The following is a 72,089-nucleotide window of genomic DNA, read 5'->3' on the forward strand; positions in this document are numbered from 1 at the left end:
TGGTTTTCAAAATTTAGTTTATTCATCAGGAGATGTTTTCCATTTGGAAACCTGTGTCTTGCTTTAGTTCTGGGAAACTCTCAGCCACCACTATGGCCTGAATATTTGTTACCCTCACTCCAACACAAATGTTGAAACCCTAATCCCTGATGTAATGTTGTTTTTAAGGGGGCCCTTTGGGAGATAATTGGGGTTAGAATTGGTCATGAGGGTGTGTCCCAGAATGTAATTAGTGTTCTTATGTAACAGGGAAGGGTTAATTTGGAATTCACAATGAATCTACTCTGTGATTTTAACCCTTACATTGTCGATTTTGCTATTATAGGCATACATAATGGTCTGCCTCAGGGAGATGACCTGATTCTGCCCACCTGTGAAGGACTGTGACATTCTTAGATTCATTGTGTTGCCTTAAATTCTTTGTGTGGCAAATGGCAGGGACCTCCCTTGTCTGCTGCTTACTGGTGGGGCCCAGATATTCACATTTTGGGAGGCGGGCATCACAGGTAGATGTGGCATCTTTGATTGCTAATGACCGGAGATATTCCATTTCACACCACCCATGAAATCACAACTGATGCTTTTGAGCTGTGGTGTTGGAGAAGACTCTTGAGAGTCCCTGTGAGCCAGGAAGTGAGCCCTGACCAAGTGCCCAATCACATTGGCACCCTTATCTCAAACCTGCAGAGTCCAGAACTGTGAAAAATGGATGTTCTCCAGGCACCCAGTCAGTGGTCTTGTTACCTGACCAATGGTTGAATAAAGCAATCATTATCCACACAATTGTCTGAGCTCCACCCTATTTCCTTTCTTCTTCTGGATTCCCATTTGAATAGTACTAATGTACCTAGAATTCTTTTTTTATCTTCTAACAGATTTTGAATACCAAATACATTCCTGCAATCTTGACATCAAATATTGCAAAAACAAAACAAAAGCTAGAGCAAAACTCTCCCTTTACAGCTGTTCTTCATTCATATAGCTCCTATTCCTTCATGCTCAGTAGGAATATTGGTACATATTGCTAAACATACACCAGGCAGACCACAACTAACAACAAATAATCAAATGAGCAAAATTCTGCTGATAGTATTATATTGTTGACTTAGGATAGCATTACCTCTTTCCTTGCTCCCTCCAGTCATCAAAACAATGCAAAACCAAAATTTTATCAACATAGCTAGTATGTGTGTGCTGTGCTCAGTCACTTCAGTCTTGTCCGACTCTTGGCAACCCTGTGGACTGTAGCCTGCCAGGCTCCTCTATCCATGGGATTCTCCAGGAAAGAATACTGAAGTGGGTTGCCATGCTCTCCTCCAGGGGATCTTTCTGGCCCAGGGATCAAACCTGCACCTCTTATGTCTCCTGAGTTGGCAGATGGTTCTTTACCACTGGCACCACCTGGAAGGCCCGCTAGTGCCACCTGATAAGCCCATAGCTAGTGTCGAGACCGACTCAACAACCAGGGTTTCCAAAAGCACGATACGGCGGGAGAATGAGAAATGAGACACAAGAATTCAGAGAAAAGCGAGGATCAGGGGACCAACACCGCTTCAAGGTGAAGGTGCCGAAACTGAGTCCAAGCCAGCTTTGTTATACTTTCAGCCGTGAATGAAACAATATGTGGGGAGTTAAGCTATAACTCACATGGCCTTCAGGGCCAAAGAACAAAATGACCATTAACCACTGAGTAATTGGGAAACAGTAATCAATAACAAATCAGTAACTAAGACTAATATTTTTATCTATAGATTTTTCCACCAGAAACGTAAAACATGTGACTCTGAGATGCCAGTTTTGAAACAGTACCAACCCCAGGATCATACATATCTTGTTTTCAAGATTATGAACTGCTCCCTCTAGACTTATTCCAAGAGTCTTGTGCCTTATAGCATCCAGTTTAATCAATAATTATAAATTTATTTTGTGGCCCTTGCTGAGGCCTGCTTTTCTGTTATTCTTCTTGTCTCCTACAAGCTAGTATATCAATATATAAAGATTCCATTTTATTAGTTATCTATTTTTTTTGCTGTGCAGTGCAGCCTCTGGGACCTTTGTTCCCTGATAATGGATTGAACCCATGCTCCCTGTAGTGGAAGTGCAGAGTCTTAAACAGTGGACTGCCAGGAGAGTCCCTAAAGATTTTAAACAAGAGGTCAGTGAGAAAGGAATCTGGAGAAGGTTTGTGGGAAAACATGAATAAAACTTAGTCTGTGGTTTTAGAGAAGAGGTTTTAGAGAAGGTGAAACAATTTCTTGTCTGATCCCCCTCAAACCAATATGGACACATTGAATGTAATGCAAATAACTAGATCTATGCAGTGATATAGCCTGAGTCAGTCTCTGGTGAACCACTGGCAGTCAAGATGGACAATCCCTCGATCTGGAGCTTCCGTATGATGCATGGGTGTGTGTGTGCATGTGTGTGCTAAGTCGCTTCAGTTGTGTCTGACTCTTGGCAGCCCTATTGACCGCGACCAGCCCTATTGACCAGGCTTCTCTGTCCATGGGATTCTCCAGGCAAGAATGTTGGAATGGGTTGCCATGCCCTCCTCCAGAGCATCTTCCCATGCCCTCCTCCAGGGGATTTGACCCAGGGACTGAACCAACATCTCTTAGGTCTCCTGCACTGGAAGGCGGGGTTCTTTACCACTAGTGCTGCCTGGGAAACCTTGAGATTTTCCTGACCCAGGGATCAAACCTGTGTCTCCTGCATTGGCAGGAGGTTTTTTACCAGACCCAGTAACTGCATCTAAAACATCCGTCCAGACTCCATGTCTCTGGAGTGGGGACAATGGACATAAACTAGTTGGAGTTGTGCTTGGGGGTCGCACCAGCACTCAAATGAGAAGAACAGAAACATTTCCTGGATACTTCACTTAGTAACTAGTGAGCAATTTAACAGGAAACAGTTCACCTATGATAATCTCCATATCATTGCTCTTAATTATTCTACTAATTTAAAACTTTCTGTTTTTGTAGGAAAAAAATATCCTGGGGAAGCCACAAATTGCTGCCAGTTGGCAGACTAGGGAAAACATGAAGCCAGGAAAGTGTAAGTTACAATTTGTCATAATTCCAGTCTCTGTATGCAGACAGACATGGAAAATGTGGGCAATTAAGTAATTGAAGCAAAACCTTATCTATCTTTCTTTTTATTTGAGCTTCTGGCCAAGATAAACTTGAAAGGAAGAGTGTATGGGCTTGTAAAACTGAATCAGAGGGTGGGGCTAAGAGAAGGATGGTGCTAAAATTGCTAAAAATTACACCTACAGTTCAGAATTAATTAACTCAGCCACAATCTCTTACTAAAGGAACCCACTGCCAATTCTGCTCCAGTGGAAGAAAACAAGGTATTGTAAATATGTCTCTGTTTAAAAATATTTGTTAATGTTTTCTTTCTTCATTGAAGTGCCTAGCTAAAAAACAAGTTATCAAGACTTCCACAGAACAGAAATGATAGTTGAAGGCCAACCCCCAAGAATTCTGTGCAAGTCTGAGAGATTTAACCCTGAGCTGGTTCAAAGATTATGCTGGAAAAAGACTAAGCAGGAGAGCACCTTCATTTCCAAAGATGTGAGAGAGATGGTTTTGCCACGAATTGCTAAACTATGAATGATGATTTCTCCAGTCACATTTTTGGATTTGCTACCTTTGTATCTGTCAACAGGGGCAGAAAGAAATAGGATAGTCTCAGAATGACTGAACCAAAACCCTTCTACCCCTTCAAAGGACTGGACTTGGCAACATAAACTTGATCTCACTCATTTGTGTAGGGAACTATTGATTTGACTCTTTACCCACTACCCCTACCCAGCTTCAAGTCTTGGCCACCATTCCAAGGGCCATTAACTTTCCTCTCTTTCATGGAATAATCTAAGCCCCTAATCTTACACTACATGCTTATCAGAAACCCTGCCAGACTATTAATTCCCATAGAAATGGCTTTAGGTAAACTTAGAAGTACTGGGAGTATAGAGAGGTTATTTTCTGATATGCATGGCTCCACCAGGTAGGCAGTATTAGCACTGCTGGAAACTCAGGAGGCCTTGAATATCCTCTCATGGAAAAGGGGAGAAGAGTCCTTCCTGCTCCCTCCTCCAGCTCACCATCATCCCTCCTTTTTGCCTCCTCCTGCTTATCCTCTTTCATCACCCAATCCTTCCTTTTTACCATAAAACCTTAAAAGCAATAAAATATAGTGACAAAAGCATTTGCATTTAGGTTCCAGAGCCCGGGGTTGTGATGATAGCTTTGCTGTTAGATAACTATGCATGTTAATCAGCACATTTAACCTCTCTGGGCCTTAGTTTCCTAGCAGATAAAATGAGGCAATTTGATTAGAAGGAATGGAAGATTCTTTCCAATTCTGATTTGTTGGGAATATGTGTATCTATGATGAGACATTTTGATGAATGCTACTATCCTTTTCTTATTTCTATATTTCTTTAGTTAAGCCCCTTTACAGATTGAGATTTTGCATAAATGTGTTATTTATAGGTATGTATATTTATAGGTATGTATACTGATATATCGGAGAAGGCAATGGCAACCCACTCCAGTACTCTTGCCTGGAAAATCCCATGGACGAAGGAGCCTGGTAGGCTGCAGTCATGGGGTCGCTAAGAGTCTGGCACAACTGAGCTACTTTACTTTCACTTTTCACTTTAATGCATTGAAGAAGTAAATGGCAACCCACTCCAGTGTTCTTGCCTGGAGAATCCCAGGGACGGGGGAGCCTGGTAGGCTGCCGTCTATGGGGTCGCACAGAGTTGGACACGACTGAAGTGACTTAGCAGCAGCAGCAGCATACTGATATATGGGCTTCCCTGATAGCTCAGTTGGTAAAGAATCGGTCTGCAATGCGGGAGACCCCAGTTTGATTCCTGGGTTGGGAAGATCCCCTGGAGAAGGGAATGTCTACCCACTCCAGTATCCTGGCCTAGAGCGTTTCCTGGACTTTAAAGGAAATCAGTCCTGAATGTTCATCAGAGGGACAGATGCTAAAGCTGAAACTCCAATACTTTGGCCACCTGATGGGAAGAATTGACTCATTGGAAAAGACCCTGATGATGGGAAAGATTGAAGGCGGGAGGAGAAGGGGACAAGAGGATGAGATGGTTGAATGGCATCATCAACCTTATGGACATGAATTTCAGTAAACTCTGGGAGTCGGTGACGGACAGGAAAGCCTGGTGTGCTGTAGTCCATGCGGTTGCAAAGAGTTGGACATGACTGAGTGACTGAATTGAACTGAACTGATACTGATATATGGAGTAGTAAATGGCAACCCACTGCAGTATTCTTGTCTGGAAAATTCCATGGACAGAGGAGCCTGGTGGACTACAATCCATGAGGTCATAAAGAGTCAGTCTGGGCAACTGAGCATGCATACTGATATATCTATATACCTCCTGAAAACTGCAGAAGAGCAATTCATTCTGAAAAGGGAACATTTGACTTCTGACCTAGATTTTAGTCTTTACTTATAGTTTCCCCTGAAAAGATCACTCTCCATCCCTTGAATGGATAAATTATTTCATGAGAATTTCATCCCCAAATTCTGCATCTTTCAGAAAGCACTTTTCACTACTGGCTTAGCACTTTGGTACTTTTTTTTTAAAGGTGAGAATTGTTCTTCTTGTATGTTCTGGGCTGCATCTTATATACTAATGATGATATTAATAAGAGAGTTAATGAAGCTGAAAATAACTGGCTATTAATTTCCACAAGAAATTAAATTTCATCAGAGAGAATTATCATTTTCAGGGATTTGTTACAAGTATCTAAACTCTAGAATAATCATAAATCATAAGTAGAAAGATGTAAGTCCTAAGCCCTAAAATAGTAATTTTTCCTCTCTTCCCTTCAAGGTGATTATGCTTTGGCCATGGAGCCAAGCATTTTCCATATGAAAAAATTCATGAGTTCTTAAAAGATAAAGCTTAGGGGACTTTCCTGGTGGTCTAGTGGCTAAGACTCCCTGCTCCCAAAGCAGAGGACCTGAGTTTGATGCCTGTTCAGGGAACTAGATCCCACATGCCTCAACCAAAGACCCTACATGCCACAAATAAGACCCAGTACAGCCAAAAAAAAACACTGAAAAATAAAAGATAAAGCTTAATATATAGGCAGTAAACAAAGCATCATTTAAACGGACATAGCTATAAAGAAAACAGGGAGCTTATCTCCAAGACGGCACTGGATCTGTCAGGAGAAAGTGCTTATATTCGCTTTGACACTTTGTAGATTTCAAACATTTTATGAGGGTGTAGAGTTATTACAAAACTAGAGTTGTTGCTCTTTTTATTAAAATATGTTAGCCTAGAATTATCATCAGCTTCTGCAATAAGTAAGTGATGATGATGCTTCCGTATTATCAACTAGAGATGATTTAGGGGCTGAGAAGCTGTTTGGTTAAGGGTAAGCCTATGACTAGGAGGGGTTTCAAGAGTTTTCACTGTTAATTCAAATCATGGTAAAATCAAGACTTTGTCTGCACATATCTCTTCCTTGATTCAACCATTTAACTAGAACAATCTCCTGACTTTCTAAAGTTCTCATTCTAGGTTTCTCAGAGGGCCAGATGATATCAGTTCAAGACCAAGTTCTACACAACAGTGGCCCTAATGGGAATCTCTAGACCTAGGAATTCAGCTTATTTTAAATTATTCAATCAGTTTGAGAAATTATTTGGCTATAAAATGATAATAGTTTGAACTAACTATTTCTTTGATAGCGATCCAGTCTTAAAAAACTTAAATGAAAATATCAGAGTGATTAGAGGTGAAATTTAGAAGCTGAATACAATATTTTAAAAATATGAGAAAGCTTGAGTTTCTCTGTTCTTTAAGATCGGTTTCAGGGAGACTTAGTGAGTGAGAATAAATACAAGAGAGTCTTTACTTCTCTACAAGCATTTCCACTAAACTGTAAAAAATTTCAGGTGTAAATAGATTTTTCTAATGGTGACTAGAACCCAAACTATTAACACTCTACCTAAAAAATAAGTATTTGTAAGTTTCCATTTTGTGCAAAGTCCTGAGCTGGGTGCTAGTTGATGCACATAGAAGAGTAAGGAAATTTTGCTCTCAGGGAACTTATCTTAGAGTTGAAAAGTTATAAATATATAAAACCAGAACTAGCAGTGTGATGAGTGCCAAGCAAGTGGTGAAATTTACTTTATGGGACTTTGGAGGCAGACATGCTCCTGTGAACCCACAAGTTCAGAAATAGCTTCCAGAGGAAAAGATCTGAAGCAAAGTTGGGTTTCAACTTCTTATAAAGGAGGATAAAGGCTCTCCAAGAACCAGGATATCACTTATCAAGGTGTGAACAAATAAGGTTAAAAAGTATCAAAACAGGGGTAAAAGATAAGTGAGAAAGAGTACAAAGTCAAAAAGGTGTATAACTATTCCTCATTTACTGGTAAAGTCAGCAGGTATGTATTGTATTAAAGAGAAGCACTTGGCTGATTCCACTACCATTTATATTCTGGCTTTTTCAACAGGGAGCCACTAACTGACCAGGATCCAGGTATTCTCTCAGGAGTATCAGCTGTAGAATTTGAGGGAGTTCTCTTAAACTCTCTGGACTTCAGTTTTCTAATATTTAAAATAATATTGGTTATGTTCATTCAGTTCTTATGAGAGTATGGATAAAATATACACAGATTATTGTTGTTGGTGTTTAGTTGCTAAATTGTGTCCAACTCTTTGTGACCCATGGACTGTAGCCCACCAGACTCCTCTGTCCATGGGATTTCCCAGGCAAGAATGCTGAAATAGGTTGACATTTCCTTCTCTGGGAGATCTTCCTGCTCCAAGGATTGAACCCATGTGTCTTGCATTGGCAGGCCAATTGTTTACCACTGAGCCACCCTGCGAAGCCCCATATAGATTTTACAATGGATAATACATTCTTTTGTCATTTCAATGAAGTGGATAGAAAAGATAATTGTGTAAGCCAAAAAATCCATGTACAAAAATAAAACAAATGGAAAGGATTATTAACACGATCTTTAACTGCTTTATTTTTCTTAGATCTTCCCATTGGACTCTGTAGCAAAATCTATCAACCGATTTGCTCTGGAATTTGGCAAAAAGCTAACTGAATCTGCTGAGGGTAAAAATATCTTCTTCCTGGGGCATCTCAGCTTCCTTGGCCATGGTGTATTTAGGCACCAAAGGGACCACTGCAGCCCAAATGGCCTAGGTGAGTAAGAAAGATCAACTATCTTCTATTGTCTTAAAATGAAATGTTTCTTCTTTTTTTTGGGGGGGGGAGGCTTTCACTTTCATTCCTCTCCTGAAACCTGAATAATCCACATTTTACAATCATGTCTTCCAAAATAAAAGACACACAAATTTTGAAGACCTTAAAAAATAAGTCTGAGAGAGTGAATCAACTGACAGCTGTTTCTAGGAAAACCATTTAAGAATCCCTGTTCTCTGGCAAAATCAGTTGGAGGGATGAGGTTATCAAGTTTGGTTCAATGTTTAAAAAAAATTATTTTGATTATTAAAATATTTCAAGAAAATCATGACACATACTTTAATAGCGTTAGTCATCATCCTTCTAATCTTAGAAGGATTTCCTTAAAAACACAAATAGAGAACTTCTTTGGTGGTCCAGTGGTTAAGAATCTGCCTTTCCAGGTAGGGGACACAGTTTCTCAGGGAAGATCCCACAGGCTACAGGGCAACTATTGTAACCTGTGAGTCTAGAGCCTAGACTCCAAAATAAGGGAAACCCCACTTAGAGAGTAGCCCCCAGTCGCCTCAGCTAGAGAAAGCCTGCATGCCCGTGCGAAGCAGCAAAGACCCAGAGCAACCAACAATAAATAAATAAAATAATAAATTGATTTTAAAGACACAAATAGAAAAATCAGGTGACTTGATTCATGGACCTAACATTCCAGGTTCCTATGCAATATTGCTCTTTACAGCATCGGATCTTGCTTCCATCACCAGTCACATCCACAACTGGGTCTTGTTTTTGCTTTGGCTCCATTTCTTCATTTTTTCTGGAGTTACTTCTCCACTGATCTCCAGTAGCATATTGGGCACCTACCAACCTGGGGAGTTCATCTTTCGGTGTGATATCTTTTTGCCTTTTTATACCGTTCAAAGGGTTCTCAAGGCAAGAATACTGAAGTGGTTTGCCATTCCCTTCTCCAGTGGACCACATTTTGTCAGAACTCTCCACCATGACCCATCTGTTTTGGGTGGCCCTACACAGAACTGCTCATAGTTTCATTGAGTTAGATAAGGTTTGGACACATGGTATCTCCTCTTGGCTGCTCACTGCTCCAGCACTGCACAGATGCTGCTCACACATCAATTCTACTAATATCCCAAGCTTGAGAACATGATACACTTTATGCTCTGGTGACCATTTTGCCTTAGCTTGCTGGGGATTTCCTGACTTTAGTATCTGAAAGTCTCAGTCCTGGACAAGCCAAGATAGTCAATTGCCTGGACTAGTAATAAAAGATGAAGCCTAACTTCCTAAACTGACATAGAAGCTCAGCGTTACCTCGGGGGTCTTGCCTGTCTCTCCACTTCAACTCTAGTCATTCTCTGACTCAAAATTAATGCTCAGGAATTCTAAGTGGCACAGAATCCTGGAAGATTCCTGTGCTACCTCACGACCCCACACACCTGCTCCTATGTCCCCGCAGTCTGAAACTATCCCCTCTCCTGCCACTCCTAGCCCCTTTATGGCCACTGGATAACAACTCAGGGCCTCCCTCAGGGATAAGAGCCTTCCTACTTGCTCTCAAAGCCCCTTTGGAAAACTTTACCTTGACACTCACCATGTTGCTCCTAAAATTAACACTTCTTTGGTTGTTCATTGAAGTCCCTACCTTTCCCACTAGATTCAAAGACTCAAGTGCAATATTACTACCTTTTTCAAGTTTCTGCTTTGAATCACTAACACATAACAGCTTTGCTTATGGTAGTTGCTCTGAACATTAATGTTTATTGAAGTGAATTGAGGAAGCTGGCAGCACTAAATTCTCAGTTCTTGTTTTCATTGAACTAGTGACTCAGAAGCCATGCTGAGGCAGGAGTGACTGTTTTCCCTAACTTATGCCTGATTTGGATTTATCCAAATGTGAGTCTGGTTTGAGAATTATAGATTAAGCTGTATTTACAGAAAGAAAATATTTGTATTGTTCCAGATCATATGAGAAACAAATCTGATTGTACAGGCAAAAGCACATTGAAATACACAACACAGACTCAACATAGTAGCTGTGCTAAGTCACTTCAGTCATGTCCGACTCTTTGCGACCCTATTGATTATTGCCCACCAGGCTCCTTGGTCCATGGGCTCCTCTAGGCAAGAATACTGGAGTCGGTTGCCATGCCCTCCTCCAGGGGAATCTTCCTGATACAGAGATCGAATCCATGTCTCTTATGTCTACCTGCATTGACAAGCAGGTTCTTTCTACTAAAAATGGAAGCAATTATAGTGTCAGAGCTGAACTAAATCTCAGCTCTCAAATTCTTACCCTCTGCCTGCTTGGTTCTCTGGAAGACAGGAGAGGGCTTTATGAACAGGAAGGCAGGGAATGACTCAAGTGCTGTCTTTCACCCCAGCAAAGCCTTTCAGAGCTGAGTAGAACTGTCATGCTCACAAGATTGGTTTGCGTAAGGGTCTTGCCATCTTCCCCATATAGGCTGACCCACTCAAGGAACATGACAGAGTCCATTTCACCAGATCACAGAGCTGTCCAGATCTCCCTATGATGATAGAAATGTGCCATAAATCCGAGGGCTGCCACAGCAAATGACCACAAACTGTGTGGTTTAAACCAATGGAAATATAGTCTCTGATAGTTCTGGTGCTTTCCTAGTGGCTCAGTGGTAAAGAATCTGCCTACTAATGCCGGAGATGCAGGAGACGCAGGTTCCGTGCCTGGGTTGGGACGATCCCCTGAAGAAGGAATGGCAACCCACTCCGGTATTCTTGCCTGGGAAATCGCATGGACACAGGAGCCTGGCGGGCTACAGTCCATGGGGTCACGAAGAGTCAGACACGACTTGGTTTGAAAGAATGCAAGAACACAATTCTGGCTGCACGTCTGAAATTAAGGTGTTAACAGGGCTCTGTTGTTCAGTCGCTAAGTTGTGTCTGGCTCTTCACGACCCCATAAACTGTGGCACATCAGGCTTCTACTCCTTTGAAAAGTTTTAGGAAAGAAGCCACTCCATGCCTCTCTCCTAGTCACTCATGGTTGCTGGCAAACCTTGGCTTATAGAAGCATCTCTCTGATCTCTACCTCTGTTGATACATGGTTTTCTTCTTTTGCTCTCCTTTGTCTCTGTGTTTTCACAGTCCATGTGTCTGTTCTGAATTTCTCTTCTTTTATAAGAACACCAGTCATTGAATTATAGCCCCAACCTAATCAAGTATGACTTGATTTAACTTGATTCTATCTGCAAAGAGCCTATTTTGAAATAAGATCATATTTGCAGGGACTGGGGGTTAGGAATGAATGTATCTTTTGGGGAGGACAAAATTCAGCCCACAAGAGTAATATTCTCCCCCAAATGCACAACCTAAATATTATCTTGAGGAAGCATCAGACAAATCTGAACCGAGAATTAAGTATTCTTCAATTTTTTTTTCCCAAAAGTATCAAGGTCATGAAAGACAAAGAATGAATGAGGAACTGCCTCAGATTAAAGACGACTAAGAGGAAATGATAGCTAAATGCAACTTGAGCCCTTGGATTGATTTCTGGTCTAGAAAAAAAGGACACTATTGAAACAACAGATGAAATTTAAACAGGGGATGCCCCTGGCAGTCCAGTGGGGATGGGATCTTGCCTTCCAAAACAGGAGGTATGGGTTTGATCCCTGGTTGGGGAGCTAAGATCTCACTTGACTTGTGGCCAAAAAAACAAAACATAAAACAGAAGTGGTATTGTAACAAATTCAGTAAGAACTTTAAAAATGGTCTACATTAAAAAAAAAAAAATTTAGAAGAAGAAATCTAAATAGATCTGTTGATATTAAAAGTATTCTATCAATACTGACTTCCTGGTTTGAATCCTTGTATGTTACCATTTAATAGTATTTCATAATCATCAGTTTTATAAGTGTGGCATTTCACCAGGATGTAACTATATAATTTGGAATCTGTCCCTTTGCTCCTGTAGGAAAAATCCTGAATCTCCTACATGATGATGCTGTGGATCCTACAACCAGAATGGTTCTGGTGAATGCCCTTTACTTTAAAGGAGTCTGGAACATCAATTCTTAGTCCAAAATGCCACAGAAGTCTTTCAAAATAAACAAGGTAGGAGGCTGTTAGTAACCAGTATGCATTTTATAAGATATTACAAATGAAATTCTATTTTAAATTCATTCTATCTGAATATATGTTCCTGTAAACTATGGCTCTTTACTCAGGCAGGGACAACTGACCTAAAAGCCCCAGTTTCATCCATCTGGACATTACCCTTTCATTATTTTGTTCTCTGAAAATAGACCATGCACATATTTTATCACTCACCCCTTGCTGCGACTATGCTAGTGTAGGTGAGGCGTTTACTGCTTTTATTTCCCCGGTTAGAAATGCAGCGTGGCTAAGTGACTAGATTGATTTCAATTTTATTTATTTTGGTTTCATTACAGTTTCTCTAGTCAATAGAGAATGTCCAGTGTTTTAATGTCCAGTGTTTGTGTGTGCACATGTGTTAACTGCTCTTTGTGACCCCACAAAGACTTTGTGACTGTAGCCCGCCAGACTCCCCTTTCTATGGGATTTTCCAAGCAAGAATACTGGAGTGGGTAGCCATTTCCTCCTCCAGGGGATCTTCCCGACCCAAGGATCGAACGTGGGTCTCCAGCAGTGGCAGGCGGATGCTCTACCACTGAGCCATTGGCGAAGCCCCAAGTGACTAGAGCTGTGCTTCAGTTAGAAGGCTGCCAGAACCAAGATTCCACACTTCACTTACTACTTCTGTTCTTGTTCTACTAAACTAGCAATATCTTATGCCAAATTCTTACTTTTCCAGAAGAAAAATAAATAGAAAACATTGTAAAAGCTCATCTCTTTCTTTAAGGTTGCCCTCTGGGCTGGCACACAGAACACTTGTTTTTCTAGTTGGAATTTACTTCAGTAACAAGGGAGGTTAATGGAAGGTCACATATACACCCAAGGGCTGGGTCTTGGGACGTGAGTGTAAACAAGGATTCAAATATTGTCAGGATTCATTCTCTATCAATACCTTGGCCACCTGATGTGAAGAGCTGACTCATTTAAAAGACTCTGATGCTGGGAAAGATTGAAGGCAGGAAGAGAAGGGGACTACAGGGGATAAGATGGTTGGATGGCATCACCAACTCAGTGGACATGGGTTTCAGTAAACTCCGGGAGCTGGTGATGGACAGGGAGGCCTGGCATGCTGCAGTCCATGGGTTGCAAAGAGTTGGACATGCCTGAGCGGCTGAACTGAACTGATTCTGTATCTTTTCAACTCTGTTTCTCCCATCCTTCTTCTCTCAATCTGAAGTCTAACCTCCATTCTAGAGACCAGTTTGATAGGTCACATTCCAAATTCCTAGGTAAGGAACTGATTGGCCAAAGTTTGTGCAAATGTTTTAGTCCTGGGTGGATGATCTCATTTAAACAGTGCTGCTGAGGACATATTATTCTAACCATATGGTTGTGTGCAATAGGCAGTTTTTAGATAATCAGTGGGATAAGGATGGAGAAGGGACTGAATTTATAATCCAACAGACTAGAAGTAAGCTGGATAGTTACTTGGCTTAATAAAATCACTAGGACTTTTCAGCTGCAGGTGATAGGAAAGCATTCCAAACCAGCTCCAGTGACATGAGAATTGTATTAGTGTTAGCTCAAGAGCTTCTCTGATGGCACAGTTGTAAAGAGTGGGAGATGCCAGTGTGGGAGATGTGGGTTCGATCCCCTGGTCGAGCAGATTCCCCTGGTCAAGAAGATCCCCTGGAGAAGAAAATGGCAACCCACTTCAGTATTCTTGCCTGGGAAATCCCACAGACAGAAGACACTGGAGGGCTACAGTCCATGGTGTCACAAAAGAGTTGGACGTGAATAAGAGACTAAACAACATCAAAGCAATTAACAGGAACCAGGAGTGGGACCTCTAGAGTCTCAAACATAATCTGTTCTCTCTGCCCCTACCCCTGACCCATTATTATTACTCTCATACTCTAATATTAAAGATGAAATTTATCCATATGACAAGGGAATATGACTGCCCTGTATTCTACCTTCACAACTCTGCTATTAATAGAGAGAGAGTCTTGGCTGCTAGCTCTAACAGAATGCTCCCAAAGACGACTCTGATTGGTCCCACTCATATGCTTATCCTTGAGACAATCATTTCATCACAGAGCATCCTGAACGAACAGCCCTGGTCACATGACCACTACCTTAGCAGAAAGGTAGGACTTTGTGATTGACGTTTAGCTCCACATAGAGTGGATAAATAACAAGTCTACAATGTCTGAACTGCAGGGTTTTACTTTCGTTTACCATTAGCTTTACTAACATTTCATAATGTCATGTATCCACCATTACAGTATCATATAGAATAATTTCATTTTCCTAAAAATGCCCTGTACTCAACACATTCATCCCTCCCTCTAAGTCTCTGGCAATTGCTGATCTTTTTACTGTCTCTATAGTTTTGCCTTTTTCAGAATGCCAAATAATTGGAATTGCATAGTGTGCAGTTAGTAAGCAGTCTTCTTGGACCACCTTCCACTTAGCAATATGTACTTAAACATCCTCCATGCCTTTTTGTGGCTTAACAGGTCATTTCACTTTATTGCTGAATAATCTCCCATTGTATGGATGTAAGAGTTTGTTTACCCACTCTAAAGCTGCTATAAGCATTTGTGTGCAAAATTTTGTGTGAACATGTTGTTGACTCATTTTTGTGATCACCCAGGAGCACAGTTGCTAGATCACATGGTAAGGATGTGCTTAGCTTTGTAAGAAACTACTGCACTGCCATCGGGTATGACTAACACTTTGCATTCTCAATGGCAGAGAATGTCATTTCCATCTTCATTAGAGGTTTGTGTCACCGCTGTTTTGAACTTTTAGCCATTCTATTAGCTGTGGAGTGGTATCTTCTCTTTTAATTTGCAATTCCCTAAGCACATAGGGGAGAAGGCAATGGCACCCCACTCCAGTACTCTTGCCTGGAAAATCCCATGGACAGAGGAGCCTGGTAGGCTGCAGTCCATGAGGTCGCCAAGAGTTGGACACGACTGAGCAACTTCACTTTGACTTTTCACTTTCATGCATTGGAGAAGCACATAGGATTGAACACCTTTTCTTATGCTGTAGGTCTGCTTTTGGTGAGGTATTAGTTCATATCTTTTGCCTATTTTTTAAGTAGGGTTCATTGCTTTATCACTGTGAGTTTTAAGAATTCTTCACAAATTTCAGATACTGGTACTTTATCAAATGTGTTTTGTAATTCTTAGCTCCTAGTTTATTCCTTGTGTTTTCATTCTCTTAGTGAATTTGTTTTATGATATTAAAAGACTGTCTCAAATGTTTGAATCTGAAATGCAACTTACTTTCTGAATCATTGGAGTTTGCATAAAATTACATACTCTTTTAAGTGTTTGGTAGAATCCAGCTTGCCGTGATTCATAGAGGATGCCATAATACTGTCAGAGAAAGAAACTCGCACGTCATTTATTGATGATGTTATCCAGTAGAACGCATATTTCCAGAAACCAGGGTTTGGAGAATTTTATTCAGCATTTGGCAGAGGATCACCATCTTTGACTCAATGTTGCTAAAGAATTAAGAATTTGGTGAGAGATCTCCCCAGTGATTGTGCTGTATACATTCTACAGACTACAAGCAAACCAGTGCAAATGATATCCATGAAAGAAAAACTTCCAGTATTTTACATAGAAAACCCATAAGCCGTAGGCCTTCAACTCTACTATGAGAGCCATGACCTCAGTCTGCTCATACTACTGCCAGAAAACATTGGTGGACTGGATCAGGTAAAGCGATCAATCTATTCATACCTCTCTCCTTTCCTCTCCCCTTTGGTAATATTTGTTTTTTCTCTGTGAGTCACTGTCTATTTTGCAAATGCAAGCAAAGTTGCTTTAGTCATGTGTGACTCTGTGCCATGGACCCACCAAGTTCCTCTGCCCATGGGATTCTCCAGGCAAGAATACTGGGGTGGGTAGACATTTCCTTCCCCAGGGGACCTTCCCGACCCAGGGATCGAACCTGTGTCTCTTATGTTTCCTGCATTCACAGGCAGGTTCTTTACCACTAGCACCACCTGGGAACATTTATTTACATGGAAAAATAACTTTAAAAAAAAGCAGGATACAGGATGCTTGGGGCTGGTGCGCGGGGATGATCCAGAGAGATGATATGGGGTGGGAGGTGGGAAGGGGGTTCATGTTTGGGAACTCATGTACACCCATGGTGGATTCATGTCAATGTATGGCAAAACCAATACAGTATTGTAAAGTAAAATAAAGTAAAAAAACAAAACACATCAGTCTGACATGAAGATGGTTCTAGTGTTTATCCCTCCTGAGAAAAACATAAAGACATGATCTCCCAGTTCTTTAATTGCTGTACAGGAAGGCAAACAATGTACTTTCAGCCCTAGGTACTGTATTTTCAAATTATCATTTAAGCTTTACAAAACCTTATAAAGTTGATTTTACTATTCCTCAGGAAGGTTAAGTAGTCTACAGAAACCTTTAGCATTGGGTAGTCACACAAACAACAGCTAGAGATATTTATTGTGAGTAACAAAGCTGTGTAGGTTGATCATAACAATCTTTCAGGTAGCATAGGTCTTTTTCTTCCTTCTGGTAGAACCTATTTCATTAACTTTATGTTTAAGTGAGCCTTAGACATACATTTAAAAACATTAAACAGAGTCTAAAACATTGTTTCAATAACATTTTTTTTTTAATCAAGTGAACACTCTTCAGAAGATATAGTCTGTATCAGAGCACCTTCAAGTTATTATTTAAGTTATTCATCAGTTAAATATCTCTTAAGCCTAATTTTGGTCAGACCACATTTCTGAGCAATTCACATGCAATAAGTGGTCTGTCTGTCTTTGCCCTGTGCCTAATTTTCATGTGTGCCAGACTGTTGATATTTCTGCTTCCACTGCCCTACTAGTGTTTAGAAAGATTTCTAAATAGTGTCATAAAATTTGTAAAACTTGAGAGGATGGTAAAAATAAGACCAAGTGTGAATATTAAACTATTTGAGTTACATCATTATAAGAGAAGCCTTTTCTTAGAAAATGCAAGTTCCTGACCTGAAAACATTGTCACTTAAGGCACATCATTTACATATGTGTCTTTGATAGCAATTATTTGGATCTAGAAAACTTCAAAGTAGCAAAAGCATGTGCTTTAAACAAACATGTTATTTAAAAAGTCCAACATTGCTTTGTAGTCTATATATGTACACCTATGTGGCGATGGCACCCCACTCCAGTACTCGTCTGGCAAATCCCATGGATGGAGGAACCTCATAGGCTGCAGTCCATGGGGTCACTAGGAGTCGGACACGACTGAGCAACTTCACTTTTACTTTTCACTTTTATGCATTGTATAAGGACATGGCAACCCACTCTGGTGTTCTTGCCTGGAGAATCCCAGGGACTGGAGAGCCTGGTGGGCTGCCGTCTATGGGGTCGCACAGAGTCGGACACGACTGAAGCGACTTAGCAGCAGCAGCAGCGTGTGTATATACATATATATTTATTGTTTCAAAATTTTAAATATGAAGAGAAAAAGCAGCTTCAAAATTACTATTTAAAAAGTTATTACTCTTAAGATAGAAGGATTTTCTTTTCTTTACTTTTCTTTCTTTTTTTCCATGATTTATAGCTACTAGTTTCATACTGGTGTGATTATAGACATTTTATTTTATCTCAGATTTTGTTTTCGAAGGATTGTGTCCTGTGTTAATAAAGCTAACTTAACAAATTAGCTATTAAATTAGTTTATTAATTAATAAACTAGTTTTAAACTAGTTAATAAAACTAATAAAAATATTTTTTTTTGTTCCCTGGCATACAATATGTCCTAGAGTATATGCTTTTGTGTCGATGACATCTAAATGTATATTTATATTAATATATTTGTGTATGTAGTTTCTGTCATGCAAATTATCACAGAAGCACTTTCATTTCAAGGTCTAATCTACTAAACCTATATCCTGAGAACTATTAATCTGCAAAATGCTGTCAGCAGTGTTAAGGATCTCATTATAAACAAAAAACTTCCAAATGTGTGTGTTTTATTACCTTTGGTAATAGGAGTGATTATAATTCATCTATGTAATATCTAGAGGTCTCACTCAACCTCTATTTCTTAATTGGAAATTACTGACTCTTTCTTCATCAGCTGCAAATTGCAGCTGGAAATGGCGATCACCTACAAGAAGCTGAGTGAGTAGACTAGCGCAAACATGATGGAGTTGGGCAACGTGCAGTTAAACCTTCCCAAGTTCAAGCTGGAAGAGACTTATGATGTCAAGTCAACTTTGAGAAGTATAGGGATGAGTGATGCCTTTAACCAGAGCAAAGCTGATTTCTCAGGAATGTCCTCAGAGAGAAACCTATTTCTGTCCAATGTTTTCCATAAGTCTTTTGTGGAAATAAATGAGCAAGGTACAGAGGCTGCAGCTGGTACTGGGAGTGAAGTGAGTGTAAGAATTAAACTCCCCTCCATCAAATTCAGTTCAGACCACCCGTTCCTCTTCATCAGGCACAACAAAACCAACAGCATTCTATTTTATGGGAGATTCTGCTCCCCCTAAACCCTGCATGTCTCATCAAACAAGAGCATCTTAGTGTGAAAAATACACATATGATCGAAAACACAATTCTAATAAAACCAGTTTGTAGCCTGACTCTTTCTTATGCATAAATATTACCAAAATTATTTTGAAATAATATATTCTAGGGATCCTATGAGGCCTATATAGCTAGAGAGAATGGCTAATTTAATTTTTTTTAACATTTTATTTTAATGTCACTTTATTTACATTTCAGAAATTCAGTTATTCAATCAAATGCCTTACAATGCTTGACCTACCTGGTCACTGTATTTCCATTGTCATTTATATTTCACATGCATCATTTAGTGAAGAAAAATCTTTATACAGGTGATATAATGATATCACTGATATTAATATGTGAATTTAAAAGTATTCTAAAATAAAAATTTTATTAGAAAGAATTATTAGGGTAAAAGTTGTCACATTAACATCTTTGCATTTAAAAATCTTATAAACTAGAAGAGTAAATTTCTAGTTTATATAAATGCATATTGTCAGGTATAAGAAGATACTCTTAGTAAAATTTTATCTCCACAAAATTGCCTTTGTTTTTCCAACTCCTACTAAAAATGCTCCTACACAATGGCTTATTGGTAGTCTCATCAGCTCTGATTCTAATTTTAGAGACTGAGTGTATCATTCTAGGTTGCTTTTTTTTCATTTTAATCTACTGAGTGAAAGATATAATCTACTATGGATCTGACATGAACAGTGTATAAAATAGTACAAGAAACGTGTTTTCTGTATAAAATCTTGGTTTGGTATCATAGAATTTAAAAAAAAGAGATCCTATACTTTGGGCTTCCCTAGTGGCTCAGATGATAAAGAATCTGCCTGCAATACAGGAGACCTGGGTCCTTTGCTTTAGCTCCAAAGAAGGGAAATTGTAGTATATATGACATTTTATCATATCATCATGAAACATTTTGCCTCTACCCATAGCACCTCACATTAAGTAACAACAAAAGAAATCCCTGTGTCTGTGTTTTGCTAAGTCACTTCAGTCATGTCCGACTCTGTGTGACCCAATAGACGGCAGCCCACCAGGCTCCCCTGTCCCTGGGATTCTCCAGGCAAGAACACTGGAGTGGGTTGCCATTGCCTTCTCCAATGCATGAAAGTGAAAAATGAAAGGGAAGTCGCTCAGTCTTGTCCGACTCTTATCGACCCCATGGACTGCAGCCCACCAGGCTCCTCCGTCCATGGGATTTTCCAGGCAAGAGTACTGGAGTGGGGTGCCATTGCCTTCTCCCGTGTTCTATCACACTAAAAGTCCTTAGGCTTTAAGTATCACGTGGACTCAAAAGAAAAGTAGGTTAACAAGTGAACACGGAGCCTGGAAACCAAGCCAAGATAAAGGAAGACCAGAGTGACTCTGTCAGAAGCTGACAGTCTAAGAATATTCAACACAATATTTTCCAAACAAGAGGAAAAAGAATGATACTAGAAACTGCAGGTTAGTAAGATGCATTCAGGCAGTCATTCATTTAAAAAATGGTTACTAGACCTCTATGCTGTATCAGTTGATATTTGGGGCATGAAGACTATGCCTCTGAACACAGACGGACCCTGGTCCCGTCTCCTGAGTCATGGAGCTTACAAACTCGAGGGGGAAAGAGACTCAAAGTGGATGCTAGTACAAAGAATGATTGCAAAATAAACTGCAGTCATCCTGGACAAACATGTATGTGTGTGCACTCATCAGGCTTTTTCAATAATGTATAAAGTATTCCCTGATATTTGTTTTTCTCCTTTAGTGCAAATGTATATAGCCTGTCTTTTTAGAAGTATCACAGACTTTAGAACAATAAATAATAATTATGGTCTGTTAATCTCCCTTTTCCCCCCAGGGAAAACAAAACTATTAGTGGAAAAGCAGTATAGTAACTGAAGAGCATATGGGCTTCCCTGGTGGCTCTGGCGGTAAAGAATCTGCCAGCCAATGCGGGAAATGCAAATTCAATCCCTGGATTGGAAAAATCCCCTGGAGAAGAACATGGCAACCTACTCCAGTATTCTTGCCTGGGAAATCCCTTGGACAGAGGGACCTGGGGGGCTACAGTCCATGGGGTCACAAAGAGTCGGACAGGACTGAGCAACTGAACAACATGTTCAATAATATAGACATTCGTGTAGTGGCTAAAAATGAAACTAGACAGACTGGAATCTGGATTTTTAAAGTGCTTTTCCATAGGCTTACTAAACAAGGCGTATTAAACAAGCTGGGCATGCGTGCTAAGTCACTTCAGTTGTGTCTGTCTCTTTGTGACCCCATGGACTGTAGTCCACCAGGTTCCTCCATGGGAGTTCCCAGGCAAGAATACTGGAGTGAGTTGCCATTTCCTTCTCCAGGGGATCTTCCCAACAAAGGGATCGAACCCCACAACTCATGTCTCCTGCATTGGCAGGGAAGTTCTTTATACCACTTAGCTCCATCTGCGGAACCCTCTAAATTAGCTAAAGAAAAGTGAAAGTGAAGTGCTCAGTCCTGTCCTACTCTTTGCGACCCCATGGACTGTAGCCTCCAAACTCCACCGTCCATGGGATTTTCCAGACAAGAATACTGGTGTGGGTTGCCATTTCCTTCTCTAGATCTTCCCAACCCAGGGATTGAACCCGGGTCTTCGGCATTGTAGGCAGACACTACCATCTGAGCCATCAGGGAAGTCCTAAGACTAAGGCAAGTTAACCCAGGAAAGCAAACCTAGGCCCTAACGGGCGAGGCCTTCAGCAAACACCCTCAGAGGACCAGGCGCTAGCCTCCGCCACCAATCCGTCTGCTCTCTCGGGCCCGGGGAAGGGAGATACACGCGAGGCTCAGCCTCCGCCCACGATCCAGCTGCTGCACAGGCCGGGTCATCTCCCGGAGTTCTGAGTCACCGCCGGAAGCCTGGCCCGAACTCAAAGCGGACGTGAAGCATCCGAGCTGGAAGAGCCGCCGCCGCCGCCGCAGCAGGAATCTCCCAGGTACCCGGTCTCCGGGGCTCCCGAGCCCTCCGGATCCCCTGGCGGCTGCCTCCAGCCTGGCGCTCCAGCGGAGAGTTGTAGGGACGGCGGGAGGCCGGAGGCAACGCGGGTCAGAACAGGGAGGTGGAGAGGACCAGGGGAAGGCCCGCGGGGGTGTCCGGGCAGGAGAGCCGCGGGGCTGGGGTCGCCCCGGTCCCCGCCGCACCCGCGGGATCCCGGCCCGCTTCCGTGGGGCCTCAAGGGTGAGTGTCCAAGGACCGGACTCGGAGGCCCGAGGTCCGGAGGGCAGACCGCCCTGGGTCACAGGGTGGTCCCCGCAGTGGGGGCGACCCGGGCCTGCAGACTCCACTGCGCTGCGATTTGCCGGCAGGGAGGGCGCGGCCGGGAGCCCCGCCGCGGCTGCGGTTCCCGGAGGAGCACTGGCGGGAGCTCTCGCCGGGGGAGGAGGGGGTGAAGGGTGAGAGGGGGGAGGGAAGCCTGTAAGCTCTTTCATTCCTATACTGAGTTTCCATTAATAGTTTTGTTTTCCCGGGGCAAAAACGGTTAATAGACCATGATTATTATCAATTGTTCTAAAGTCTGTGATACTTCTAACAAGGTGGGGGAGGAGGGGAGGAGGGGTGGGGGCTGGGGCTAGGGGAGGGGGAGTGGGCGGGGGACGAGGGGTGGGGCGGGGCGCAGCGGGAGGTCTGTGGCGCCCACCGCAGCCTCGCCTGGAAAACTCCTGGTGAGCGAAACCTCCAGTGAGCTCAGGGAGGTGCCGGGCCCCCAGCTTATTGGATGTAACCAGCCCCTCTCCCCTCCCCTCCTCCACATTCTTCTCTGTGTTCCTCCTCCCGTGTGTCCCTCCCATCTTTATTTCTGTATTTCTTCCTCTTTTTTTTTTTTCTTTAACATCTGTTCATCTGTTCTTATTCATGGGCTCCTTTCTCTGTGTTCTGCTGCGTTTAGTCGCTCAGTCATGTCCGACTCCTTGCGACCCCACGGGGTCTACCCCGCCAGGCTCCCCTATTCATGGGATTCTCCAGGCAGGAATGCTGGAGGGGTTGCCTTGCCCTCCCTCCAGGGGATCTTCCCGACCCTGGCCTCCCATATTGCAGGCGGATTCTTTACCAGCTGAGCCACCAGGGAAGCCCTCTCTCGCACGTGAAACAAACAGCTTCCTCCCCGTCTCCCCGTCCTCAGCAGTCACTGTGTGGATTGCACACGCCCCCGATACCCCCAGCTCCCTGGTTCCTGCTCCCACGAACTCTGCTGAGGGATTTGAGGTCTGAACTGCCACCCCCCCCCTTCCTCTCCTCCTCCATCCTCCCCACTTCCCTGGTCCCTCACTCATGTCCAGTTCTCCCAGGACATCAGGATTGCTTGGTCCCAGTCCTTTGGCTTTTCCTCTCACTACCTGCGAAAAGTGGAAATTCCCCAGAACAAAGTGGATTTTTTTCTTTGTTTTGTTTTGTTTTGTTTTGTTTCTCTTAGGCCTCCACCTGTACATTCTAATTCCACCCATTTACCTAGAGGTTCCTGGAATGTGGATGCAGACTAAGGGCTGTCAATCTCCTGCTCTAGAGCTTCCTCTCCTCTTAAGTCCCCTCCCTTTGTTGACAAACACCCTCGGGCTGTCTTTGTTACCGGAGCCCTTGAAATGGAATGTTCCACTCATCTCAAATGGAATGTAGCACCTTCCCCATTCCAAGCTGACTTGTATGACTTCCTGTGGTTGGTGTCCCACCCTTTGGATGGATTAGCTAAGAGCCTCTGCCTGGGACTCTGTCCTCCTCCTTATCCTCAGGTGATCAGCCCCTCAGCCTGGCAGTTCCATCTTCCACTCACTCTCTAGTTTAGACGTTTCCTCTGTGCTGGGTAGTCGCCAGTCAGTGGCAGGGGTCTCCAGTTTTTTTTGTTTTTTTTTTTTTTTTTCTACACCAAACCATGAGCCACAGTCTTTTTCTAAAACTCATATAAAGCCTTTGTTTGAAAACAGTGCCTGGCTTCCTAGATCATAGCTCAAGTCCCAAACTCTCAACCTGGTGTATGGGGCGCCCCCTTCCTGTCTCAGGCACTGTGCCTCCGGTAGGAAGCTGCAGTCACCTGCTCCCTGGGCCCCACTCGGACCACGCGCTTCCTGTGCATTCTGTGCACCGCCGGCCCTGACACTGCCTTCCCGAGCTCCTGCCAGTCTTTAAGAACCAACTTACTGTTCCCCTTCTCCTGGGCTTCTGAAGAGATTTCTTTCTGCTTCACTGTTGGCTTCCTTAGCACTTTGTTGTTTATCCTGGTACAGAGTACAAGGCCAGCTTGAAACCAGGCATTTATGCATGTGTATCTCCCCAAGGGTGGGAGCTCCCAGTTGTTGCAGAAACCAAGCACCTCACTCGGAGAGTTGGAGAACTCAGGCTTATTACGCCGGTGGACCCAGAGGACTGAGGACACTCCAAGCTCTGAGCCTCAAACAAGGGATTACAGAGTTTTTATAGATAGACTATAGTGGGCAACACTAGCTGTTAATAGGCTGGTTTTAACTAAGGGGTTACATTTGAGCGGGGACAGCAGTCAAGATAGGGAGGCGAATGCCTGACCTTTACAGGGACAGGCAGGATTAAGCAAGTCTGCAGAGGCCGGACAGCTGAAAAGAGCAGGAGGAGGATGACTGAGATAAGCTCCAGTTCTTAGTATTGTTAGTCCCCACTTTCTGAGACTACGTGACCTGCGTGATCCAGACTTTGCAAGGAGCAAGCTGAGTTACAGAGGCAGAAGGAGCAGGAAGTTACATAAAATTTTAACTTTTCCTCTTCATAGTCAGGAATTATGACCTTTGTTTTTTTTTTTAATCCTCCAAAATCTTATGAGGAAAGTTCAACATAAACGCTTTTTGGACAAATTCAGTTTTGTATGTATGTATGGGTTGGATATATGTATGCCTGGATAGCTCAGTTGGTAGAGCATCAGACTTTTAATCTGAGGGGCCAGGGTTCATGACCCTGTTTGGGCGTCTCTGTTTTTTGTGACCTTGTGGCGCAATGGTAGCGCCTCTGACTCCAGAATTTTGGGCTTCCCTGGTGGCTCATATGGTAAAGAATCTGTCTGCAATGCCAGAGACCCAGGTTCAATCCCTGGGTGAGGAAGATCCCCTGGAGAAGGGAAAGGCTACCCACTCCAGTATTCTGGCCTGAAGAATTCCAGGGACTGTTTAGTCCATGGGCTCCAAAGGAGTCGGACACGACTGAGCAACTTTCACTTCACTTCATGGGTTGGAGGTGGGCGGTGGAGCAGGGAGGTGACAGGCATTCTGCCCCACGAGGAAATGATGCTGAATGGAGTCAGTCCTCAACGCTATCAGAGGTTCTGCTTCCACAGAACCCACAAGAGATTGCAAATATTTGAAAAAAAAAAATTCCAGGAAGTTCCCAAAAGCAAAACTTGAAGTTGCACCCTCTGGCAACTATTTACATAGCATTTTACATTGTGTGAGGGATTATAAATATTCTAGAGATTATTGAAAGTAGATGAGAGAATGTGTGTAGTTTATATGCAAATACTACACCATTTCATAGAAGGGACTTAAGTGTCTTTGGATTTTGGTATCCAGGGGGCTTGTGGAACCAGCCCCTCATGGATATTGAGAGATATCTCCTTGGAAGCAGAAGGCTTGCTTTTGTGGCTGAATCTGCTAGTTTCTTCTGAGACCTAAGGACAGTATTTAACTGTCCTGACATTGTTCACCTGTAAAAGGAAAACAAGTTTAATGCCAATCCATTTGATTGGCTGGAAGTAAAATCTTTTCGCTGGTGTGAGCTGGGACACATCTGAGAGGTGCACTTGTGTGTGAGTGTGTGCAAGGGTGTTTCAGTGCTTGGGGGACATGATGATGGAAAATACTCAGCCGCTGACTAACACCCTGATGTTGAAAAGGAATGGACATGAGGAGATGAGAGGAAGAAAGGGGAAATGTAGAGGAAACCCGAAATAGACGTTTACAATTAAAAGCAGTTGAAATGTAAAGAGGAAATTAATGTGATATTCCAGTTCATTCCTTTGCCTATGCAGATTGGACAACTACATACTCACAGACACACACAGACACATATGCAGACTCACTCACCAGCATAAGCTTATGCCAGCCTCACCCTGGCTCCTATGACACAAAGAATGTTGCTCACCATCCAGTTCTACGAGGATCAGGTATTTAGCTGCTGCAGTCACTGGCTGCCAGTGCACCCTGAACAAAATTCAGAATGAAAAACAGGATAAGCCACTCTGTACTTTGGGAAAACAGGCTCCTTAGGGATTTCACTGGGAAAAAAATTAATAAGCCGAGATTCTTGCATCTTCCCCTACATCACAAAGCACTAAAAACACTAGCTGTGCCCTCTGGTCCTCGTGACTAGCAGTGACCTTTTACAGAGCTGAATGGCTGACTGCAGGCATTCTGTGTGCTTTTCTGCCTGCCTCCTCGGAAATATGTCAGAGACCTTATCTCCCTTACTATAGCCTTCAGTGAGATCCTGAGTAAAACTTAACTCACAACTTAATGTCATGTTGTGCATTTTTCTGTTTTAGTCCACAGTCCAAAGCTTCTATGCTCCTGTAAAATCCAATCCAAATTTATTCCTGTCTTTCATCTCCAGGTACCCAACTCTCTCCTTCTTTGAGTCTCTTTGGTGCCATTTTCTGATAGGTGCAGTGCTATCAAGTTTCAATATCCCTCTTGGCTTCCCTGGTGGGTCAGCCAGTAAAGAACCCGCCTGCAATGCGGGAGACCTCGGTTCAATCCCTGGGTCGGGAAGATCTCCTGGAGAAGGGAATGGCTACCCTCTCCAGTATTCTTGTCTGGAGAATTCCATGGACAGAGGAGCTTGGTGGGTACAGTCCATGGGGTCACAAAGAGTCTGACATGACTGAGTGAATAACAGTTTCCTGCCTCCTAGGTTTTTATTTTCTGACCAGAAGTGGCGAGGAGGCAGGCTGGGTCCTGCTCTGTTTTGAGACTCAAACTCTGGCAGCCCTCGTGTTGGAACCTAGCAGCTGAAGAGTCTGGAGAGACTTACTGAAGTGAGGGCAGAATAAAACAACATTTTGTCCCTCTATTAAGTGTATTAACTATAGAGCACTGTTGTATTTTCTTGGATGACGTTTTAATACTTTTTTTCCTGCCAAACTTTTAAGGAATCTGTACTGGATGGGATTGTTTTATACTTACCAGGTGAATGCCACACTTCCCCCCCCCCCCCCCACCATGCTTTTGTTTCTTTTAAGCCAGAGACATCTTCTCTTGAAAAAATTTCTTAGAAGCTTCAAAGGAACCATTCAACAGTGAGGAGGCTCTGGTTGAAATGTTGCCCTTCGCCCCACCCCCTTCACTTTCCCCTTCTGTCTGACCCCCTCCAAAGCTTGATGAGATTCACTTTCAAGACGGCTTCAGGAAACCCGGTCAGTCCACCAGGAGACTGAAAGGTGCTTATAAAAATAAACAAAGATGTGATGACCCTTATCTTTAGGTAGAGCTTCCAGTACTTTTGGTTTTGCTTGTTTGCTAGTTTTTCAAACTGAAACATATTGTTCTTGCATCACCTTAAAATTTTTGAGTTAAAAAGATACATATACATTTTTAAAAAGGATCACATAATAGATGAGCTTATAGGATCATGGGATTATGGGTGATGATTTGTCCTTTTATTTTTTCAAAGTGCTCTCAACTGTAAGAGCAAAGAGACTCAGGGAAACTGAGATGAGTTGATGAGTTTTATTAATTTACTGACTAGGAGTCCAGGTTTAGAGAAGGTTTAATAGAAATAAATGCACATTTTATAATTTTTTCTAAAATTATAATTATAAGCTGCAAAAACTTATCACAACTGGCGGCAAGGTGCCTGCTGACGTTTTTCTCGCCCTGTCCCATGGAGACCATCTTCCTTGATGATTATATTTTAAAGGGTTGGCTTCTAGGGGCTTGAGAAAGAGTGTCTGGGGTTGTAAAATAAGAAAGAGGCTTTTCAAAATGTTTAGCTGCCAAGAAGCAGAGAAAAAACTTACGATGACCAACTGCCTAAAGTAAGTTCTTTAAGGAAAGGGAGGTCAGGGATCAGAAGCAGGAAGAAACTTGTCTGCAGTTTAGTTAAGCTGGGGGAAGGTCAAGGCTGGATCTATAATCAGTGCCTGATTCAATCTGTCCACCTGATGACTTGAGATCTGGGCTTCGTATCCCATCTGCATTCCCAGGGGGCCCATTTCACAGCTCTCAGTCCAATTTCAACAACACCAGTGGAAAATGGTATGTATATATATATATATATGTATATATATATATATTTATTTTAGTCCCTCGGATTTAAAGTCCTTTTTGTGTTTTTCTAGGAACTTGCATTTTAGGGCAGGCTGTCCCAAACCAACCCCACAAATCTGTTGAAATCCATCCAGCTGTTTTCTTTTTCTAAAAATTTTGACTGCACCCCATGGCATATGGACCTTAGATCTGAGACCAGGGACCAAACGCACACCCCTTGTATTGGAAGATGGAGTCTTAACCACTGGACCACCAGGAAAGTCTGTTTCTGCCTGTTTTCATGTGACATAATATGGGATTGGAATTAGGATGGAGGGGAGGAGGCCTTTTCAAAGCCCATGAACTGAGCAAGATGATTAACTCAATCCTCTGTGCCTGTGGTTAAAACCAACAGAGAAACAACAATAACAACAGAGTTTGGGGATTGGGGGCAAAGAAAAAACATGTTTACAAATAGTTTTAATGAGGGAAAAAGTGCTCTAATGATGAATAAAAAGGAACAGAATACTACAATTGTAGGGATATTATATGCAACTATGCCAAAGCCTTTGTGCAGACCACAACAAACTCTGAAAAATTCTTAAAGAGATGGGAATACCAGACCACCTGACCTGCCTCTTTAGAAATTTTTATGCAGGTCAGGAATATCAATGACCTCAGAGGGAGAAATATCAATGACCTCAGATACGCAGATGACACCATCCTTACGTCAGAAAGCGAAGAAGAACTAAACAGCCTCTTGAAAGTGAAAGAGGAGAGTGAAAAAGCTGGCTTAAAACTCAACATTCAGAAAGCTAAGATCATGGCATCTGGTCCCATCACGTAATGGAAAATAAATGGGAAACAATGGAAACAGTGGCAGACTTCATTTTTGGGGGCTCCAAAATCACTATAGATGGTGACTGCAACCATGAAATCAAAAGATGCTTGCTCCTTGGAAGAAAAGCTATGACCAACCTAGACAGCATATTAACAAGCAGAGATTACTTTGCCAACAAAGGGCCATCTAGTGAAAGCTATGGTTTTTCCAGTAGTCATGTATGGATGTGAGAATTGGACTATAAAGAAAGCTGAGCACAGAAGAATTGATGCTTTTGAACTGTGATGTTGGAGAAGACCCTTGAGAGTCCCTTGGACTGCAAGGAGATCTAACCAGTCCATCCTATGGGAAATCAGTCCTGAATATTCATTGGAAGGACTGATGCTGAAGCTGAAACTCCAATACTCTGGCCACCTGATGCAAAGAACTGACTCATTGGAAAAGACCCTGATGCTGGAAAAGATTGAAGGAAGGAGGAGAAGGGGCCGACAGAGGATGAGATGGTTGGATGGCATCACCTACTCTATGAACATGAGTTTGAATAAAGTCTGGGGATTGGTGATGGACAGGGAAGCCTGGTGTGCTGCAGTCCATGGGGTCTCAAAGAATTGGACAAGACTGAGCAACTGAACTGAACTATATATGCAACTATGTAAGAAGATGTATGACATTTTTATTTATAGAAAATGGTTAATAACTCATAGAACGTTGCTTATAGATTATGCCAGAGACACAAAACTGAGGGAGACGATCAGTAATAGGGGGTTTATCTTACACTTCTGGAGGTCAAAGGTCTATAAGAGGTTGGCAGAGCTACTTTTTTTCTCTGGAGGCTCTAGGGCAGAGTCCAGTTCCTTGCATATTGCAGCTCCTAGAGGCTGCCTGCGTTCTTTGGTTTCTGACCCCAAGTCATCCTGATCTTTGCTTCCATCCTCATATCTCCTTTTCAACCTCTGACCCGCCTGCTTTGTTTATTTATCTTTTTAATATTGACTTATTTGGCTGTGCTGAGTCTTAGTTTGGGCACTTGGGATCTTGTTCTCTGACTTGGGATTGAACCTGAACCCCCTGCATTGGGAGCACAGAGCTTAACCACTGGACCACCAGGGAGGTCCCTTGCGGTCCTCTTATAAGAAGCCTGTGATTACACTGAGCTCACCCGGTGATCGAGGTGACGCTCTCCATCACAAGATCCTTAATTCAGACTCAAGCACAGGTTTCTGGGATTCGACACGCATGTTTGAAGGTGCAACTACTTTGCTGACCACACCCAGTGTCCACAGATGGGGCACGAATGAGCAGGTGACTAGTGGAGGGTGTGGCTGACGTGCCTGTTTGGCTTTTGATATAGACCTCCACCGATGGATGCTCTCTGTGAAGCAAATGGCACTTTTGCCATCAACTTATTAAAAATGTTGGGTGAAGAGGACCACTCGCAAAATGTGTTCTTCTCTCCGCTGAGCGTCTCCTCCGTCCTGACCATGGTCTTAATGGGGGCCAAGGGGAACACGGCGGCCCAGATGTCCCAGGTATGTGGGCTTCCTCCGCTTTCACAGGGCTGCGCTGTTCCTGCCTCACACCCCCTGATGGACCCCAGTGAGGCTGGGAGGGACACTGGAGGGATGGAAAGAATACAGACCTGAAAGTGGAAAGAATTGTGTGAGAGACATCTCCTGCTAGTGTTCATGGGAGACATTGAGTGTTCTTTGCTGCATCTTTGATGAGCAAGGGAAACTACAATTCTGTTCCACAAAAAAGCCAAGAATTTCAACTTTGTTCAATTTTAAACTTTTGCTAATGTTATATTTCAAATGGAAATGCAACTGTGTAAGTGAAATTCTTGTTTAATGCGTTGTTTTTAATATAAGGTTATGCATAAGTGGAAAAAGTGCGGCACAAATGGGGACTTCTGGAATTTTTAAGATATAATCTATCTATCTATATATTAGATTATAATATATATATAATATATAGAGAGAGCTCAGCCATATATATATATGTATATGTAATCAGTCAATGAATATGTAATCTGATTGACCTGACATGCTTTATATATGACCTTAGCTATCAATGAAGTGGGCTTTCCAGGTGGCTCATTGGGTAAAGAATCAGCCTGCCAAGTCTGGAGATGTAGGAGACGGGGTTCAATCCCTGGGTCAGGAAGATCCCCTGGGGAAGGAAAGGCAACCCACTCCAATGTTCTTGCCTCGGGAATCCCATGGACAAGGGAGCCTGGTGGGCTAGAGTCCATGGGGTGGTAAAGAGTCGGACACGACTGAAGTGACTGAGAACACACGCATGCCCCATGGAGGTGGTGGCTATTGCTTTAGGGAAGTAGACTCCCTGGTGAAAGTGTCCCCGGAAACTGCCATATACGCATCATATTTCCATATCAGGGTGCACCGACCCTCCTCAGAATCAGTCCCCAGCCACAGTTGAGTCCCTGGTGGCTGTTTCTTTCAGCTCCCTGGAGGAGGGCGGCTTAGGGCTGGTGTTGTTGGGAGGTAAGGGAACAGCCTTAATTCTCTCTCTGATTTGACATTTAAATCCCATCTAGACTGGAGGACTTCTATCGAATTCCCAATGAAACATTCCCATGTCTATTTCTGCTCATTCTTGTATCCTAGAGGTCATTCCATATCCCTGTTTCAGTCTCCGTCCTGAGCGCTGCCTTCCTGGCATAGATAAACCTGCTAGAGCAGGGCTGTCCACCTGGGGGCGATCCGTGGGACATTTGACAAGGTCTGGACTGTGTTGGTTGTCATCCCTGAGAGGTGATGCTGACATCTAGTGGACAGAGGCCAGAAATGCAGCTAAATATTCTTGCATATGTAGGACAGCCTCACAGCAAACTGGTGGTGGTAGTTTAGTTGCTAAGTCAGGTCCAACTCTTGAGACCCCATGGACTCTAGCCCACCTTGGGATTTCTGTCCATGGGATTTCCCAGGCAAGAATACTGGAGTGGGCTGCCATTTCCTGCTCCAGGGGATCTTCCCAACCCAGGGATCAAACCCACCTCTCCTAGGTCTTCTGCATTAGCAGGCGTATTCTTTACTGCTGAGCCCCCAGGTTTGTGGCCCCAAAAGTCTATATTTCCAGGTTGAGAAACTCTGTGCTATATGGTCAAACCAAACTCCTTTTAAAATAGGATCCTTTGTTATTTTAGGGCTTCCCTGATGGCTCAGAGTTTAAAGCGTCTGCCTCCAATGTGGGAGACCCGGGTTCAATCCCTGGGTCGGGAAGATCCCCTGGAGAAGGAAATGGCAATCCACTCCAGTATTCTTGCCTGGAGAATCCCATGGACGGAGAAGCCTAGTAGGTTACAGTCCACGGGGTTGCAAAGAGTCGGACACAAATAAGCGACTTCACCTTACCTTTTGTTATTTTCAGCGCAGAAATTTGTTTGGGAAGAGCTCTTTGAGGGAGAAAATGGCATGTTAAAAGTCAGTGTTCTTGTCTTCTATCACCAGGCACTTTGTCTGAATGAAAGTGGAGATGTGCACCGAGGTTTCCAGTCACTCCTCAGGGAAGTCAGCAAGTCTGGCCCGCAGTGCCTGCTCAGAACTGCCAACAGACTCTTTGGGGAAAAGACGTGTGATTTCCTGTCAGTAAGTAGTGCTCCCACATCGATGAAGAAAGACACTGAAAATAAAACAGAAATTATGGAAGAGCAGAAATAAAGTATAGTTGAGCTGCCTTAAAAATGTGCTTAGAATTATACTTCTGTATTTGAGAATTTTATGATTGCTTCTGAACTGTGTCCTTTAAAAAATGACTGTTTCTGATATATCATACTCCCAGATGAATTTGTCCATCTTCCTGCACCCGTACCTGCCTTTCCCCCACCCCCATCTCAATGACCACAACCCCTAACCCTTGTCTCATCTTTACTGGGCACTTTCTGTGGAGCTGACCATGCAAAGTCTCTTAAATTTGTCCCCTCTTCTGAATCACCATCGTCATTGCCTGTGTCCAGGTTCTCACACCTTCTACACTGTTATTTTAATTGTTTTCTAACTGATCTCTCTAAGTCCAGCCTGGTCCTTGCACACCACTGATAGAATTCAATTCAGTTCAGTTGCTCAGTTGTGGCCGACGCTTTGCGACCCCATGGACTGCAGCACACCAGGTCTCCCTGTCCATTACCAACTCCCAGAGTTTACTCAAACTCATGTCCATTGAGTCAGTGATGCTATCCTACCATCTCATCCTCTGTCAGCCCCTTCTCCTGCCACCTTCTATCTTTCCCAGAATCAGGGTCTTTTCTAATGAGTCAGTTCTTCGCATCAGGTGGCCAAAGTATTGGAGTTTCAGCTTCAGCATCAGTCAGTCCAATGAATATTCAGGACTGATCTCCTTTAGGATGGACTGGTTGGGTCTCCTTGCAGTCCAAGGGACTCTCAAGAGTCTTCTCCAACACCACAGTTCAAAAGCATCAATTCTTCGGTGCTCAGCTTTCTTTATAGTCCAATTCTCACATCCACACATGACTACTGGAAAAACCATGGCTTTTATTAGATGGACCTTTGTTGGTAAATGATAGAATAGTCTTTCTAAAATTAAAATCTGTTCCTAAAAAATAAGATTTTGAATCTGAGTATTTCCTATTTACTGCAGTGTGTAATTCCAAAGGTCCTTAGTCCAGTAAGAGTCTACCATTCAATAAGTGAGATCCAAAAAATTGTGCTCTACAATAAACAGAAAGATGTTATTTTAAGATTAATGAAATGATCAAGGTAAGTCTGGCCATCTTAGCAGTCAGCAGTTCCAAGGATTATTATGTAAGACTCAAATATAACTCTGTCCTGGCTGCTGTTGGTTGCTACCCAGTGCGGACTGCCTGCTGTGGGGTTCAGTATCCTTGAAGATGATTCTGAGTCCTTCAGCTAGTTAGATTTTCTGGGATAAGTACTTGTGATTCCAGGAATCTCCTGGTTAATGGAAGTTCATTTTTGAATATCAGCCAGATTTCTGAATATTGTAATTGGGGAATATTGAGGACACAGAGGATCATTCTCCACTTTTCATGGTCGCTTGGGTTCTTCTTCTCTCTGCATCTTCTTTCCTCTGTAGAAACTAAAATGTTTGAGGACAGGAGATGGGCGGAGGATGGGAGCCAATTGCCAGGCACATTATATCAGAAAACAAGTTTTCGTGAGGTGAGTTACCTGTGGATTTTAACGTGTTGCATGTAATGCCTTTCCTGATTTGACCCCAACTTACATTTCATGGCTTATCCCTTCCTATTTTTTCCCCTAATTCCCTACACACACACACACACACACACACACACACACTCACACAATGATTCCACTCCTGGAAGACCTGAAAGATTTTTTGATAGTCTAGTTCAAGCCTTCCAGTCATTACATAACGATGTTTTGGACAGTCTGGTCTGTTCTGGTCATACAGAAATGAGTAAAACATGGTTAGACCACGTAGTGGAGGAGATAAAAATCAAACAGCAGGTCAACATGGAGTTTAAGGGTTTGACAGGGAAGTTCGCAGGCTGTTTGTGCATAGCTGCCGCTGTCCATATTCCCAAAACATCTTGCAGCTCTCTATGTATATATATTCCTCTCTCCGCAGACTGTGAGCCACCTCAGGTCCAAAGTCTTGTCTTTACCCTGGTGTGCCGCACCTGGCATAGTGCCAGTGGTCTGTACATTTTGATTAATTGCACAAATGAGTTTTAAAGTACAGAGTGCCCTGTACAAGCATTTATGGCAGAAACATGTTAAGAAGAAAATGTTTTCACACTTTTAGGAAATTTTGCCCAGTAGAATATGGCCACACTTGGTATTCTGCATTTGTAGGCTTTTAAAGAATCCTGCCAGAAGTTCTATCAGGCTGACCTGGAGGAGTTGTCCTTTGCTGAAGACACTGAAGAAAGCAGGAAACACATAAACGACTGGGTGATGGAGAAGACGGAAGGTGAGTGGTTTTCATTTCGGGAGAGGTGGTGTTATAAGGGAGACAAAGCCAAGACTGCCCAGATGTGACCTCCTTGGTGTGACCACTCTGACGCTGTTTCCAGTAGCCTGTGTGTATGTTTGCTGGGTTTTGAAGCAGGTAATGCCATTCTGACATGGACTGTAGCCTTCCAGGCTCCTCTGTCCATGGGATTCTCCAGGCAAGCATACTGGAGCGAGTAGCCATTCCCTTCTCCAGGGGAATCTTCCCAGCCCAGGGATTGAACCTGGATCTCCTGCATTGCGGGCAGATTCTTTATTGTCTGAGCCATCAGGGAAGCCCCAATGCCAGTCTGATATTTTTCTTGGCCTTATGAAGTGGTGATTTCTGAAAAATGCTTAAACCTAGTGTTAGTCTCTGCTTCAGGCTGGTTGTTTAAAGACAAACACTACACTGCATGTGTGCCCCACATGAAACACCATCCCCCTGAGTCCTCAGGCAGCCAGAACGGCAGAATTCCAGCCTTTTTTCAATATCGAGAGAGACAACTTTTGTAAAAGAAATGTTTATTCTCCCCCAATAGCAGTAACTTTCTCTCATATTCTTTACAGGTAAGATATCAGAGATACTAGGGGCTGGGACAGTCGGTCCTCTGACTAAGCTCGTCCTGGTGGATGCCATCTATTTCAAAGGCAAGTGGAATGAGCAATTCGACAGAAAGCACACAAGGGGAATGCCCTTTAAGACTAACCAGGTAGGAAAACATTTTGCAGACATATTGCTACTTTCTGAAGATTGTGAAGGAATGGAAAAAATAATTTATTTTACCCTTTCTTGATTCTTAATTTATTTCTGAATGAATTGCATGTCCCCTGTATATTTCTTATTGGAATGGGAAAGAGAAATACCAAAATAATTGTTATATTGATCTTTTTCCTTGGTCAAATTGATCTGTCTCTGGTTGTTATTTGGATTGAAAGAAAATTTCTTCTAAGCCTTGGAGTTACTTTTGTATTATCCTATCACTGAGTGTATTTAGACTTTTTCTCGCAATTGTCAATGACAACTATGATTATTTATTGCCTTAGAATTCATGCTGTACAATTCAGAATGCAAGAAAAAAAAAGTGTTAGCAAATAAATGTTCAGGACAGCTTTGTTTTTACTTATTTTTGGATATTTTTTTAAAAAATAAAAAATTTTACATATTTAAGATGTACAGGATGAGGATTTGAGATACACAGTGAAATGATTACTGCAGTGAAGCTAATTAAAATATCTTTTGCTCACATAGTTGCCATGTATTTTCTTGATGACAGCACCTGAAATCTAACCTCTTTGCAAATATCCAGTGTTCCGTATTATTATATTATTATTATATTAATTATATTATTATTAATCCATGATTAACTATAGTCATCATGCTATGTGTTTGATTTTTAGACTTCTATGCCTAACTTCAAAAAACTTTTCTCCATTCACTTTTGAATATGATAATGGCTGAGGTCAATAACTCTCAGCTTGGAATTTGACCTCTATCCACTTGATAATAGCATATTGCACAAAAATTTACATGCCCAGAATACATTTGTTGCAGTCTTTAAAAATGGTGGACTCTGGACATCTCATCAAGGCTTTTTCTCCAAGAAAAGCAAGGCCATAGCGCCAATTATATAATTGAGCAACTTTTCAGAGTAAAAGTGTAACTCCCTCTGGCTTATATACCTTTTCTAAATAAATCTTCCAGTGTAAAGACTTGAATATTAGTTCATTTTCCTCTTAACTTTGAGAAATAATTTTTTAATTAAAAGGTCCCTGTGAGTGCTACTCTACTTATCTTTTAAAAAGAGAAAAAAAGCATAATTTCTTCTGAGAATAATATAGAGAGTTTTATATCTCTATTCATCAATTTTTTCTCTCCCACATGGTAGTACTTGATCTGCTGGGACAATGGAATGTTATTACTCAACACTACTATGTACTAATGAAGATTTTGCATCAATCAGCATAAATGCACAGAAATAATAATTATATGTACCTATATGTTATGTTCCGTGGGCTTCCCTGGTAAAAAATCCACCTGCAATGCAGGAGACTTGGGACTGACCTCTGGGTCAGGAATATCTCTTGGAGAAGGAAATGGTAACCCACTCTAGTATTCTTGCCTGGAGAATCCCATGGACAGAGGAGCCTGGTGGGCTACAGTCCATGGGGTTGTAAAGAGTCAGACATGACTTAGTGACTGAATGACCTCAAGGGTTCTGTGAATTAGACATACCAGTTCTTAGTACCCTGTTCTCATATTTCAGTGATTTGATTTTAGTTTCATATTTTTATCAGGAGAAGAAGACAGTACAGATGATGTTCAAGCAAGCCAAGTTTAAAATGGGGCACGTGGAGGAGGTGCCTGCCCAGGTCCTGGAGCTGCCCTACGTGGGGGCCGAGCTGAGCATGCTCATCCTTCTGCCTGATGAGAACACGGATCTTGCTGTGGTAAGCCCTTGATGCTGAGTCTGAGTGACTATGGATCCAGCCTGCGCATGTTTTTTTTAAAACTTTTTATTCTGTATTGGGATATAGCTGATTAACAATGGTTTAATAATTTCAGGTGAACAGTGAAGGGACTCAGCCATATATGTATATATATGATTGCATCTATTCTCCCCCAACCACCCCTCCCATCCAGCTGCCACGTACCATTGTGCAGAATTCCCTGTGCTCTACATTAGGTCCTTGCTGGCTATCCGTTTTACATGTTAGCAGTGTTTACATGTCCACCCCAATCTCCCTAACTATCTCTTCCCCCAGTCTTTCCCTGTGGCAATCCTAAGTAGTCCGAGCTCATTTTTAAATGTGCATCCACTGGATTGCATTTGAGGCATTTCCAGTTTAGGGTTGTGCTAAGTGAGTAAGTGAGTGATAGTCACTCAGTTGTGTCCAACTCTTCGCTGGACTGTAGCCTGCCTGGCTCCTCTGTCTGTGAAATTCTCCAGGCAAGAATACTGGAGTGGGTTGCCATTTCTTTCTCCAGAGGGTTGTTCTAAGGAGTGCTAAATGAACACCACTGCATGAGTTTTGGCAAACATGCGTGTGCATTTCCATTGAGTGTACACCTAGGAGTGCAATTGCTGGAATAAACAAATTCTGATGAAGCCTAGAAGAAGAGAGTTCCACAAATCAGAACATTATTATTCATTCTGAAGGGAAGGGCTAGTTGAGAGCCCAGTAATTATTAAACAAAATAGTAGGAAAAAGATAAAGATGGCTCTGAGCAGTGTTCCTCAAACATTAATGTGCATATTAATCTAATGGGATCCTGTTAAAATGCAGATTCTGATGTAGGGGGATTATGGCCTGAGATTTTGCATTTCTGACAAGTTTCCAAGTGATACAGACGCTGTTGGTCATAAACCCAATTTTGAGGAGCAAGAGTCTAAAGTACAGGTGAGGAATTTTTCTTAGGAGGAAAAGGACATTTTCCTATGACGGGAAAAGAGAGTTCAGGTTGGGGGAAAGTAAATTTATAAGGTGGGAGGTGCAGGAGTGACAGCATGCTGGTTATCTGGCTCCTGAGGTGTCGGGGAAGCCCTCATTTATAATGTTTGCTGATTTCTGTGGTGTAAATACCTGCATCACAGCCAAGTTTAGGCTCCCAAGGGTTTAACAGTTGACTTTTGCAGAAGATGCAAGCTAGCTCCAGCACACCAGTGCATGCCGGCCCGCCCCTGTGAGGATAGGGCCTGCCTGATTTCCTTGGCTTCTCTATTGAATCAGGAACCTCCTGGCATAAGGCAAGGAAGAGATCTGTCATGGCAACTTTAAGAAAATGAGATGCAGACATAGAGAAGAGACCTGTGGACACAGCGGGGGTAGGAGAGGGTGGGTTGAACTGAGAGAGTATCATGGAAACATGCACATTTCCACAGGTAAAGTAGCTAAAGTAGGTAGCCACTGGGAATTTGCTCTATGATGCAGGGAGCTCAAACCAGTGCTCTGTGACAACCTACAGGGTTGGGACAGGGTGGGAGATGGGAGGGAGGTTCAATAGGGAGGGACATATATATATATATACACACACACGTATGGCTGATTCATGTTGAATGGCAAAAACCAGTGCTACATTATAAGGCAATTATCCTCCAGTTAAAAATAAACTAATAAAAAATAAATGATATTTATATAATATGAGGTATTAATCATTGCTACAATGGCAATTATATTTCAATATATAAATGTATGACACTAACATGTACATGTCAAACTTACACAGTGTTTTATATCACATATATTTCAATTTTTTCTAAAGCTCCCCACTCCCCCCAAAAAAGAAAATTAGGAGAGTTTAGGAACAGAACTGACATCCAAACATCTGCCACTGGAGAGGAGCTCTCACTTGGACTTCTGCTGGTGGGGGGAAGATGCTCCTCTGTGTATTTTCCTTGTTAATAAATGAGAATGAAGGCTGGATCTGGGAAGGTTCGAAGCTACCCCCAGAACAGGCAGAGGGCAAGCAAGGATGCCAGAAGCAACAGTCCTGTGGAATTTCCCATCCTGCCCTCCTCCCCCAGAATCACAGAGTTCTCCCTTTTTCATTCAGCCAAGTTTTGAGTCATGCTTTTTTCTCTTTGGTCAACAGTTTCTCAAACTCACGGTACTGTATTGCATTTGATGTTGTTCATTTACTAAGTCATGTATAACTCTTGCAGCCCCAGGAACTGCATCATGCCAGGCTTCCCTGTCCTTCATTATCTCCCTGAGTTTGCTAAAATTCATGTCCATTGAGTTAGTGATGCCATCCAACCATCTCATCCTCTGTAGCCCCCTTATCCTCTTGCCCTCAATTTTTCCCTTCATTAGGGTCTTTGCAATGAGTCAGCTCTTCCAATCAGGTGGCCAAAGTATTGGAGCTTCCACTTCAGCATCAGTCCTGCCAATGAATAGTCAGGGTCAATTTCCTCTAGGATTGACTGGTTTGATCTCCTTGCAGTCCAAGGGACTCTCTAGAGTCTTCTCCAACACCACAGTTCAAAAGTGTCAGTTCTTTGGCACTTAGCCTTCTTATTGGTCCAACTCTCACATTCATACATGACTACTGGGAAAGCCATAGCTTTGACTATACATAGTTTGCTGGCAAAGTGACGTCTCTGCTTTTAAAAACACTGTCTAGGTTGGTCATAGCTCTTCTTCCAAGGAGCAAGCGTCTTAATTCCGTGATTGTAGTCACTGTCCACATTGATTTTGGAGCCCAGAAAAATGAAATCTGACACTGTTTCCACTTCTATTTGCCATGAAATGATAAGACTGGATGCCATGATCTTAGTTTTTGAATGCTGAGTTTTAAGCCAGCTTTTTCACTCTCCTTTTTCACCTTCATCAAGAGGCTCTTTAATTCCTCTTCACTCTCTGCCATTAAAGTGGTATCATCTACATAAATACAATAAATTGGTTATGAGAATTTCCTAAACTAAAAAAACAACTTGACATTAATTTGGTCCAGATAGTTCAAAATAAAACCCCATCTTTGTCTCAAGTGTTTCCTACTGTTGCTTTCTTGTATCCATAAAACAGGGAAAATGAAAGAAATAGAGGGAAAATCTTGGTGTGTTTATAAGAGGAAATATCCTGTAGATTATCCTGGAACAGAACTCAGTATCAAGTCACAGGTCATGAGGGGGAGGGGTTAATGAGCCAATAGGTGGGTGGGTACCAGGCTATTATCATCTAGCTTTTAAGACTTAACTCTTCATTATTTCAGGTGGAAAAAGCACTTACATATGAGAAGTTCAGAACCTGGACGAGTCCAGAAAAGCTGACTGAGGAGAAAGTTCAAGTTTTTCTTCCCAGATTAAAGCTGGAGGCGAGTTATGACTTGGAAGCTTTTCTTCGAAGTTTAGGAATGACTGATGCTTTTGAGGAAGCCAAGGCAGACTTTTCCGGAATGTCAGCTAAGAAGAACGTGCCCATGTCCAAGGTTGCACACAAGTGCTTCGTGGAGGTCAACGAGGAGGGCACAGAGGCAGCCGGGGCCACTGCCGTGGTCAGGAACTCCCGGTGCTGCAGAATGGAACCGAAATTTTGTGCAGACCACCCTTTCCTCTTCTTCATCAGGCACCGGGAAACCAACAGCATTTTGTTCTGTGGCAGGTTCTCTTCTCCGTAGGAGGTGCAATTGCTGTACTTCTCTCTTCTCGCTTCTCACACTCTGCCTTACTCCAAATTCCGGTGGCCAGATTGATGCAGTGGTTTGACTGCTGAAATAAAATGTGGTTATGGTTAACAGATCTTCCCCTCATAGAGATGTTGAGAGGATTTAATGGGTTGATAAAGAGCCTGGGGGCTTCTCTGGTGGTGCCGATGGTAAAGAATCCACCTACAATGCAGGAGACCCAGGTTTGATCCCTGGATGGGAAAGATCCCCTGGAGAAGGGAATGGGAATCCACTCCAGTATTCTTGCCTGGACAATTCCATGGACAGAGGAGCCTGGTGGGTTACAGTCTCTGGGGTCACAAAGAATCAGACACTACTGTGACTGACACTTATATACTTTTATAGTAGCGTATGATATCATTATTGGACAAGAGTTAATTGCATTTTTATGCACCTAAGAAACAACAGTTAGAAAATGTAATTACTTTTGCACTAAAAATATAATGTTCTCAGGAATAATGATTAACAAAAGCTAAGTAAGACTGTTAGATGCTAAAAATTATAAAGTGCTATTGACAGCCATTAAAGATGACCAAAATAAATGGACATATTTCATATCAAGAATGACCTTGAGTTAAAAAAATTGTCAGTTCTCCTCCACTTGTCCTATAGATGTAATTCTAATCCAAATTCCAGCCATGTTTCTATGGAACTTGACAAGTTTATTTTAAAAGGTATATGAGTAAGCAAAAGGTCAAAAAGATATAACACACTGTAAAGAAAAAAATCAAGTTGAAGAGCTCTGGTTCTATTAAATAGTGAAGCTTATTATAAATATACTGGTAATATACTGTGGTACTTATTCAGGGATAGACATACCGATTAATGGTATAGAATAAAGAGCCCAGAAGCATACTTAATGCATATTTGAAAATGTGAAATAGAAAGGAGCCTGGTATTAGAGGTCAGTAAGAAAATGACAGCCCAGTATAATGTTCTGTGCAAACTTCCTTATTTAAAAGAAAAAAATGAGACTTCCTTGGTGGTCCTGTAGTTAATAATCTGCCTTCAAATGCAGAGGATGCAGGTTCGATCCCTGGTCAGGGACATGCTGTATGGTAACTAAACCCACAGTGAGTCACACAACTAGAGAGAGCAGCCCCAAAACTAAATTAATTAATTAATTGGGGAAAAAAGAGAAAACAATTATTGACAGAGTGAATAGTGAGAAAAGAAAAATTTATATGCTTTACAATAAAATATAGCAGAATATCCTTTGACTTTAGGGAAAAAGAATTTCTTCATCAATATATAGAAAAGTAAGACAAACAATGGACAAAATCAATTACATTAAAATATAGGTTAAGTTTAAAATTACCAAAGTATAAAACTACCAAAATATAGGCACAAAACAGGAGATGATAGTTTAATAGATTTAATCGCCAAAGGATAAATCTCCAAAGTGTGAAATAATTCCATGAAAGAAATGGGAAAAAAAGCAGCAAATGACCCAATAGACAAGCTGACAAAGACTTGAAACGGAGAACTCACAAAAGAGAAAACAGAAAAGGTCAGTAAACACATGAAAAGATGCTCAGTGTCATTCATAAAAGAAAACAAATTAAAATAGAGGTCAGAGGTCAGAGGGAGATGTGACCATGGAGGAAAGCAGAGAGTCAATGCTGCTGACTTTTGAGGATGGAGGAAACGGGCCCAGCCAAGTGTGGATGGGGAAGCTGGAAGGCAGGGACGTGCATTCTGGCCCGGAGCCCTGAGACAGGGGTGTGGCTCTGCTGGGACCTTGGTTTTAGCCCAGAGACCTGCTTTGAACTTCTGAACAGCAGAGCTTGGAGACAGTGAATGTGTGGTGTTTTACTAATAAGTCACTACATTTATCATTCAGAAATGAATACAGCATTCAAGACTGGTTCTTTTCATTGGCAAATGACTGAAACACATTTCTGTCTTAGTGAAAAGCAATTTATTATCTGATATCAAGTTTGGAAAAGTGTGTGAGGAATAATCAGAAGCATAGACCCAAGTGTCTTAGGTTCTTTCTTCATCTCAGGTTTTATTGTTTCTCTGTGTGTCAGCTTCCTTCTCTTTCCCCACAGAACTTGAAGCAGAGTTCCACCCTTTAACCCCAGTATGGCCTGGCCAAATTTTGCTCCACAGCTGTCCATTATAGAGCAAACAACATGGGCAAAGTGTCTGGAAACCACAGAGATGAACCACAGAGTTGAACTAGAGACAGTTACTATAATATGTTGCTTGGAAGACTGATCAGGTGTCTCTTTTCCACCCGAACTATTTTACTTTTAGTTGAAGAGTGATGCTTCTTAGTTCATGGCCTCCTCCTGCCAGTTAAAGATTGACACAACTAGAAAAATGATTAATTTGAAATAATGTTGATCAGGCTGTTTAAAAGCATTTGAATCATCAAAACTATCATAAACCTGGCTCATCAAATGTGCTGGGTTTTATTGCTGACAGATTGCTACAATCTCAGTGGCATGAGTAAGGGTTTCCCAGATGGTTCAGGGGTAGAGAATCCACCTGCAAAGCAAGAGACCCAGGTTTGATCCCTTGGTTGGGAAGATACCCTGGAAGAGGGCATGGCAACCCATTCCAGTATTCTTGCCTGGAGACTCCCATGGACAGAGGAGCCTGCTGGGCTACAGTCCACGGGATCACAGAGAGTCAGACAGACTGATTGACTAACACTGAGTAAGAGATCTCTGTCTCATAACACTGTAGGTCACTGACTTGTCTGCCCTGTCCTAGGTCTTACAGGCTCAAAGTCAGACTGTCAGCCAGGCTGCCTCCTCGGCAGGGTCTGAGGGAAACTTCATTTCCGGGGACTTTCAGGTTACTGGCAGCGCTGAGCTCCATGTGCTTATAGGAATGAGGTCCCTGTTTCCTCTTTGCCTGTCAGCTGAGGGCCTTTCTTGTGGCTTCTTCCATTTTCAAAGCCAGCAATGGTGGTCCCCCATCCACCTGATGCTTTTGTAAGGAAGGGAATCTTCTATCCACTGTTTTAGGTTTCCAGCTGCGGAGACTCGTTAATAAAAAGATTAACAAGAGAAAATCAGTTTGTTTATTTTTCATTTATTTGGCTGCACTAGGTCTCAGTTACAGCACATGGGATCTTTTCAGTTGTTGCATGTAACATCCAGTTCCCCGACCAGGGATCAAACCGGGATCCCTGCACTGGGAGAATGGAGCCTTGGCCACTGGTCCACTAGGGAAGTCCGGAACAAAAGTTTATCCATGTATGTATTTGTATGCACTGTTACCAGTTCTTCCACTTCTAGTTAGAAACCCTAGAGAAACTATATGTTCCAGAGACATGTAAAATAGTGCTCATGGCAATACTATTGCAAGAAGCTAAGGAAAAACTGTTAAAGAAAGCTCAAGAAAACTAGGAGGACTTCCCTAGTGGTCCAGTTGGTTAAGACTGTGCTTTCAGTGCAGGGGCGGGTTTGGTACCTGGTCAGGGAAATAAGGTCCCACATGCTATGCAGGATGGCCAGAAAAAAAAAAAAAAAAGGAATAAAAAGTTAAGAAAACAATCCTAGGAAAAATGCTGAATTATTAAAATGATTAGACTATGTTGTATTCATACAAAGGATCAGGGTTATGACCTTCAGCTCTGGGGCACCATCCACATTATCAGCACGTTTGATACAGAACACAATGTACAAGCTTCCTACGATTTTTTACAGAACACCGTATATTAGGAAAAATGAATTAATCACAGCCATTAGCATAAAATGGTCCAGAGCAAAGATATCATGTGTCAATTGCATTTATATAAAGTTAAAAAATAAGTAAACATCATTAAATTGTTTAAAGCAACATATGTAGTAAAGCTATAGAGAAAAAGCAAAGGAACTGCTTACACAAAATACAGGATAGTACTAAATCCAGTGCAGGGAAAGAGTGTAAACAAGTCAACAGGAAGCTTCAGAATTATACCCGATACTCTGTTTCTTAAGCTGGATAGTGAATACTAGAATTTTATTCAACTTAACTATTAATCTTTAAATATGCATATATATATTCATTGTGTGTATTTGTGATACATCTCAATAAAAAATTTTAACAAAAGAATGGAGAAATCATGGTATAGTTTGATGTTGTAAGAACTACAGCCTGCTAAGAGAAACAAGACTAACTATTACAAATTTAATAATGGAACTAAATGTAACTTCCTTATTAAAAGAAATCTCTTACATTGAAAATAAAATATGGTGTTTTGTCAAATATGGTCTTCCATTAGCATATCTCAAGCAAAATGACATAAAATCAGCAAAGATATATCAGGCAGATTTAAAGACAGGGACAACAGAAGTCAAGCTATTAATACCAGAAAAATCAGACTTTAAAGAATGAATTAAAATGGAAAAATGCTGTCATTTGATATAGAAAAGGTATGATTCATAGTGAAGATGCAATTTAAATTTCAATGTGCCTCATTCAAAACGGGACAGAAGAACACACAAAAAATAATAATTAAAAAACTGATAAAAAAGCAAAAGACTATACCATACTTCACAATAAGACCCATTTTTGTACATTTTCACACCTCTGAAAGTAAGATATATCTTGATATAATTGTCACGGTCCATACATGTTTGTTTTAGTCAAGGTATCTTTTTTTTTTTTCCAAGTTATTTTTGATGTTGTATGCATTGAGAATAGTTACCATTAATTTTAAAGATTATATCTGACATTGAAAACATTATTGTAAATGCTAAAAATTATTGAAGTGAAACAGTGATGTGGAATTTGATATTAGAGAAGAGAATATCTAGGTTTGGAGGAATCAGTGAAATTCCCAATTTTCTTGCAAAGCAATATTGTAGGACCTAAGAAAGAACAAGTGGGTGAGTGTGTTACAAGGTTGTACTTCACACACCAACATCAAAGCTTGCAGGAAGAGTGTCAGTAGCTTGGAAGAAAAACCTCCCGAAAATAGCACTGTGTTTGTTCATGTCTGGTAATGCCCACATACCAAAATTCTTGCCAGCATAATAAAGAATACTGTTGTGAAAAATTAGCATCTATGGTTTTAAGCCCCATAACCATTTAAAAGAGCCAGATTCTAAAGTTTTTTTTTTAAGGTTTCTTTTTTACTTATTTTGCAAATATTGCATTCTATCAATACATATGAATAAGATATACCAAGATATATGTCAAAACACAAAGGAACTTTTTACGTATTTATCATGAAATTTCAAGTGAAATAAAGTATTGCTGCTGTTGTTGTTCTTTAGTCTCTAAGTTGTGTCTGACTCTTTGCAAATGCATGGACTGCAACACGCCAGGCTTCCCTGTCCTTCACTATCTCCTGGAATTTGCTCAGACTCATGTTCATTGAGTCGGTGATGCCATTCAACCATCTCATCCTTTGCCCCCTTCTTCTCCTGCTGCTCTCAATCTTTCCCAGTATCAGGGACTTTTCCAGTGAGTCGGTTCTTCCCATTAGGTGGCCAGAGTATTAGAGTTTCAGCTTCAGCATCAGTCCTTCCAATAAATATTCAGGGTTGAGCTCCTTTAGGATAGACTGGTTTGATCCCTTGCTGTCCAAAGGACTCTCAAGAATCTTCTCCAGCACCACAATTGGCAAGCATCAATTATTGTGTCATAATTCAGTTGGCACATGTTTTAATTCCTTAGCAAAACATGAAATAATAATGCATTTTAGTGAGGTCATTTTAGTCTTCTTGTGCCATTACCTCTGGTGGAGTGAAGGTCCTGAAGATGAACCAAAGGGATGCAAAACAATTTAGTTACAAAGTATCCTAAATATCAGGAAAAGAAGTAGAATAAAGGAGGCAATGAGAGAATCACCTGGGAGACTTAGATGTCCAAAGAGGGAAGATCTCTTTGAGGAAATACCATCTAAGGTCTAAATTTTGAATGACAATAACCAGGCTGTTAACAAGCAAAATGTACCAGGAAGAAGAAACAGCAGGTGCAAACTCCTGATATTGAAAGATGCTTATTGAAGGAGCACTGGAACAGTGTGTGAGGGAAGTTTTGAGCCAGAGGAGGAGGGGTGAAAAGGAAGCAAAATAAAGAAGCAGGGTCAGTCATGAAGGGTGGGTGTGTCACACACAAAAATTTATATTTAACTAATAATACTATTGGTGTGCTTCCTGCGGGGGGCGCTCCGCAGAAAGAGAGAGGCAGTGGAACTTCCCTCAGCAAGCAAAGCCGAGGGGTCCCGAGGAGAGGTGAGCCTGCTGTCCACCAACCCAGCCCCTCAGCAAGCGAGAGACAATCAGACGCGACAGAGATTCCGTCTAAGCAGTTCCGCTTTATTGTTGTAAGCTCTTGGTTTATAAAGGCAAGCAGGGAGGGGTTTGCGAGGGACTTTCCATAGTTGCACCAATCACATTAAAGGTCAAATCGTCATGTGCCATCATTATAACAGGAGTCTATGGTGATCATACGCTGTCTACGTGCACAGAAATCAAGAGAGCCAATCAAAAGTTTTGACAGACAACTTAGGCCGTGCCCTCATCTCTTCTGCCGGGTGCCACCTTAGCTCTAAACCGCAAAGCTAGCCCTTCTTTTTTAAGGTTTCCCATTTAGGGCCCCACACTTCCCTGGTGGCTTAAAATGTAAAGAATCCATCTGCCAATGCAGGGGCTTCAGGAGACGCAGTTTCAATCCCTGGGTCCGGAAGATCTCCTGGAGAAGAGAATGGCTACCCACTCCAGTATCCTTGCCTGGAAAATCTCATGGAGCCTGGTGGGCTACCGTCCATGGGGTCATAAAGAGGACACGACTGAGTGACTAACACTTTCACTTTCATTCATTAATGCTATTGGCACCTACTAAAAGTGTTTTAAGTAGAAGAAAAGACTTAAATCATTTGCAGTTTCTAAAAATGATTTGGATTGCTGTATGGAGAATAAAATAGGGCAAACATAGAACCAAGATGTCCAGTTGGGAGATAATTTTAACAGTCTTGGCAAGAAATGAGGGCTGATCTGGCTAGAGTAGTAGAGGAATATGCTTAGAAAAGGGTATGCATTAGAGACATATTTTAGAAAAGTTATCACAGGTCTCAATACGGAACAAAATGTACCAGGATACGTATGGGGGTGGGGAGGGCAACTTAAGCTATGGAAGGGTCTGGCATGATTTAAGGAACAGAAGGAGGTGCTTTTCCTGCAGTGGGGAAAAGCTGAAGGGGGAGCAGGGTTAGGCAGTTTTAGGTGGCATGGGGACCAAGGGTCCCATTTTGAACTGGTTAACACTGAGATTCTTGCAACATTTATGAACAGTTGGCACTCCATATCTGTGGAATTCAATCTGTGGTTGATTGAATCCGTGGATGTGGAACTTGTGGCTAATGAAGGCTGGCAGTATGTGCTATCTCAAGAAGGTAGCTTCATAGCTGGGTCTGGAGAACAGAACAGCGTCAGATGATGCAAGGTCAGGGAAGTGGTTGGGGATGCAGAGCCCTGGGCGGAAAGAGTATGGATTGAGAGTCCTTTCAGCAATCCTTCCATAAGCCAATTGCCTCGTTTTTCAACTGCAGACTCCTCCCTCTTGGATGGTGTGATCCAATTTCATAAATAACACATCAACTTGATTTCTGTTGTACCTGCCAGTTTCCATCTATTACCTTCAGATTCTGCAGGAGAGCCTTCTCAGATTGCCCTTCTCTGAGTATTTTTCCATGCCACTTCTTTTCGTTTGATCTGAGGGTTCATCTCTATAGGCTCTATGCCTTTTACTTAAAATTTAAAAAAAAATTACTAGTTCTTGAAAAATGTGTCATCTGTATATCTGAAAGGCAGATTAAGCCACAAAACTCCAAATCTTTTACAACTTTTAAAAGGCTGAACTGTCTGAATGTTTCACCTGTTGACTGATCTTAGGACTTCTCATATTAAGCAGTGTTTGGAAAAAAGTCATTTTATCTTTGGGGTTTTCTATCTTTTCTCTTATCCCTAATGTTTAACTCTGTGGGCTTCAAATTTTAAGATGCACCATGTTTTCATCAGCCCTTCATCTTTTTTGTCCAAAACTTTTTTGAAATTTACAGCCATGGCCCCTGTGTTCCAGGTCATATGTCATCAGACAGATCTGATGCAGAGGGCATAGGTCTGCACACGGACCTCTGACTCTGCAGCTGTGAGGCAGTGATGAGGTGGGTTTCAGCAAGTCTATGGCTTAATGAGTATAACACAGAATGGATCTGAGATAGCAGGACAAATGTTAGGCCCCAGGACCTACTGAACTTGAATTTCAGTCCTGGCTGTGTGTGCTTAGTTGTTCAGTCGTGTTTGACTCTTTGCGACCCCATTGACTCCTCTGTCTGTGGGATTTCCCAGGTAAGAGTACTGGAGTGGGTAGCCATTCCCTTCTCCAGAGGATCTTCCCAACCCAGGGATCAAACTCAGGTCTCCTGCATTGCAGGCAGATTCTTTACCCCTAGCACCACCTGATTAGAGCTGTCTCAATCACTGGGCAAAGTTGGATTTGCAGGGAGAAACGATTGGCTCCCCAGATGTAGAGAGGCAGTTGCTAAGAATTTGGAAGTCACTAACTAGTTCTACGACCTTGAGAAAGTTACCGCACGTCTTCTGGGTTTCCGCATGTCTTCTCCTCCTTTGTAACATGAAGGGGTTTACCTGAATGATCCCTAAGAGACTTCCAGCTCTATTGCTCTCTACCAAATGTGCAGCACAAGACTATTTGGGGCCACACACGTGACTTTCTGCATTGAGATTTTTCATTACTTTGTAAGCTTTTGTTATTTCAAAGATGACTTTCAGTGTTAGAAATCTAAGTTGGCTCTACCGGGCTTGTTATAGTGACGCCTTATTTTTCATTTCAGTCAAAGACTTTGATGACAGTTTTCAGTGAGAGCCCGGCAAATAAAATCACGTTTTCTGTTCTTACGTTTGTTTCATCTTCATCTTTTGTCAGCGGAAATATTGCTATTTGTCATTTCAACATTTTCCAGGGGCACTGCTTTCCTCATCGGGGGTCTTTGAAGTTCCTCTCATCAGAATGAAGGGCTAATAGTTCTCCAGGGCTGTGGCTTGTGTCAGAGACAGGGGTCTGGGCAAGCCTGCTATGTGTTAACCAAGGGCTCCAGGCAGTCTCTTCGATTCCTGATAAAGAGAGCGACATTTGATTAGAGGACCAAAATTTGGAGGAAAAAGCTGCTGCAGGGCTCAGCGGCTCACGCGGCTTTTGTGCAGTGCTTAGGAAGTAAGATTATTTATATTCACAGAACTGCTAAGCCTCTTTCAGGCGACACCTGGGAGTCCAGGGTTTGAAGGCGGGGCAGCTGATTTGGTTATGCTTCCTGAGAAGTACAGCTGGTGACTGAAGCTTGCCAGAAAGTCCTTCCACTGGGAGAGGCCTTGTTTATCCAATAGGTCACACAGCTTTATAGATGATTCTTTAGAAAATCTTTCTAGCTGTCTCTGCCAAGACCAGTTCCCTCAAACCTTAGTTAGTTATTGTTTGTTCAGTTGCTAAGTCGTGTCCAAGTCTTTGTGACCCCATGAACTGTAGCAAGCCAGGCTTCCCTGTCCTTCACCATCTCCCGGTGTTTGTTCAAACTCATGTCCATTGAATCGGTGATGCCATCCAACCATCTCATCCTCTGTCTCCCCCTTTTCCTCCTGCCCTCCATCTTTCCCAGCATCAGGGTCTTTTCTAGTGAGTTGACCCTTCACACCAGGTGGCTAAAGTATTGGGGCTTCAGCTTGCATCAGTTCTTCCAATGAATATTCAGGGTTGATTTCCTTTAGGATTGACTGCTTTGACTTCCTTGCAGTCCAAGGGACTATCAAGAGTCTTCTCCAGCACCACAATTAGAAAGCATCAATTCTTTGGTGCTCAGCCTTCTTTATGATCCAACTTTCACATCCATACATAACTACTGGGAAGATCACAGCTTTGATTATCTTCAATCAGGGCACAATGCAAGTGTGTTTTCAGAAACACAGGTTGGAAATTGTGTTTGTTTTTTTCTTTTTTTCTGGTTGAAACCAGGTGTGTTCTGGTTTGAAATGATACTTGTTCTGATCTGAAATCAGATTTGTTCTAGAAAACCCAGAGGTTTTAAGACTTCTGCTTTCAAGGGAGGTTGCAGCAAGGTTGATTTCCTTACCTTCAGGTAGACATCACAGACAGAAATATTCATAGTGATGAATGGAAGGGATAAATAAGTTTTATTATGGCTAAAGATGACTAGTGAATAAAAAGGGGTTTACTGGAAAGTCACAGAGATTCAGTATTTGAACAGGAGGAGCTTTTAGGAATAATCTAAATCCCACCCTTATTTTATGGTTTCCCTGGTGGCTCAGACAGTAAAGCATTCACCTGCAGTGAGAGACACCTGGGTTCAATCCCTGGGTTAGGAAGATCCCTTGGAGAAGGGAATGGCTACCCACTCCATAATTCTTGCCTGGAGAATTCCATGAACAGAGGAGACTGGCAGGCTACAGTCTATGGGGTTGCAAAGAGTCAGACACTAATGAATGACTAACACTTTTCACTTTTCACCCTTGTTTAAAGGAATCTAAGACCCAGAGAGTTTGTATAGCTTGTCCATCATCCAGAAGATCACCTCACATGTTATATCAGTTTATTAAATATTTGTGGATTAAGTGTTCAGTAGCACAAATCTTGGTGGCAGTCCTGGATAGTGGAAGGAGAAGAATGGGAAACATAGACCTGTATTCAAGAATCCTTGAATTTTAAACTCCTTTTCCACTGTCTGTTTTGTTCTAAGTCCTAAGACTTTCACCACCAGAAACTGTGATTAGAGAGCTGTTTTTACCCTCCCTTCTCCATTGATAGAATATCATCTATAGGAAAACAAGAGATGCCTAGGCATCATCCTTGATTTCTACCTCTGGTTCCCCAATTAATTAATATCTGATTGGTTAAAAACCCTGTCTGTTTCATAAATTCATGTGCTTCTTCCCATCCTGCCAACACTTCACTAGGTCGGCTCCAGTCTCATCCACTCCCTCCTGAATTTAATCCTTAACTTGTTATTAGCATCATACTTCTAAAAAATAAAGATTGTTCAACCACTCTCCATTTTTCAAAGCCCGTATGATAAAATCCAAACTTGTTCAAGTGACATGACCAGTTATGATCTGCCCCCTAATTAATTTTTTTTTTTTTTTTTGGCTGTACTGCCTGGTATATGGAATCTTATTTTCCCAAAAAGGGATTGAACCCACACCCCCTACAGTGGAAGTGCTGACTCAACCACTGGAGTGCCAAGGAAGTCCCCTCACTAATTCTTTACTCTCATTGCTTCCCTTTTTTCTCTCACTTGTATGTACTTCAGCTACAGTGAACTTGGTAGCCTGATTCATATTCCATGTGGCTTCATATCTTCACCACATTCGATGCTTCCTCCCCTCTTATTGTCATCTCCTATTTGCCCCCTGGATCTGCCCGTCATATATACCCTGCAACCTGGAGAACTTCTCAGATGTGGTTCCCAGGTAAAGGTGAGACAAGAGGTACCCAGTCATCTGAAAGTGATAAAGATTCACTGTGCAGTCTGGATCTTTCTGTAAGTGGCTTCCCCTTTCTGTAACTGGAGTGTAGCTGTCCCCACTTTAAAGATGGAAAAAAAAAAAAACTTATTCAGTTTAAAATAATGAACTGGAAATCATATATCCAACAAGCAGCAGAGGATTTAACCTTGCTTGATTTACCATTCCCATTAGTTCCTCTCATCAGTAAGGGGTAGCAGCGACCTCTGTAGCAGGCTGATGGCCCCTCTGCACTGCACCTGCCTCCTCTTTCTTTCCAAAAGATAAGCAACTTTCCTTATGCTCATTTATATACTAAGATTGTCCATATAAGAGAGTCATTTTTGACTCTGACTCTGGACTGGAAATAAAACTTTTATTACAGAAGCAAGGAGAAGGCAATGGCACCCCACTCCAGTACTCTTGCCTGGAAAATCCGATGGATGGAGGAGCCTCGTAGGCTACAGTCCCTGGGGTCTCGAAGAGTGGGACACGACTTCACTTTCACTTTCACTTTTCAGTTTCCTGCACTGGAGAAGGAAATGGCAACCCACTCCAGTGTTCTTGCCTGGAGTATCCCAGGGACGGGGGAGCCTGGTGGGCTGCCGTCTATGGGGTCGCACAGAGTCGAACACGACTGAAGTGACTTAGCAGCAGCAGCAGTTGTAATTATACTTCAAATCTGCAACGGTTTAGAGGCCAATTACAGATTACGCTGATCACAATAGCCACTTTCCTAGATTGTAATTTCTCTTAGGTGTTCATAAAACAGACTGAAAACAATTCCAATATGCTACCACTTGGTGTTGCTATTAGCCTGTATGTAGGTAACTGAACCACAATTTCCTTTTCATTTATTCTAGACAGATGACAACTTGTTTATTTTAAAGAAATACTTTTGAGCTAAACTAGAATAGATATATTAGAATTCAACTAAAATATTTGCTTTTTAATTTTATTTTTCAAAAGTTAATAGTAGTTAACTTTGAGTTTATTTCCAGAGATACTTCTGAACAAATAAATCTTGTCTAATTAAAAAGCCTCCTTAATTACATCCATCATCTTGGTGCACTGAGCAGAAATTACAGAACCAGAAGCAACTCTTAAAATGTTGTCAAAGGCCAATCAATCCAAAGTGAATGGAACATTAAGAATTGATTTCTTACAACTAGTGGTTTGATTATTAGAATTGTTCTAGTTTTCTTGTGCTGAAGATGTTGTAAGCATTTGGTTCCATTGAAGTGGCTTAGAAAAATAATATTGATTGAACAATTATCGTGTGAAGCCATTGTGTTAAATGACATTGTGTTTAAAATGTTTACATTTTAAAATATAATCATCTTTATCATTATGACAGTTTTAATCCTTCACTTTTGTTTAATGTTTTGCGGGTTACAAAATATTTTATCCTAATGATTCTCATGAGGTCAAGGACAAAAGTCAAGAAAAACTCAGGGAAACCAAGGGAAACAAAATAAACACCTGTGAGTTGTACTCTTTGTTATCATGGATTTATAAGTCTATCAAAGTTTCTTAGACACATCTTGATATTTGACTTTATATTTTCCCCAGTACTTGCTAATATCAGATATTTTCATGGCTTAAAAACAAAGGCAACAACATAAAAACAAAGGCAAAGAGAAAGTGAATGACCATGTCCAATTTTTCAGTTCTACAGGTTATACCCTTTAATTCAGGATCAAACACTGGCTGGGTGAGGAATCCAGGCCAACCAAGATACACAAGTGTCCACTACATCAAGACTGTCAAATCTTGATATTAGTGCAGATTTCTCCTTGAGGGCTAAACCGCTATAGCAAACTGCTTATTGGAAACTGTCCAGATGCCTGCAGGCATTTCCAGCTCAGCATATTTCAAAGCCAAGACGTTTTCCTATTCTGCATCTGCTGTGCCCTACCCAGTCTCTACCTCAATTGCCTCCTATAATTCCAGGAGGAATCACTGAATGACAGCATCATCTACTCCAGCCTCCAAACCAGAAATCTAGAAGTCATCCCCAAATTCAGCCCCCTTCCTGCCTCCTACCTCCAGCCACTCTTGTCTTCCTCTCTGTTTGTCCTGTGAATACTAGTATCTCTGTTTATCTTCATCTTGCCAAACCCATGGCTACAGATCTAGTTCAAGTTCTTATCTTCCCTCTCAGAAAAGGACGATTTCCTAGTTCTGGTTTTTCTTCCTTCTCTGCCAGATTGTTGTCAGTAGCAGTCAAGAAAATCTAATTAAGTCACACCCCTGTTCAGACTTTTCCAGCGGCTAACCATTAACTCTGCGAGATGGTGAAGGACAGGGAAGCCTGGTATGCTGCAGTCCATGGGTTCACAAAGAGTCCGACAAGACTTAGCGACTGAATAACAACAACCGTTAACTATACAATAGAATACTCCCTTTTATTTCACAAAGAGAGTCCTCAGTACCTGCCCCTCCTAATGCCGCAGTCCTCCGTTTACTAAGATTTATACTACAGCAGCACTGAACTACCCAATAAGTGCCACGTAAGTTTTGGTTGAATTAATAAAGAAGTGAGTGACAGTGTCGTTTGTGCCTAATGAACCTGCTTGCCAACTCTGCCAACCGTCACATCACCATTAAAGCTTTCTTTTGGGGGTCCTGACATTTTTACTGGGTTAAAAAAATCCTCACAAAGGTAGGGAACAGACTTGTGGACATAGAGGGGGAGGGAGAAAGTGGGATAAATTGCGAGATCAGTTTTGACATATATACACTGTGTGTTTGTTGTATCTGACTCTTGCAACCCCATGCACTATAGCCACCAGGCTCCTCTGGCCATGGGATTCTCCAGGCAAGAATACTGAAGTGGGTGGTCATTTCCTCCTCCAGGGGATCTTCCCCACCCAGGAAGTGAACCCATGTCTCTTATGTCCCCTGCAATGGCAGGCAAGTCTTTTCCCACTAGCACCACCTGGGAAGCCCAGTATACACATGACCACATATAAAAGAGATACTTAGTGGGAAGCTATCGTATACCATAGGGAGCTCAGCTCGGTGCTCTGTGATGACTTAGAGAGGTGAGATGGGGGAGTGGAAAGGAGACTCAAGAGGGAGCCGATACATGTAAGCACAGAGCTGATTCACGTTGTACAGCAGAAGTTAACACAGCATTGTAAAGGAATTATGCTCCCGTTAAAAAAAAAAATCTTCAGAAAGGAATGATCCAGTGAATGTGTGAGTGCATGAGAAAAGCCTTGAGATTAGCAAGACTTACCAGTTGCTACATGCATTTTTAGTGATCCTGCTAATGAGCCTCACTACACAGAGATGAATCCTGTGATAGAGTCTGGGATATGGCCAGAGGGTGCTGCTGGGACCCTGGACTTTCTTCACCAGGTGTCTTGGGGCCACTGACGGGAGGAACTCCACTTGTGTAATTCTCACAGCCACAGACGCCTCGATAACCTTGGGTAAGTTATTTGACTTCAGTTTCTCCCAAGCAAAGTTAAAATAGCAACATTAACCTACCCCCCACAGGCATGTTAATAAGTACATTTTTCCCCAATGTGCAATGCACGAATTTTCATTAGTCATAGGGCTACAATAATAGTTAATTGTCCCTAGTTCTCCTTGTTATTTACTGCTCACTCAAGCAAAAGATGTTACTGAAGGGACTGAGTTGGTGGTGGGGGTGGGAGGGAAGTTGCAAAATATGCTGATGTACTAAATAAGTGGCAAAGAAAATATAAAATGCAATCCAGACTGCAGAAGACCTTCTGATTTCCACCCCAACTAATCAGTAGAGATTCTATTGCAAACTCATTTCCTTATCTCTTATCTATAAGTCGGCTCTTCTGCCAAGGACTTAAGGACTCAATTTATCATCTCTCTAAACAGGTCCTTTGGCTGCCAGTGTGCCTTGGCTCTGCCTCTATCCAACTGATTTAAAGCAAAATTGATCCTGACTCACAATATTTTTGCTCTGGATTTTAAATGTAAGTACCTAAGTACTCAAGGAATAGACAATGCAACACTTACCCTGTGTACATGTGACTTTTGCTCCCCCAATCTCCTTTTTTTTGAATAACGTCTTCAGAGTCCACCAAATGTATCATACCACAAAAGACCCAACTTCTCTCCTTCTATCAGGACTTAAGAAATAAATAAATAAATACATAAAGACAAGGCAAAGGAAACTTTTGGAAGGAAGAGTCTCTAGAACATCAAAAATCAAAGCAACTCACCAGGGTTTATATCTTTGTTGAACCGTCTCAATATTTCCAAGACATTGATCGGTCAGTTGAAAGACCAACTGCACTGTTTGGTTCTACACAATAAAGACAGAGAAACAAGTCAGTAATTGTATTCAGCTGCTCAATAGAGCAGCTGAGAAATAAAACTGCCTGCAAAGTGAGAGCCCTGGGTTTGATCCCTGGGTTGAGAAGAACCTCTGGAGGAGGAAATGGCAACTCCCACTCCAGGATTCTTGCCTGGAGAATCTCATGGACAGACGACCCTGGCAGGCTATAGTCCACAAGGTTGCAAAGAGTCAGATATGACTGAAGCAACTTGGCATGGCATGGCTCAATAGAGATAAATCATCAGGGCATCTAGAAAGTAGAAATAGGTCATTAAAAACATTTTAAAAGTGTGAACCAACTAAACATACTGTGTATCCAGTCCAGTTTTATACTAAACTGGATATATGTCTCCCAAGTGCCTGGAACTTTCCTTTTTAGCTTAGGAATATCTTTCTTATCATATGATTCTCTCACTTGATGTTTCATTTCTCAGATTTATAACCACTTCCACCCTATTTTTGCTCTTTTCCTCTGCTGCAAGTTAAACAAAAATCATAATGCTCTAGAATCATTAATGTTTGAATTTTTAGATGTTAAGGATAATATAAATAGTGATTCTGCAAATGAGAAAACTAAGACTTGAAAGGGTTTCCCAAGACGCACGCTTAAAGTTACAAACTTCTATAAGATTCATTCAAGAAAAACAAAATCAGATTTGAAGGGGCATGTTTAACCTTTTTTGGAAAATAATATTCATTCTAATTTTCAGTTTAAATAAAATACTGGTCTGTTAAATATGTGTTAAACCATATGGATCGACAATTTGGGAGATTTAAGATTTTGCAGTATGTTATGGATGAATGTTAAAAAAAGTGAAATTGTTAGTTGCTCAATCATATCCGACTGTTTGCTACCCTGGGGACTGCAGCCCAACAGTCTCCTCTGTCCATGAAATTTTCCGAGCAAGAATACTGGAGTGGGTAGCCATTCCCTTCTCCAGGGCATCTTCCTGACCCAGGGATTGAACTCAGGTTTCCCACATTACAGGCAGATTCTTTATGTCTGAGCCACAAGAGAAGCTCATGTTAGATATATTCAACACTAAGCTGTGAATTTCAGAGTATGATTATATCATAGTAGTTGAATAGTCACAAAGATAGGGTATCAGATACAGTTTACTTATTTAGTACCTGTTAATTCAGTACATGTCAAACATCTTTTAGATTTATCTTTCTTACTGCTGCTGCTGCTGCTGCTAAGTCGCTTCAGTCGTGTCCGACTCTGTGCCACCCCATAGATGGCAGCCCATCAGGCTCCCCCGTCCCTGGGATTCTCCAGGCAGGAACACTGGAGTGGGTTGCCATTTCCTTCTCCAATGCATGAAAGTGAAAAGTGAAAGTGAAGTCTCTCAGTTGTGCCCGACTCTTAGCGACCCCATGGACTGCAGCCCACCAGGCTCCTCCGTCCATGGGATTTTCCAGGCAAGAGTACTACTCTACATTTAATCAGTCACAAACTGTCAATTTGTGATTTTTCTGCAATGCCTTCTGTTCTTCATTCCTACTATATTTTCTCCTTAGATCAAGGGTTGGCAAACTTTTTTAGTCAATGACAGGTAGTGAGTATTTCAGGTTTGGGGGGCTAAACAGTCTCTGTCATGACCATACAGCCTTACCACTGCAGCACTGAAGAAGACAAAAATAATATGTAAGTGAATATAGCCATCTTCAGTAAAACTTTATGAACAGTAAATGTGTGCAGATCTGTCTTAGAACGTTTTACTATTGAATTTTATCTGGATTACTGCAATAACCCTAGTCTAAATCTTTCATCCAATCCTTAATAATTCGAATCTGATCATGCCATAGCCTGCCTAAAACCCTGTTGCCTACTGGAAAAAGTCCAGCCTCTGTTGTATGTTGTATGAGACCGTCAAGATTTCATTTCTATAAAACAGTCCTAACTCATCTCTCCTTATACACAGAATTACATTATTCATTTTATGATAATTGGACTGTGTGGAGTTCCAGAAATATGTAATGAAGGTGCCTTCCAGGTCTTTGCACATGTTGCTTTTTCTATCTGGGTTGTACTCCCCTATCAAAATCTCTGACTTTTCTAAATTTTACACATCCTTTAGTCCTCATCTTAGATGTCACTTCCTTCAGGATGCTTTCCTTATTCCAAGACTGGAATGTGTGTCTCTCATGTATACACATTAAAAAAAAATCAGATTCATTGTCACATAGTGTTGTAATAGTCCTTTCTCCCATACAATATAAATTATGAGGGCAGAGAACTGTTTATACATCACTGCATCCTTGGACCCGTCATTGCAGCACAGATTAGGAGGTAAAATAAATGTTTGTTAAATGGGCACATGTATATGTTAATACTTTGGAGAGGAGTACAAATGTAATCTACCCAGAATGGCAAAAATAATAACTAATGGTAACACTTGAAAATTTGTGAATAACTTTCACATGTGACAACTCACTTCATTAAGCTTCCTGCTCACTTTAAGTAGGCTTTTCAAAAATCATTGCTGTTTACTGCTGAAAAACAGAAAACAAAGGCAATGAAACTAAGACACTTGTCCAAGATTAAAGACTAAATTAGCATCATGTTAGATTTTTTTTTTAAACACAAATCTTTCACTTTTTTAAAAATTTTATTTTTTGGCTGCATGGCATGAGGGATCTTACTTCCTTAACCAAGGATCAGACCGGCGCCCCCTGCCTTGGAGATGCAGAAATCTTAAGCACTGAACTGCCAAGGAAGTCCCCAAATATTTTAATTGTTATATGGCGTGAATCTGAGTGAACTCCGGGATTTGGTGGTGGACAGGGAGGCCTGGCGTGCTGTGATTCATGGGGTTGCAAGGAGTCGGACACGACTGAGAGACTGAACTGAACTGAACTGAACTGAGGAAGTTACTATCTGTCATTTTTTTTTTTTATGTGACCCATTTTTCAGTCTTTATTGAATTCATTACAATATTGCTTCCATTTTGTGCTTTGGCTTTTTGGTTTCTGGAAGCCATAAAGTAACACATAAAATGGAAGTAATATTGTGGGATCTTAGAATGTGGGATCCTAGCTCCCTGACCAGGGAGCAAACTCACAACCCCTGCATTGGAAGGCCAAGTCTTAAGTCCCAAAGTTACTATCAGTCTTACATCAGGATAAAACCTTTAGAAGAATGTGATTTAATATTAATATTATTCAAGGTGGTACTGAATTTACTTCTCCATAGAATCCGTGTCTAAAGTGGACATAAGTTACTATCTATCTCAACAATAAGAAGGTAATTCCACCAGACATGTCACAGTCTGACTCCCCTCCAGGCTGGGCCCAGAGTGTTCCAGTCAAGTTCGCACTGTTTTGCCAGTTAACTACTGCAGAACTAGCTAGAAGAGGACAGCTCCTAGCTGGCCACGGTTCTAGTGAATAATTCATTAGGACTGCCACCAGCTGGGGAACATCCCTCTTCCACTGATTACTTGCTTTCATCCACCCATTTATCTTCATTAAAGACTTTGTTTCCTTTCAACAACTTGTCTCCAATTTTCCCATTTAAATCTATTTTTTCCCCTGGCTTTGAGGTTTTAGGTACACTCTTTTCCTTCCCATATCAATGATAACCACAAACTCCCTGTGCAATGAAAGTTTAAATCCTAAACTCAGTCTCGCTCTTGAGACACAAACAAATGTCACAACGTTCAGTATTGACTTCATTAGCATAAGGTACAGACTAATAGAAAATTAGCCCTCTGATCAATTATTGTGATCCTTAAATAGACTTTTTCTGACTGAAGATAATAACTATTAGTCTTCCCCTGCCAAGGACAAGTTTCAATTTACATAGCTCAACTTCTAAACAAGTCAATTAAAAGCATTTTGGCAAGTGAATGTTAGATTTTTCACATTCCAAAATTATTTAAAAAATACACACTCAATAGTCTATATGGATTTTATTTTCCTTTCCTCTGTATTTCAGTGATATTGAATGGAAAATAATAAAGGTTACTTGGTTTTGTGTGGTTAATTTTAAAAATATGTTCCTGGTTATTATGATTCTGGTACCCTGATCTTTTTGTTAAGCACTGAATTCTAGTCTTAGGATTTTACTAATAACACAATTAGTAGAAAAATTGCCACCTGGTAATTTCTGAGCTCATTCTTTTCAATCATTTTCTGATAATGGGTACCATGTTGCCAGTATCCAATCTCCTATGAGTTTTGAAAAAAAATCATTGTAAGTTAATTTTCTTGACTAATTTCCTTAATAGCTCAGGGCATTTGTCATTCAGACCTATTGCTTAATATATGTCATGTTTCCCAAGCATTTTCTGACTTATTCTTTATAAATAGCACTTTTTACAAAACTTCATTAGTTCCTAATTGTTGAAATTTATCTTCTTCATTACACCTGCTAAATACCAATTTTACAATGAGTTAATTTTTCCTAGAGTTGTTATTATATCTTATATCCTTTGTTTATTACAGGATTTAAATTATTCCAGTATATTTTACCTTTGGTTTTGAAAACAGCTAAAAAGTCCTTTGGGCATGCATACTCCATAATGACTAAAATTGAACAGTTTGAGAATAAAGACTTTTTTCTTCATTAGAAATTATGTAGTAACATTACATCTACATCCTGCCAAGGAAAGCATTAAACAGGTTTGGCTACTGAAGCTTATAACTCATTCAGTTTTTGTTTTAGACATATTTTACTATCAATCAAACAAGGTGGTCTACCCCAGCATCTACACTAGAAGTCTGCCTTACTAAACTTTGGTCCTAAGTATTTACACTTTAGGTTTCCTTGGTGGCTCACTGGTAAAGAATCCTCCTGCCAATGTAAGAGACTCTGGTTTGATCCCTGGATGAAGAAGATCCCCTGGAGAAGGGAATGGCAACCCAGTCCACTGTTCTTTCCTGGGAAATCCCATGGATAGAGGAGCCTGGCAGGCTATAGTCCATGGGGTGGCAAAAGAGTCCAACATGACTTAGTGACTAAACAATTACATTTTAATTCTTTAAAGGTTACTTAGGCCATAACTACCTCACAATTACACTCATCTCACATGCTAGTAAAGTAATGCTCAAAATTCTCCAAGCCAGGCTTCAGGAATACGTGAACCATGAACTCCCTGATGTTCAAGCTGGTTTTAGAAAAGGCAGAGGAACCAAAGATCAAATTGCCAACATCCAGTGGATCATGGAAAAGGCAAGAGAGTTCCAGAAAAACATCTATTTCTGCTTTCTTGGTTATGCCAAAGCCTTTGACTGTGTGGATCACAATACACTGTGAAAAATTCTGAAAGAGATGGGAATACCAGACCACCTGACCTGCCTCTTGAGATATCTGTATGCAGGTCAGGAAGCAACAGTTAGAACTGGACATGGAAAAACAGACTGGTTCCAAATAGGAAAAGGAGTACGTCAAGGCTGTATATTGTCACCCTGCTTATTTAACTTATATGCAGAGTACATCATGAGAAATGCTGGGCTGGAAGAAATGCAAGCTTGAATCAAGATTGCTGGGAGAAATATCAATCACCTCAGATATGCAGATGACACCACCCTGATGGCAGAAAGTGAAGAGGAGCTATAAAGCCTCTTGATGAAAGTGAAAGAGGAGAGAGAAAAAGTTGGCTTAAAGCTCAACATTCAGAAAACGAAGATCATGGCATCCAGTCCCATCACTTCATGGGAAATAGATGGGGAAACAGTAGAAACAGTGTCAGACTTTATTTTGGGGGGCTTCAAAATCACTGCAGATGGTGACTGCAGCCATGAAATTAAAAGATGCTTACTCCTTGGAAGAAAAGTTATGATCAGCCTAGATAGTATATTCAAAAGCAGAGACATTACTTTGCAGACTAAGGTCCGGCTAGTCAAGGCTCGGGTTTTTCCTGTGGTCATGTATGGATGTGAGAGTTGGACTGTGAAGAAGGCTGAGCGCCGAAGCATTGATGCTTTTGAACTGTGGTTTTGGAGAAGACTCTTGAGAGTCCCTTGGACTGTAAGGAGATCCAACCAGTCCATTCTGAAGGAGATCAACTCTGGGATTTCTTTGGAAGGAATGATGCTAAAGCTGAATCTCCAAGACTCTGATGCTGGGAGGGATTGGGGGCAGGAGGAGAAGGGGACGACCGAGGATGAGATGGCTGGATGGCATCACGGACTCGATGGACGTGAATCTGAGTGAACTCTGGGAGACGGAGATGGACAGGGAGGCCTGGCGTGCTGCGATTCATGGGGTCGCAAAGAGTCGGACACGACTGAGTGACTGAACTGAACTGAGGCCATTTTTTGGTCTGGGTGTACAGTTTTTAGTCTTTCATATTTTAGTGTTTTCATCTGTAATTTTTGTCTCTATTTCAAAATTTGCATCTGAAATGCATTTGAATATGAAAAAATTAAATATTTTGAATTTAATAGCTATCTGCCATACTGAACTTTTAATTTCTCTCCTCTTGTTTGTACACCGTCAGGGTCACGGTCTGAAAGCCTAAGTGGGACTTTCACATTTACAGTAAGAGTTTGCAGAACCTCTGTAGGTCCAGGAGTAATTGATAGGGTTTTATATTAGTGCTAAAAATGACATCCAAGGTCAAAACCAGAAAACTAACACACGACTGTATAACACAGAGAGTCCGTTTCCCTTGTTAATTTCTACCTCTCATCAACCAAGAATTAGGAATATGAGGCCTCTCTCCACCCTGCTCATCTTCCGATGCAGTTTCAAGCCTAGGCTGATGGCACTGCTGGCTTCCCTGGTGGCTCAGCTGGTGGAAAATCTGGCTGCAATGCAGCAGACCCCAGCTCCATTCCAGGGTTGGGAAGTTCTTCTGGAGGAGGGCATGGCAACTTACTCCAGTATTCTTGCCTGGAGGACCCCCAAAGACAGAGGAGCGTGGTGGGCTACAGTCCATGGGGTCGCAAAGAGTTGGACATGACTGAGCGACTAAGCACAGACGGCTCTGCCTCGTGGACAAGACTTCATCCCCCTTGGGGTCCCAGATTTATTCCCCCTTTGGCTGCAGGTTAAAGGTCAGTCTCACCCAGAGCTTTTGCCAGAACTTCAGGCCCGCCTGGATCTTGATTCACACCAGCGATTTCCATACAAGTCTGTCCCTTTTGCCCACCTTGCCTCCTTCCCAACCCCTTCTCCCCACCTCCTACCAGCTCCCACGTCCTTTTTCCTCTTGTTCTCCTTCCCACAGCCCCGCTGCCAGGCGCAGGGTCCAGCTCTCCATCTGGAGGAGCAGATTCCGCTTCCCTCACAGCTACTCTCAGAATTAACGGTTTCACTGAAAACAAACAAGAAAGCCCACACTCAAAACACAAACACACACAACACTCACTCCCTTCCTTCACTGAGCACAAGGCGAGACGGAAGGGCCAAGGTCTCATCTTCCAATCTCGCTTGTTGGACGGTCTTATATTCTTCTTCTTTCCAGGGGGTGGACATCAGTGTCTTCAGCTGGCCACAGGGGAGTGCTGAGACACCCTCACCACCTCCACAGCTGCTCGAGATGCAACGTTTGGATGTCAAGCAAGGACGGGCGTGCTTAGTCACCTCAGTCGTGTCTGACTCTCTGCAACCCTATGGACTGTTGCCCACCAGGCTGCTCTGTCCATGGGAGCTCTGGCAAGAATACTGGAGTGGGTTGCCACGCCCTCCTCCAGGAGTTCTTCCTGACCCAGGGATCAAACCCGCATCTCTTTTGTCTCTTGCCCTGGCAGGTGAGTTCTTTACCACTAGTGCCACCTGGGAAGCCCATGATATAAATAGACCCCTTCCTCTTCTACCAAATCACCTCCAACTCCCTTCCCTTCAAATCCTGGTTCTTTAGTTTGGCAGGGTCGAAAAGATATTTAATCATGGAGTCCTGAAAGCACATGGACACTCAGTATGAGGTCATCTAAACTGAGGAGGTCTCCCTGGGGTAGCACCTGTCTATCTACTCTGCCCATTCTGCCACTGGGTGGAGACCTGGCCAGGTCTTCTCACAGAGTTCCTTGCAAAGTCTCCGTCTCCTTCCTTAATCTTCTGCATCCATGTCCAACCCCCCGAGGTGTTTCTTTTCATCCTCCTCATCCTTTTCAGTGCTTTGTGGTCCTTCAGGATGGTCCGACCGTCGCTGATGGCTAGTTATTGCCTGGCTTTCAGGTCTCGATTCTCAAATGGCTTCCAAGCGGTGGAGTGAGAAATCCTGGATGAAATGCTACAATCATTTATGTCATGTCAGAAGCATTTCAGCTGAGATCTCAGAAGTCCTTGGTGCACAGGAGGTGGCTCTCCCTGCCCTCATTCTAAGGCATTATTCTCATCAAAGCTGACTGCTAGTAGGACTTGGTCTTTTGAGTCTAAGTACTTCTCACATAGAATCAAGACAATTCATGTTGAGGCCAATCCTTCCTTGACAGTGGGGAGGGGCTGTGGAACTTTGAAAACTTGTTTGATGGCAAGTCGCAGGCCTAGACTGGCATACAGGGATATTTGGGGGCATTGCTATTAATACCTTAGAGTGGTTGGCAGGTGTGTTATTTCCTGAGATACCACTGGGTGGAAAGTGGGTTAGGGACTCAGGCACAGACTGGATGTTAACATTGTTCTAAAACAGGGAAGCACTGTTGTGCTGAAGCATGAAGCAGCACACAGTGGAGGAGTCTAGTTTCAGATAGAAACTGCTGCTGCTGCTGCTAAGTTGCTTCAGTCGTGTCTGACTCCGTACGACCCCGTAGATAGCAGTCCACCAGGCTCCCCGGTTCCTGGGACTCTCCAGGCAAGAACACTGGAGTGAGCTGCCATTTCCTTCTCCAACGCATGAAAGTGAAAAGTGAAAGTGAAGTTGCTCAGTCGTGTTAGACTCAGTGACCCCATGGACTGCAGCCTACCAGGCTCCTCTGTCCATGGGATTTTCCAGGCAAGAGTACTGGAGTGGGGTGCCATTGCCTTCTCCCAGATGGAAACTACTCTTTGATATATTAGAGAGTTGACTCCTCATAGAAAATGTACTCCAGGATTTCCCTGGTGGTCCAGTGGCTCAGACACCGTGCCCCCAATGCAGGAGACCCAGGTTCGATCACTGGTCAGGGAACTAGCTGCTGCATGCTGCAACTGAGACCACACACAGCCAAATAAATAAATATATTTAAAATATATATCCTGCTCTGGGTGTCAACAAGAAAAATTTAAATCACTCCTAAATTATGTGGTCTTGGAAAAGTATACATGTCAGACTTGTATGAGGATGTGTGGTAGTTTATTGGGGGCTAATGCCCAGCGCCTCTGGGTACACCTCTGAGCCTTCCTTCCCCCAGATCTTACCCCACCAGGTGGCTGGAGAATGTTAGTTTTGTCAGTAATCACAGAAATCAGAACTGATCTCTTGAGGTCAATAAAGGATCGCTTTCTCCCTCCCCTCAACTTCATATTGTTATCTCTGGATACAATATGTTGCTCATTAACAAACTGCATATAATCCAGTTACCCTGGTAGTTTGGGCATTACTTAAGGAGTGGCTCTGTATGTAAACTGAGATTCTAGAATGCTTTGGCATGCAGTGCCAGTATTTGGACATCACACTGCAAAAGAAAGACCATTGTCTCTCACTGGGATCTAGAGGAAACTGTTTCTAGGCTGGAAACTGTAGTCTCTTTATCTCCTAAAACTACCAGCCACACATACCAGTTGGAGAAGGAAATGGCAACCCACTCCAGCATTCTTGCCTGGAAAATCCCATGGACAGAGGAATCTGGTGGGCTACAGTCTATAGGGTCACAAAGAGTCAGACACGACTGAGTGGGCACACGTAGATATCACCAGTGGCTATTATTGAAGAGCACTTCAACTTCTGGTATTGAAAACACTTTTAATTCTCTTTCCTTGGAGGAACACCACTCAAACTGACCCTTTGGATCTGAAGGAACCCAGGCAGGATGCTCATAGTCTAGGGAAAAAAGGAAAACATTGTTACAAAGTGAGAATTGGAGTTCAGAAAAAAATTCATCTGGGTCATAAATGGGTGGGTACTTTATGATACTGTTCAAGACATATCAGTAACTAAATCACTAAAATAATTTTATCCCTGACAATTTTCTTCTCATGTGGTACTAGCCAAAGAAACCAAATTATGTTATGAAATAACCCATGAGGTTTTTATTTCAATATTTTGTGCTAGCAAATTCATGCAGCTTCACATTGAATCTGCCGTACCAAAATCTTTATTAATGTAGATTATCAGATGAAATTGTTCCAGTTGCTTTTCGTTTTACTAATAACAGAATTCAGAAACTGGCAAGAAGGATAATTTATGGTGTCAGTCATTGCTAGATCTAGCTCTCAAACGATTTCATCAGGTTCGGTTTTTATTCATTTCTGGGCTCTGCCTTCTACTGGGTAGCCTTTGCTCTCCGATTTCATGCGGTGCCCCCCAGTATTTTTAGGCTCATGTACTTCCAGATTAAAGTCAGCAGATGCAAGAATGTAGTTCTTTTCCGTTTAGTAAGAAAAAGCCTTATGCAACCGATGGACCAGGGCTGGATCACACAGTCATGCCTATGTTCATCAGTATGTATGGGTGAGCTCTCTCTTCTGACGGTCAGACATGAGTCACTTGCCCACCAGAGCATGGAAGATGGATTGGAAATAGAAGATGGATTGGAAATGGGGGAGACGTGGTTTCCCCATAGAAAGTTCAGAGTATAGAAGCGATGATTTCCACCCATCACTCTGCTGTTTAGACTGGGCACCTTGACAAAGGGATAAAGAGAAGCGAGAGCTACTAGAAAATAGGGTTCAGCCCTTTTCATCCCTCCCTCCCTGTCAATATCACACCTTTGTCACTCAGACATGATTAGACAGAAGCTTACAGTTTTCATTTTCTATTTTCTGTTGCACATCAGTGTGATAGAGGAGATCCAAGAAAAATCATCTTACAAATGTACCCAAATGAAAAGAACAAAACCCATAAAACTAACTGTGGCAGGGGAGAGTAAGAGGGTGAAGTTAAAATCCAGTAACTGGGGCTGCCGCCTTGGAGGCAGGAGGCTGGGATGGTCCCAGCCCTGTTTGCTCTGCCCCAGGCAGGGTGTGAGGAAGGCTTTTGAAAACTCCTATTCACACTCAGCACATCTGTTTGCCTGAGGGCCCCACGTCCTGGGGAAGCCACCTTGACAGACTCTTCTCATCCTCCTCATGAACGGAGAGCATGGCTGCAGAGCCAAGGAAGGCAGATGAGCTTGTTGCCTCCAGAGGCGCCCTGTCCTTTTGACTTCCATTCCCTGTAAGGCAGCCTTGATGGCAGGGTTTTATTCGACTGTTTGATGGTTCCTGAGCAGGCAGCTGTCACGTGTAGGGGAGTGGTGGGAGCAGATAGACCCCCTGGAAAGGAAGATTCATTTTTCATGTGACTATCTTTAGTGATTAATTGGGAAGGGAACCCTGTGTCTTCTCTCTCCTGTGCCCTGTATTCAGCTGGGGGCCTGGGGCTCCTCTGCCTGCTGATTTCTGGCCTGACCTGTGTAAGACCATGAGGACATGCCCAGGCTGCAGACTCTGGCCGTAAGAAAGAACTTGGACCTAGGATAGATGGTCAGTGCTGACTTGTTCTATCACCTGGGTCCTCTCCGGTTTTATTATATCAAATTATAATATATATTTCATGTATATATTTAAGATTTGACTATTTGCCAAAGTGCCTACTGTCTCCAAAATTTTATGTGTCTTTTAGCTGCATCTCCCACATGGCGCTAATGGTAAAGAACCTGCCTGCCAGTGCAGGAGACCTAAGAGGTGCGGGTTTGATCCCTAGGTAGGGAAGATCCCCTGGAGAAGGGAATGGGAACCCACTGCAGTATTCTTGCCTGGAGAATCCCATGGACAGAGGAGCCTGGCGGGCGACAGTCCACGAAGTCAGACACAGCTGGAGCAACTTAGCACAATGTTCATTGTGTCATGTCCTGAGCATTGTACTCAATCTTTACATCCATGAGCCCACTTTATCCTCACTGCAACCTTTCCAAGTGTAGGTTATTTCTGTCTCCTCACAGATTAAGATACTGTCTCCCAGAGAAGTGACATGAGCTGTTCTAGGTTACTTAGCACAAAGAGGCAGAACCAAGAAACAGAGCCAAGATCCCTTTGATTCCAAAGTCCATGGCGCCCTCCTAGAGGAAGACAATATCTCGCCAGTGATGCATGAGTTCATGACATTTTAGAATTTATGTATTAATTTATGACAATCCTTAATCAAATCTATCTAAAGTCAAATAAACCAGGGACAATTGGCTCCCTTAACTTATTAATGCTTATTAGTGATACTGAACAGGACCCTGTGGCGCTCAGGGTGCAAAAGCCTTTCTGTGTTTCCAATTTCTTGATGATAGGAAGCAGGCTTCATTCAACCTCCAGGACCTTCCCTGAGTTCCTGGAGTGGGTTTAAACAGCTGCTAATTAGGGAAGGGAGGGGATGCAGAGACCTTCTGGAGAAACAACAGCACAGCTCTGTGGCAGGTCCTGATTCCCCCTCAAGGGACGATCATAATAATACCATTGAGCTGTTTTGCAGATGCTGAAGACCCCACTAGGTGCGAGAAGTTACCTGTCTACTGCCCACAAGCACACGGACCCCAGACAGGTTGAAACCAGAAGGCTGATGATGCTGACTCCCAATTACCTCATCACCAACCGATCAGAACAGTGTCCATGAGCTGATCACACCCTGCCCTCTCATTAGTTTAAAACTTCTCACTACACCTTCGGATTGGGACACACAGTTTTAAGGGCATTAGCTTACTGTGACTCCCTTTGCCTGGCAAAGCAATAAAGCTCTTCTTTTTCTGTGAAAGTGAAAGTGTTAGTTGCTCAATCATGCCTGCTTTGCAACCCTCATGGACTGTAGCCTGCCAAGCTCCTCCATCCATGGAATTCTCCAGGCAAGTATACTGGAGTGGGTTGCCATTCCCTTCTACAGGGAATCTTTCCAACCAAGTCAAACCTGGGTCTCCCTCACTGCAGGCAGATTCTTTACATCTGAGCCACCCAGGAAGCCTTTTCTACATCACCCAAAACTCTGTCTCTGACACTTAATTTAGTGTAGGGTACAGAGGTTGGATTTGGCTTAATTATCTTATCTTAAAGAGGAGAATGAAGATACTATTTGTACTGTAATAGGAGAAGTTAAATTAGTTGAAGTTAGAAGTGTGTGGACACAAGCTGACACACTGTTGGCATGAAACAACTTACAGTTCTTTTCTCCTTTGATTAAACAAGGATCAGGCTCGAAGAGAGATGCCATCACTTTGATATTGCTGTGCTGAGCAATCTCAATTGGGTTTCTAATAATCTTTTATTAGGGTTTGTGAATGAAAAGACGAAGCCAAGGAACAAGTTCAGTCTGAAATCGAATATGGCCTAGACATGGCTCTCAAATCAATGGCAAAGAAACTTCTGAGAGATTATATTTATTCACTGAAAGCCCTAAGGGCATGTCTAGAATGTGTGGGAGGAAACCAGAGATGTCAGCTTCATAATAAGAAACAACTTTCTAACAATTTAAGCTGCTCAAAGGAGGAACAAAGGGCTTCAGAAGGCAATGTGTCTTCTGACATCCTCTGTCTTCAGACAGCCCTGACCGAGGGAGGTCCTTTGTTAGGTGGGGCTGCACCTGAAGACCTTTAAGAACTCTCTCAGTGCAGACTCCGTGCCTCAGAGATGCTGCGAATCTGCTAAGATCTAATGGCTGTTGTGGAGGAGCCAAAAACTTTCGGCTGTATTTTTAATTTTTATACTCATTTATTTCAGGTTTTTTGTTTGTGTTTGAGTGCTTCTGTGTACTAAGCCCTGGTCTAAGCACCAGGGATATAAGATAAGTAAGATTTCCTCCCTTTGATGAGTTAAAATCTAGAAAGAGAGAAACACGTGGAAAATAGAAAATGTAATAATGCTTGACTAAGGTTACATTAGAAGACACTGTAAGGTATAACCAAATGTAAAAGTGGAGGTAATCAGTGCTTTCTGTTTTGGGTTTAATAGCTTATTTTCTTTGTTAGTTTGGCCTGCTCTCTGATTTGGAACATTCTGATTCAGTCACTAGCTTTTTCTGTACCAGTTCTCCATATCTGCTCTGTAAATTGCAATCAAAGGGAAAAGACACTCTTCAGCACCACTTCAAATGAAAATTGACTTCCTGCAGATAAGTCTACCTGGAGGTACAACTTGAGATTCAGCAGTGCAGGTTGTGATTGAAATAAGAAAGGGTGAGCTTAGCCTCAGATAGGAGGTAAATGGAGAAAAGAAGACTAAACAGCAATAAACTATAGTAGGGGGACTTCCTTGGTGGTCCAGTGGTTAAGAGTCCACCTGCCAATGCAGGGGACACCAGTTCGATCCTTGGCTGGGCAGATGCCACTTGCCCCGAAGCAACTAAGCCCGTGAGCCAAAAGTACTGAGCCCGCACACTTAGAGCTTGTGCTCTGCAACAAGAAAAGACAACACGATGATAACCCCCGGCACTGCAATGAAGAGTAGCCCCTGCTTGCTTCAACTAGAGAAAGCCCACATGCAGCAGTGAAGACCCAAGACAGCCCAAACAAACAAAAAATCTCCATAGCAGGTCCACTGGTCCACACATATTTTTGGTTTGTTTCACTTCCACCAACAGAATCAAAGCATCTACTGACTGTGGAATGACACAAATTTAAGGATGCAAACCACAATTCTGAAATTACTCCTTAAATTGATTTAACACGTTAAGAAAAATCTAAAATGAGTTACTCTCAGACAAGGTGAGACAGTTGCTGTCATGACCTCCTTCTGACCATTGCTTAGAAGAGGCTTTCAGATATGCTCTACATCACTCCATCAATTGGGGAAACACTTTCTCTTGTTTTCATATTCTGAGAACCTCCAGAGAGAGGGACTTATTCTTGTTTGCCTGGTATCCATTACCCATGGGCTGAGAACAAAACCTATAACTTTGTTATGGAAAGCTGCACAGGCTGCACAAATTTCCTTCTTACTTATGTGCCCCAGAATAAGTCCACACTGATGGTCTCATTGTCCCTTGTACATGTCAGTTGCATACATAAATTGAAGACTTGTACATGCTTTCTCTTCCACCTAGAATACTGCGGAAAAAAAAAAAAAAAAGATTGCCTGTCATATCAGTAAATAAAGCATCTAGCCACCACATTAACAACCTCCCAGATGGTAAGACCTGAAGGGACTCATCATGGAAATAAGAAATGCCTGCCATCTAGCAATCAT

General features: G+C 42.1%; 1 protein-coding gene, 1 non-coding gene and 1 pseudogene across 3 annotated transcripts; all 3 read left to right on the plus strand.

The window, feature by feature from the left end:
- Nucleotides 1-1,495: 1,495 nt before the first annotated feature.
- Nucleotides 1,496-18,842, plus strand: LOC120880842 (annotated as a pseudogene).
- Nucleotides 18,843-21,725: 2,883 nt separating this feature from the next.
- Nucleotides 21,726-41,134, plus strand: LOC120880915 (serpin B8). Of its 2 annotated transcripts, XM_040264334.1 has the most exons (8): nt 21,726-21,830; nt 30,282-30,459; nt 32,401-32,538; nt 34,004-34,089; nt 34,747-34,864; nt 35,455-35,597; nt 37,183-37,335; nt 40,598-41,134. In XM_040264334.1, the coding sequence occupies exons 4-8, from the start codon at nt 34,012-34,014 to the stop codon at nt 41,000-41,002; spliced, it is 897 nt and encodes a 298-aa protein (XP_040120268.1). In that variant the 5' UTR covers nt 21,726-21,830; nt 30,282-30,459; nt 32,401-32,538; nt 34,004-34,011; the 3' UTR covers nt 41,003-41,134. The 2 variants fall into 2 exon arrangements, with proteins under 2 accessions (XP_040120268.1, XP_040120267.1); XM_040264333.1 differs by lacking the exon at nt 34,004-34,089 and having other exon boundaries at nt 21,727-21,830.
- TRNAK-UUU lies at nt 24,747-24,819 on the plus strand. Its single transcript has one exon. It is a non-coding gene; the product is annotated as a tRNA-Lys (tRNA).
- Nucleotides 41,135-72,089: the final 30,955 nt, after the last annotated feature.

Source organism: Oryx dammah, unplaced genomic scaffold (genome assembly GCF_014754425.2).
Source record: "Oryx dammah isolate SB20612 unplaced genomic scaffold, SCBI_Odam_1.1 HiC_scaffold_22, whole genome shotgun sequence".
Lineage (NCBI taxonomy): Eukaryota > Metazoa > Chordata > Mammalia > Artiodactyla > Bovidae > Oryx > Oryx dammah.

Bases quoted from the DNA above. Each gene is read 5' to 3' on its own strand.
- LOC120880915 (XM_040264333.1), top strand. From the start codon at position 30,292: ATGGATGCTCTCTGTGAAGCAAATGGCACTTTTGCCATCAACTTATTA. The intron at 34,865-35,454 runs GTGAGTGGTTTT...TATTCTTTACAG, and splicing joins GGTGATGGAGAAGACGGAAG to GTAAGATATCAGAGATACTA. The intron at 35,598-37,182 runs GTAGGAAAACAT...TATTTTTATCAG, and splicing joins TGCCCTTTAAGACTAACCAG to GAGAAGAAGACAGTACAGAT.